Source organism: Callorhinus ursinus, unplaced genomic scaffold (genome assembly GCF_003265705.2).
Source record: "Callorhinus ursinus isolate GAN/ISIS: 27379988/994484 unplaced genomic scaffold, GSC_fseal_2.0 scaffold31, whole genome shotgun sequence".
Taxonomy (NCBI): domain Eukaryota; kingdom Metazoa; phylum Chordata; class Mammalia; order Carnivora; family Otariidae; genus Callorhinus; species Callorhinus ursinus.
In genome coordinates, this window is record NW_027397093.1 from 10,605,265 (window position 1) to 10,676,631 (window position 71,367).

The 71,367-nt window shown below is 42.8% G+C and overlaps 3 protein-coding genes across 9 annotated transcripts; 2 read left to right on the forward strand and 1 right to left on the reverse strand.

Annotated features, from left to right (window-relative positions):
• Window positions 1-337: 337 nt before the first annotated feature.
• Window positions 338-41,246, reverse strand: SAMD8 (sterile alpha motif domain containing 8). 3 transcript variants are annotated; one of them, XM_025850485.2, is made up of 7 exons: window positions 41,039-41,246; window positions 40,365-40,394; window positions 22,011-22,603; window positions 12,603-12,698; window positions 10,503-10,620; window positions 5,197-5,347; window positions 338-5,030 (listed from the first exon to the last, which is right to left on the reverse strand). In XM_025850485.2, the coding sequence occupies exons 1-7, from the start codon at window positions 41,210-41,212 to the stop codon at window positions 4,726-4,728; spliced, it is 1,467 nt and encodes a 488-aa protein (XP_025706270.1). In that variant the 5' UTR covers window positions 41,213-41,246; the 3' UTR covers window positions 338-4,725. The 3 variants fall into 3 exon arrangements, with proteins under 3 accessions (XP_025706270.1, XP_025706271.1, XP_025706272.1); XM_025850486.2 differs by lacking the exon at window positions 40,365-40,394; XM_025850487.2 differs by lacking the exon at window positions 338-5,030 and having other exon boundaries at window positions 5,054-5,347.
• Window positions 41,247-41,362: 116 nt separating this feature from the next.
• DUSP13B (dual specificity phosphatase 13B) lies at window positions 41,363-55,961 on the forward strand. Of its 5 annotated transcripts, XM_073878763.1 has the most exons (10): window positions 41,365-41,476; window positions 42,035-42,086; window positions 43,890-44,107; window positions 45,504-45,684; window positions 47,915-48,118; window positions 48,898-49,062; window positions 49,144-49,238; window positions 52,780-52,953; window positions 54,464-54,684; window positions 55,376-55,961. In XM_073878763.1, the coding sequence occupies exons 4-10, from the start codon at window positions 45,598-45,600 to the stop codon at window positions 55,576-55,578; spliced, it is 1,149 nt and encodes a 382-aa protein (XP_073734864.1). In that variant the 5' UTR covers window positions 41,365-41,476; window positions 42,035-42,086; window positions 43,890-44,107; window positions 45,504-45,597; the 3' UTR covers window positions 55,579-55,961. The 5 variants fall into 5 exon arrangements, with proteins under 5 accessions (XP_073734865.1, XP_073734864.1, XP_073734866.1 ...); XM_073878764.1 differs by lacking the exon at window positions 42,035-42,086 and having other exon boundaries at window positions 41,363-41,476; XM_073878765.1 differs by lacking the exons at window positions 41,365-41,476; window positions 42,035-42,086 and having other exon boundaries at window positions 44,038-44,107; window positions 45,477-45,684.
• DUSP13A (dual specificity phosphatase 13A) lies at window positions 42,967-44,124 on the forward strand. Its single transcript, XM_025850647.2, has 2 exons — window positions 42,967-43,115; window positions 43,890-44,124. The coding sequence occupies exons 1-2, from the start codon at window positions 42,967-42,969 to the stop codon at window positions 44,122-44,124; spliced, it is 384 nt and encodes a 127-aa protein (XP_025706432.2).
• Window positions 55,962-71,367: the final 15,406 nt, after the last annotated feature.

Genomic DNA, 71,367 nt, shown 5'->3' on the forward strand with positions numbered 1-71,367 from the left:
GACAGGATGAAGGCATCTTCCCATAATCTACAATTAAATCAAAACCAACCAACCAAACAAAAGCTTTAATGTGTCCAGGAATAATTAGCTATTTACTTCTTTTCCCTCCCTCTCATCTTAATCTGCAGTTATTCTAATGCCCTCAGGAAGATTACTTTTCTTTCCTAGTTTACACAAAGAAAGGAGAAAGGGCAAATGGCTTATCTAATAGACAACTAAGAATTAGTAAATGCCAGGAACTAGGTACTATATTAAAATTTAAAGTTGCTGGGCCCAATCATTTCCAAAAATAAAAATTTACTGTATAAAAAACAGATGAGCTGCGTTAGTAATGCAAAGACATTCAAATAAGAGACTGCAATTCAACTTTCCAATGTTTTATTTTTAGTATTTTTGAACATTTTAATACAACAAAGATATAAAATAATATATTAGTTAAATCTGGATTTAATTTAGAATCAAGATATTTACTTATATACAACACTGTGCTTCAAGGTATGGCTACCATAGAAACGTTCACATCTTCAAGTAATACTAGTTTCTCTGTGGACAGAGTTACATTTAGGTAGAGTTCTTAAAACAAAACATGCCCACTTTAGTCCAAGCTAATTTTGCTTCCCCCACTAAGTACCAGTTTCCACTTCCTTTGTTCCATATCAGAAATACTTCAATTGTCCTAACAATCCATAGATTTCTGAATAAAAAATTATTAAAATGAAGCATTTTTAAGATGACATTAATAATATAGCCTGGCTACCATTCAGATAACCCTGTAGTTCATATTGAAACAGACCTGAAATAATGAAATTATCATAGTATTCCCTCTCCCTTCCTATCAAGCACAAACCTTACTTATGCTTAAACATGGAATACACTGAATAAAATGTCTTTTGGCTAATTTAGGGTAGAACATATTCTAAAACCAACTTTACTGGTAGCTGAACTATGGTTTACAGATTTCATATATATTTTTATTGAACTTGATGTATAGTAATAGGCCACATTTTAGTTACTGGAAATTGGTGGCCTTCACTGGGTGTGAGGGGTAGGTGAGAGGGGAGACCAAAACCTACTTTCATAGTAATTTCAGTCATTCAGAGCCACTCAAACACAAAGAGGGAAAAACCCTCAGCCTCTTTCCTTTCTCACTGGTGACCTGAAGCAGTCTGACTTTTGATGTTACTAACAAGTCTCTATAGAGGTATACAGGTAATTCAGGCTACACTTTTTACAAATGCAAACCATCGTTAACTGCCAAGTGAAGATGGCATTAAAACTGACATGCTTTGTTGGCTTTGAAACTATCTAAAAGAAACCAATACTGTTTAAGAAAGCTATTGGACTATTCTAAAGGAGAACTTTCTTGTCTCAAATGCCTGAATACCTTAAAGAACTGACACATGACTCTTACTGTAATTACTCTTAGTAAAGGATAACTTAAGTCTACAAAAAGACTATCAGAGTTAAGTTTATTAGATCACAGAGTTTAAAACAAGAACATGGTTAACGTTCTCAAGCATTTTGGAACAAGAATCTTTAGAAAATGTTTACTATAAAACTCATGATGAAATTGCCTTTTGCTGAATACACTCAAAGCAGGTTAGTGTTATGAATATGATTTTGAATGTATAAATAACACTTTTCAAACAGATGTCTCTAAAACAGACTGTTTCATATCAGCTATAAGAGGATTTGGCTTCTCTGTTCTCCGTTTACAAATTATAAGATTTTTGGAATTCTAAGTAACAATACTTCGGCAGGTACAGGGTAAGAAAGAACACCACTTGCAGTGTCAGAGTTACAGAACCAGCAGGTCTTCAGTCAATGGATTCTTTCTAGTGAACAGTCCACATTTCTTTAGCTGACTGGTTCTAAGGCTACTCTCATTGCTTTCTGATGAAAAAAAACACAAAAAACAAAAAACTAATAAACAGACCCAGCATGTGGAAGTTGTGTTTTCACTCTAGCAATTCTGGCCACTGAGAACTAAGGAGGATAGCCATTTGAGAATTCTGCAGAATAGCCAAAAAAGGTTTCTCCCAAATTATTCAGTGTTAACAGCACACTTGCCTTCTTCAAAACTTCCTACTCCCTATGAACTTCAATTACGCTTCAGTAACAATGCCCTGCAGAGACTTAAAAAAAAAAAAGAAAGCAAAGAAAATAAAAAAAGAAAAAAGGCTACACTGCCCCCAGGAATATAGAGAAATGCATCAAGGACTTTCAATATAACCTCCAGTTTGTATCCCCAAACCAAAAACCTTCTTGGTTCCTTCTATACTAAGGTCTCAGTATTTAAGAATATAAGCCTCTCATAAGTCTGCAACTGTAGATAGGATAAAAAACACGTATGTAGCTTCTCCACCTAGGCACATTCATACCCAAAATGTGAATATAAATACCACCCTTCCAGTGGTTTACACTTTAACAAGAAAAAAAAAATACAAAGACAAAATCTGGAAATTTCTGGACAAAACAAAAAAAACAACTAAAATATAGGTTTCATATTAAAAAAAGAAAAGGAAAAGAATTTTGTGTCAAAGTTTTCCAAGAAAGAGACTTGGAGATGATGAATTTATGTAAACACTGCCTTGTATTAGTTACAACAATAAATTATAAATCTAGCCTACCTTTTCCTCAAATCAGATATGATAAATGCAAGCTGAAAACTTATTTTATAATCCTCACTGCAGTCTGCTGTTAGGCACTCTCAGTGTCAACAGCTCTGCAAAGTTACTTGCAATTTTTTTTCGATTTTGTTCTAGAATAGAATCCACATGAAGGAAATAAGACTGATGTTAGGAAGTTTACCATTAAGTAGCTTTCTAACATTCTTGAATTAATGTTGCTACAGATTTTTTTCAAACATTTTTCCAAAAGCCAACATTTGTCCCTCCCTAGCTAAATATACGGTCTTGCTCTGTCACTTGGAAAGAATGGCAGTTACACAGCTTTGACCTCGGGTGTCAAAGTACTCTAAGTGGTATAGGCAACATCCTTCACCCTTCATGATTATGCAGTTTCCTTAGATGAAATGTTGACATTTTTGTCCCTAGCACGTATTAGAGTCAACAATTTAAGATTTTATAAGATTCTCAAGTATGAGATTTAAAAGCATAATAAAACTTGAATTGCCTTGTGCCATTTCTCAGGTGAGAAATAAAAAATAATATTCAGAGTAGACTCAAATTGGGGTCATTCAGCACTGGCTGAAATTTGTTTGCATAAAATTCTTCTCCTGCCCAATCCATTCAGGCTCCTCTGTAGCTTATACAGGGGTGGGAATATGACTCAAAGTGCAAAAATAAAATATTTCACCCACATTAGGAGCAGGTTTCTGCTAAGTGGCCTAATTTTAGACCTCAATATGCCAGCACTTTTTCTAACTCCTTGCTTTAAAATGGAATGTAAAAACTATACAATTAATATTCCAAGTAGCTAAGCTCAATCAATTGGGGCTCAAAATCCAATTCCATAAGCATTCTACTGTCATAACTATTAACCCAAATCATTAAAAGTAAAGTGACAAATGTTACCACAAAGGTCAAATTACTTAAGGTACTAAATTTCTAGTGTTGTAAACAGCAACTAAGTTATATCACTTCCTGACTGCCAAATTAAGACTAAATAGAAAGAATGTATGTACACAATTGTATTTAAAAATGAAAAACAACAAAATCTTTTTTTCATATCCAAATATGTCTGAGACTATTTACTTCTGATGGCCAAGAATGACAAATTTCAAAAACCAAAAGTTGTATTATGCCTGCAACTGTTATAAATTTTTCAAAAATAGAAAAAATATTCTTTGCATGCATACCTCCCTACTTACAGACACAAGAACTTTATCTAACATTTGGTAAAACACTCCACTATTTTGCTCATTAAGTAACATCATTTAAAGGCATAAAACTGGGCTGTCATATGTCTAACTAACAATTATAGCACAAAGTTGTTCCAGGTACCTACCTCACTAAAACTAAGCCAATTTTATTTTTATGGATGCAGCCATTTTTCCCTCATAAACACTTACTGACAGTCATACTGAACCCTCAGAACAAAAGAGGAACTGCATCTTTTGTTGCATTTTGGTGAAAATGCCAGTACTATACTTGTACTTTGTCACCTCACGTATGGCCCCTTCCATTCTCTTCTTGTTTCAGGCATCCTGGTATGTTCAGTATACTTTTCTTAAAGATGGTTCAGAAGGCAAAAATTATTTGTTAGTAACACAGATCACTTTCTAGAGTTGCATTTTTTAAAAAGTCAGAGATTAGTTCAAAGAACAAATACTGCTCATTTGGTAGGGGTTTTTCCTTTGAAGATAATAAGGACCTTAAAAAAAATATTTCTCGACTAGAGTCCTAATGAAGTTAAAGACAAAACAAAACAAAAACACTGTCAATCAGCAAATTGCTTAAGTTCAATAAGCAAGTACTCAACAGGTGAGGGTAACAGCCTGACTTCAATTACAACATTAAGTCTGCCAAAAGAGAAGGGTCAGAAACATCTACTTGAGCTTCCTATTCAAACGGAGATGTAAGGACTCAATTGCTCTTCCTTGAGTTCTACAATCACAGCCTTGCTAAGAACATGGAACTTCACTTTGTCAACATATAAGCCAAAAAGCAAGGCATCCAGGAACAGCTTAGGGGGAGAAAGCAAAGTTATTCACTTTCAACAATTACTGTATATTTAATCACGAACCCATTACAAAGATAGACTTTATCCAATTAATCTTTTCATTATTGCTGGTTTTGAAAATGGCCAACAATATTCATTAGGTACTGTACCATTCACATTACATTCAAAAAAAGAAAACATGGGAAACCAAATTCTTGCTCTCCTACTCTGCTGATATGCTCTAGTATTGGCTAGAGTATGGTAGTACAAAAAGAGTCTTGTCGTGATATAAAAGGCAATAAACACATCAATGGAATAATGTTCATGAGCAGCCAAAATGAAGAAGATTCCAAAGAGGTTGAGAACCCAGGATAAAGTGTGCAAGAAATTCCAGCTTCTTGGTGTATCTGGGAAAAGGACAGAAAGATCGTTTTAAAACCACATTCTTTCTAATGCTTCTAAGTCACATGTTTCTTAGGTCAGTCTGTTACTCTCATTCTTCATAGAACTTGACACCCTTCCCACAGCCTCCTCTTGCAGCCAGTCATCTAAGTCAACTAAAGAGATACTTACATTCAGTGACAAAGAAATTCAGCATAGTTAGGACGACTGTGTGGCCACTGAACATGTAATCTCCACAAGTGTGAACACCAGTTAGGGTCATACCAAAGCCACTCCAAATGGCAAAGGCCCGGTGCAGTTTCTCCCACACACTGCCATATATCTATAAAGAAACTACAAATTAGTGCTTCAAGTGCTTAGGGAGGTAGGCTCTTCCAAACATCCATTCACACTGGAATTCAAATGCTAAATGACTTAGAAATAAGATCTAAACAAAAGCAACCAGACTCCCAGTCTAATTAATTCCAGACATCAAGAAAGGGTGGTCAGAAATATTCTGGTAATTACATGAAATCAATGTAATTCAAATTTCTTTTACCAAGAGTTCCTTTACAATGAAAAGGTCACTATTACACAAAATATTTTCAAGTTTTTAATCCAATAATACAGTAGTACTTGCTGATTGTCCTGCCAATAAGAAATAGGCTACGAGACACAGACAATGGCTACCATTCAATATCTATTCTCCCCTTTTTCACTAGTAACAGAATGAACTCAATGGAAACATTGCATTTCCTAGCCTCCCTTGCAGCTTGGTGTGGTTTTGTGACTAAGTTCTATACAATAAGATGTAAGTGGAAGAGTTCTGGGAAGGCTACTTATAAAGGAAACTTTATATTTAAGTGGGAGGAAGTCTTTTTCACCTTTCCTTCTTCCAGCCTACAACTCAGACATGACAGTTGAAGCTGCAGCAGCCATCTTGGACCACTAAGTGGCTTTGAGGACGCAAGCCAAGTGTTAGGACAGGAGAGTAAAAGGAGAATCATGGGTTTTTGGTAAGTCTCCCATATAGTTACACATGACCTAATTTCAAATTTCTCTTATGAGAGAGAATAAACCATTGTCTGTTTATTAAACCATGCCATCTTGAATTTCCTGTTATTAATAGCCAAACCCAATCCTAACTCCCGTATATAAGCTTAAAAAAGTAATCCATTTTGAGGAAGAGTTTGAGAGTTTGAGTAATGGTCCTTTTTTTTAAAAAAGGCATTTAACACATAATAACAGTACAAAGAATTCCTAAAATTTTACATGCCCTTACTATGTGTAAGACATGCTGCTAAGGGCTTTATGTGTTACTGTATTTAATATCCACAACAATCCTATAAAGTGATTCAATTATGCAGCTGAGGAAACTGGCTTAGAGAGGTCACACAGCTGGTAAGTAACATAACCAGGATGTGAATCCAGGAAGTCCAATTCCAAAGTTCTATGTCTTAGAGGGCTTCTCTACTTGCTAGATGGGGTGCTGCTGAATTCACGAAATGTTTAATAAAGTCAATTAGAGCTTAAAAAAATAACCTCACAAAACAAAACAAAATAAAAAAACAACCAAACAAACAAAAAAAACAAAGTCCTATGTTTTAAAGATTCTACTATGGCTAATTAACAACAGAAACAACCTCATTAGATAACACAATTTCATTAGAAATCTCATCTGCTGATTATATACTACCTAGCTTTCCCTTTCTGCCTCAGTGAAAGGCAGGACAGGAAAAGGGATTTACTATTAGAGAAAAAGAAAGAGAAGTTACTAAAATCCACATAGTTTGGTTCTTCTAAGACCTCTAATGAGAATAGGGTTGGAGATGGTACTCTTGTGAAAGTAAAAAATCAGGCAGTGAAGAACTGAGACTCCTAGGAAAATATCTCTCAGACAAGGGCAGGAATCGAGTGATGGCAGTCAAAAGAAAGCAATCATTGCTCAGTTACTTAAGTCTCCTCATCCTTTCCAATTTTAATGTCCCAAATATTCTGTATGTTCTTTCCTTAAGGTGGGTCCATTGTTACATTTCAAAAACAAGTAGGTTCTTGTTTCTATCCCTAAACCTCCTAGTTCTGGGAATGAGATTTCAAGCAATTACTTTATTTCAATGAAAATGCCCCATGGAGTTTACTGTAAGGGACTTGATTGCTAGTAACTATCGCCTTAACTTTTTATTTTTAACAACTGCTACAAATAATACAGGTCAATAAGTAGGTTATATTATAATGTAAAGCAATTAACAGTATTTAGGGCAGATTTGAGTAGAAATGTCCATATATAACTAACTGATAATGAAAAACAGTCATTAGAGACAGAAAAAGGGCTAGCCATACTGTAGAGGAATGGTATCTAATTTATTTTTGCAGCACACATTACAGCCCTATGCACATAAAACATTCTCTTTAGCGGATGACCCACAATTAAATCCCTCAGCTACAGGAATTCTCTTTTCAGTGTAATATGCTTATATTTTTATTCTTTAAAACCTCTTCTAATCAATTACCATGCTATTCGGGGGGAAATTGTTCTATCCCTATTTCACACCACGTGCAGAAATAAATTCAAAAGAGTAAAGATTTAAATATAAAACATAAGACTGTAGGGGCACCTGGGTGGCTCAGTGGCTTAAGGTCTACCTTTGGCTAAGCTCATGATCTCAGGGCCCTGGGATCAAGCCCAGAGTTGGGCTCCCTACCCAGTGGGGAGTCTGCTTCTCTCTCCCTCTGCCTCTCTCCCTCAGCCCCTCCCCCTGCTCATGCTAATAAATAAATAAATATCTTTAAAACATAAAACTGTAAAAGTCTCATATCATCATCTTTCATTAATCAGAATGGCAATGACTCCAATAATTGAAAGTAAGTAGTGCTGGCATGGGAGTGGGAAAACTGACATGCATACAGTGTTGATAGTAGTGAAAAATTTGTTTTTTCTACTGGGCATTTGTGCAATATGTATTTAATCTGCATATTCTTTGATTTCATAATTCTACTTCCAGGAATCTATCTTAAGTAGATGATTAAATAACAGAAAATGCATAAATGCCTAAGAACATTTACGATGGCACAGTTTATAAATAGTAAGATTTGGAAACAACACAAATGTACATGATTGGAACCTGGTAAATCATACAATGGAATACTGCAGCTATTAAAAAGATGAGATACAGCCATATGTATTTCTTCAGAAAAAAGTAAACAACATACTATTAAATAAAATATAAACTAAAGAACAATGTCTGCAATATAATCTTATCTTTTATTTAAAAAGTATCTACTATATAAACTTATATAAAAACAGTCTTTGTGGGGGCACCTGAGTGGCTCAAGTCATGATCTGTCAGAGTCCTGGGATCAAGTCCTGCATGGGGTTCCCTGCTCAGCCAGGAATTTGCTTCTCCCTCTCCCTCTGACCCTCCTCCCTCCTGTGTTCTCTCTCTCTCAAATAAAATACATATTTTTAAAGATGTTATTTATTTGTCAGAGAGAGAGAGAACGAGAGAGAGCACAAGCAGGCAGAGTGGCACACAGAGGGAGAAGCAGGCTCCCCACCGAGCAAGGAGCCCGATGTGGGACTCAAACCCAGGACCCTGGGATCATGACCTGAGCTGAAGGCAGACGCTTAACGACTGAGCCACCCAGGCGCCCCAGGGCTGTCTTTTTAGTTATTGATCTTTGGCTGCTTAATCTTCCCCTGTTGGCATTTCAGTTATTTATATTGCAACAGAAGAAGTGATACACAATTTTGTTGTACACTTATACAAATATTAAAATAACAACAAATGTGCTAACACATATATCTGAATATTTGGCAATACATAACTAAAGCACAGAGGCTTAGAAAAGTAGGATAATAAATTCTTTTGTCCAAATTTAATGAGTCACAAAGGCCAATTCTGTATATAAAGTACAGGTGATTTTCAGGTTTTTAAATTTTTTTTTCCCATCTGCATAATCTCTCCTCTCTCAATTTAGTCAGAAGAGGAGATGTTGTCTATAATATACCAAAACAAGCTACAAAATTTAGAACAAAAACAGTAAGTCAGCCATTATTTAGTATATCCCAGCAAAGAGTCAAGTTTTGAATAGTGGGTACTTTATTTTAAATGGGATATGGTCAAACTGAAAACATTTTAAAAAGGAGTGATAAGGACATTGAAGGGACCACAGTCATATTGATGTGGAGAACAAAGGCAACGGGAAAAAAATTAAATTTCCTTACAACTTACAGCCCACTGACAAGTCCTTGAGACAGGCAGAGTGACCTTTCTCTAGGAACTCAGGGGCCTCAATGTTAATACTTTGCTAAGGGCAAAAGGCAATTTTAGCTTAACATTATCCTGACCTCCAAGATCCTATTAAGTCTCCTTTAACATATAAAAATTCCTTTGGAAACATCCTTTATCTCTAACCCCCAAGATATTACGTTAGTAGCCAACCTCCAAGATAATGAATCCCTGATATACATCTGAAGAGTCTCATGACTAACGTTTTACTAGACAGTAATAAATGACAGTAATAAATGACCTTTTCCTAACAATAGCTAGCCCCCCAAGGCCCTGGAAACCTTGCTTCCAAAATTCCCTAGAGACGATGCTAGTCCCTAACCCCCTCTCAACTTGAAAGAATATAACCAATCCGTCACCCATGGCAACCCCAGTGCCTCTCTTTCTGCCCATGGGTCCTGTTCCTGTGCTTTAATAAAACCACCTTTTTGCACCAAAGATGTCTCAAGAATTCTTTCTTAATCATTTGCTCTGAACCAGAACATTTCCACATCAATATGAGGAACTAAAGATGCTCAGGATGGTGGGAAAGGGAAAATGATAATTGAAAGAAACTTGTTTTCTACAGCTCCACAGCAAAGAACAAGTATCAATGGACAGATGTAACGGGGAAGTAGATTCTGGGTTAAGATTTCTACCAAATTATTTCTAGATGTTTATTACAGATATTGAAAATATTAAAAAGCACATTTTAAACTTTATTTATTTGTTCTTTAGAAAGAAGAAAGAGTGGCAGAGGGAGTGGGAGAGAGACAATCTTTTTTAAATTTTTAAATTTTTATTTTATTTATTTATTTGACAGAGAGAGACACAGCAAGAGAGGGAACACAAGCAGGGCGAGTGGGAGAGGGAGAAGCAGGCTTCCCGCTGAGCAGGGAGCCCGATGCGGGGCTCGATCCCAGGACCCTGAGATCATGACCTGAGCCGAAGGCAGACACTTAACGACTGAGCCACCTAGGCGCCCCAGAGAGAGACAATCTTAAGCTGGCTCCATGGCCAGCGTATGAGCCTGATGCAGGGGGATCAATCTCACAGCCCTGAGATCATGACCTGAGCTGAAATCAAGAGTTGGACACTTAACCAACTGGTCCACCCAGGTGCTCCTAAAAAGCATTTTAATATTAAAAGCAAAGTCTTAGCCCTATGACATATATGGTGCCATCAACCCACCAAGAATAAGAAAGAATGATAAAGAAGGTAGCAGGCTACCTTTCCAGTACACTGCAGGTGCTGTCCTGGCACGGACAGGGAGGTCACAAACATGGTAAAGCAGCGAAGCAAGAATACAGTGCCCATCAGACTACAGAGCCTTCGGAGAAGTATTGACCTGTGAACAGAGCGACCAAAAAGAGAGAAAGATCAAAAGGAAGCAAACCAAAAAACTCCAGGCATCAGCGTTTACTTAAAGGGAGAGCAGACAGAAAAACCCCTAGAACTAGACTCTTTGAAGAAGACAGAAATCTTAGAGAAGTCTTAGATCTGAAGCATCATTGTCCAATAGAACTTTTTGTAATGATGGAAATGTTCTATAACTGCACCGTCCAATAAGGTATTTACATGTGGCTCTTGAGCACTTGAAATGTGACTAATACATCCAAGGAACTGCATTTTAATTTTATTTCATTTTCATTAATTTAAATAGCCACATGTGGCTAGTATCTGCCATGTTAGACAGTGCTGACTTTAAGAGCACCATTTCATTGATAAGAAAATAAGGCTAAGACAAAATAAAGGAAATATGCAAGAAAGAAGACTAGTACCTAGCCTGACTCTTAGCTTAATGTTAGTGCTGTTATTCATATAAGGCTCATAAATTATTTACTTTATGAGAGGTAAAATTAAACATGATTCTGGGGAATTTTTGCTCATTAATAACATTGTAAATTGGTTACTGATAGTAGCTATCTTAAACATTCTCTAACTTCTCCTAACTTGAAGTATAAAAATACTAAGTTTTTTTAAATACTAAGTTTTATATTAAGTACACCTAGCAAAAATTTTGAACTGCACTGTGATATCACTTGTGCTGTCATATTATTTTTTAAAATGTCCAAACGAAAACAGACTATAATAATCTTAAGCACAAGGACTATGCTTTACACATTTTCAAAATGCTCTTCCCACCCTCCAAAAAGCATTGAACACAAGAGATCTCACATTTTAGTGTGTACACCTGGGATGGAGCCTAGGAATCTACATCTTAACAAGAAGCCAGGTGACTCTAATGAAAGCAGTACAAAGGCCACATTAGACAGAAACACTTTCTTTGACCAATTAAACACCAAAACTTACATTTAATTGGCCACTGCTATGCTTTGCTAAACCTACCAAACTTTCCCATACGGTAAATTCTTTCTTGGTCTGAAGAGTGGATAAATTCAAATTCACAGGGTCTTGTGAGCCAAAGTTAAACCAGAAAGCAGCAGCGATATTACATGTTTTTAAACCACCTCTGGTTTTAAGCAATCCAGAGTTAAAAATATTGCTGGAAAATGGGAAAGAATGAAGCACAATACAGCCTAAAAGTGTGACAACAATAGCAACGATCAACTTTTCTTTTCACCTTCAAAGCAATGAAATAACTGCTGCTTAGGACCTAAAGCCCATTACTGGTTTACCTCAAATACTTCCTGGTGAGGAGAAAGGATAATAAATTCAAGAAAGTGTCCCCATTCCTCATTAGTGTCCAGAGACAATGGATAGCAAATCTACAAACTTGATAGTTCTTCAAACTTTTTCTTCATTATGCCTTATATTTTTACTTAAATCAAGTAATTTCCCCTCATTAAAGTAGGAAAGAAGCCTCCCTTTTACATTTCATTTTAATAAAAAAATTCTTTCCTTTATATTTCTTAGTGAAAGTGGCAAAGAATCACTTTCCCTATTCAGCAATTTCCTGTATCATCTTAAGCAAACCACACTGACTAGATGTACATGGTATGCAAAATAATCCCTTTGCTAATGGGCATCCTCCAAGCAGAGAATTTCATCCAAACGCTGTCCTTGACCAAAGACTGTCCTTGGAGGAGTTTCTATCCTTCTACAGAAAATGACATTTCCAATTAGAATATCAGCAGTTGGCTCATGGCTGAACATCACCATCTCTGATCTTTGCAGAATATATTCAGAATACTACTAAATATGTAGGTCTTAACCTCACAGTGATTTTCTTGTTGATCAAACCCAAAACATTTTTCATAATGACTAAAGAAGGAAATTAACAAGAAAACTACAAAGGGAGAAACAAGGTTTGATGAACTTTATCCAAGACAGTCAAAATATTGTCTTTTAATGGCATAACTAAGGTACCTGTGTTTGTGAAGAAGAAGAACCAGGAGCCAAATATAGCACAAAATCATGCCACATACTTCTGTCATGGCAAAGGCCCATGGGATTCTAGGAACACTGGAACAGAAAAAAATTACATTTTGGACTGACAAGAAGTATATGTACATAAATGACACCCTCTGCAATAAGATACTCTTCTAAATTGCTTCCTATAACTTTTATCTCTTTTAGGAGATGGTATTTAAAGAAATTGGGGGAAAAAACTGTTTCATAAAGTATTTCATTTACCAAAACTTCTTTGCTGTCTGTGATTCCCAATTAATGGTTCTCTGTGAAGAGGTTACAACCCTTTTCTTCCTCCCTGCAGCATGGTAGACCTGGATACAGAACTGCCCACAAACATCAATGGGAAAAGTTTCAATTCTTGCATGATGTGCTAACTGAAGAATCAGGGCTTGAACTTGACTCCTCTTTTTTTTTTCTTGTAATAAACTTGGTTTTGTTTTAGAGGCAGTAAATAGAGTTTTTGTTTTGCTTTACTCCTTTGTCTCTGCCCTTTGTTTTATATCCCTGTTTTCTTCTCTTTTCCACTGACTCCTCTTTCTTCAAATCCACAGCTCTTGTGGTTATTCATTAGTAAAATACATGCCACATTTCTTAATTTAAAAAGAAAGAGAGAGGGCGCCTGGCAGGCTCAGTCCGTGGAGCACGTGACTCGATCTCAGGGTTGTAAGTCTGAGCCCCACACTAGGTGTAGAGATTACTTAAAAATAAAATCTTAATAAATAAATATATAAAAAGAGAAGGAGGAGGAGGAGAAAAAGAAGACAGAGGAGGGAACGGGATAAAGGTGAAAATGAGTTAGTGCAAACAGGTCATCTGGTAGGATTATGGTCTTATTTTTATTCTTTGTACATTTCCACTAAAAATTCTTGTACAATAATGTGTTAATTTTATAACTAAGGAAATAAAGGTATTTATTAAAAAGAAAACATGAAATCTGAAAGAAAGATATTAACAGTCTACTCCAAACCTTATTCAGAGTAAGTAAAGATAGTCAATCATCTTTAGTCAGGGACTTATCTTTTATTTATTACCTCAGAAATAAGACTCCTCTTCTGTATTTTTAATCCACTGCCTTATTGCATTACTGAGGAAAGGGTTATTTCACGTATCAGAAATTTTCAGATAAAAGAAAGATTCCTGAGGTGCCTGGATGGCTCAGTCGGTTGAGCATCTGACTCCTGGTTTCAGCTCAGGACATGGTCATGGTCATGGTCATTGTCTCGGGCTCTGTGCTCAGCATGAGTCGGCTTGAGATTCCCTCTCTCCTTCTCCCTCTGCCCCTCCCCCCCAAATAAATACATCTTTAAAAGAAAGATTCCTTTAAGTGACTTTTAACTATACAAACTTTTAAAACATTTAAAAAAATTGTATTTGTATGTATACATATATATGCATGTCCAAAAATATGTGTGTGTACATATATCTATATATTTATATATAAAACAGTTTTACAATGTTTAGAATAAGTTTTCTGCCCCACCCCCTACCTAATTCTTGCTCCCCAGAGGCAATCACTTTCACTCTTGTGTTTTATTTGTGCCCCCACTCCCATTTTCTCTCCCCTAGTCTCAATATTGTTTCACAATTTTTTAAAAAATAATTTTTGGCTTTTACTTAAGTTTGTAATTATCATTTGCAGCTGAGTCAGTAGAGAACAATGATTAAATCCCTTTCTTGTAGTAGAAATTCTTGTAATTCTCTAGAGCTAAAATATAACTTTTTTTTTTTTCTGGTTTGCTCTGTTTCTTGTGTGCCTATCACCATTCATCTTCAAACTATTCTATCAATTTCAATTTTTCCTTTTGGGGCAATTTCTCTTAGAACTCTACTCCTTTTTCCCCCAATTTAGTATGGTTGCATTTTCTAGTCCTCCTGTATGGCTCTTTTTTGAAATAAAACTTGACCTTCATCTTGGAAATTCCTCTCTTCTGTATTAGATTCTTTATTTCCTGAATCCATGTTCTCCTCTTTTTCAGTTTACTCCTTAGTTTTGATGGTGTGTATCCTCTAGTCGTTTTCTGAGAAACACAGGTGAAGGATAAACTTGGCTGTTCTTTGTTTTTTTAAGGGGGAGAAAGGGCAGAGAGAGAATCTTAAGCAGGCTCCGTGCCCAGCTTGGAGCTCCAGGCGGTGTTCCATCTCACAACCCTGAGATCATGACCTGAGCAGAAACCAACAGTCAGGACGCTCAACTGACTGAGCCACCCAGGCACCCCCTAAACTTGCTTTTAATGTTAGTTTTATTGAGGTTTAATTAACAACCAGAAAAAAATCACCCCTGATGGGTGTACAATTCAATGAGTTTTGACAAACATATTCAGTCTTATAACCACCACCACCACAATAAAGATACAGAATATTTTCATCACTTCAAAAAGCTCCCCTGTGTCCCTTTGTAATCAATCCCCTCTCTCATTTCTAGCCCTGGGGCAACCACTCAACTGATTTCTCTCCTATACAGGTCTGCCTTTCCCAGAATGGCATATAAATGGAATCACACAGTATTTATCTACATACCTTTTGTATCTGGCTATTTTCACTTGGCATAATATATTTCAGATTTACCCATGTTATTCCATGTATAAGTCTTTATCCATTCTTTACCTATAATTTCTTTAACCATTCACCGGTTGATGGGGATTTTGGATATTTGATGGATATTTGGATATATCCAGTTTTGGGTGGTTTTGAATAAAGACCACTACAAGTCTTTGCTTGAACATATTTAGGTAAACACTTAGCAGAGAAACTGTTGTGTCCTATGTTAAGGGTATATCTAACTTTTTAAGAAACTGTCAAACTTTTAAAGGCAGTTCTGTCACTTTGCATCCCTACCAGCAATATATGAAGAGTATCAGGTGCTCTGGATCCTCATCAGGCGTTGTTACCAATTTTTTTCATTTTAGCAATTCTAGTAGCTGCGGGGTTGGAAAGTAAGTATTTTAAGACTTGCGAACTTAAAAATTTCCTTGGGTCTAGCTTTATAACTAATTGGTAGTTTGCCTGGACAGAGAATTCTAGGTTAGACCTTATTTTCTCTCAGAAAGTTAAAGAAAATTGCTCTTGTCTTCTAGCCTTCACTGCTGTAAAGAAGTTGCATGCTATTTGGATTTCTAATCTTTGTATGTTACTTGTTCGGTCCCTTAAGAAGCTTTTAGGATCTTCAGTCTAAACCCAGTGTTCTGAAATTCTCCATTTCTTGTACTGGGTGCTCAGTGGGCCCTTTCAATCTGGAAAGTCACATCCTTTGAATCTGGGAAATTTCCTTGTATTATACCCTAAATAATACCTTCCCTCCTTCTCTATGCTTTCTTTCTAGAACGCATATCTATTTACTGTTGGGCCAACTGGACTGATCTTATTTTTTCTCCTCTACTTTTTTTTTTAAAGTAATCTCTACACCCAATGAAGGGCCTTAAGCCCACAACTCCGAGATAAAGAGTCGCATGCTCCACTGACTGAGCTAGCCAAGAGCCCCTCTCCACTACTTTTCATCTGTTCTGTATACTGGGCAATTTCATCAAATCTATGTTCCAGCTATTCTGCTGGATTTTAAATTTCTACTTTCATTTTTTATTTTCCAAAAGCTTTTTTTTTCTCTGAATTTTCCTTTTTTATAGCCTACCGTTACTGTCTCGTAAAATACAACATCTCTTATCTGTGAGAATATGCTTATTTTTTTTAAGTGTTCTTCTGCTCCCTATTTTGTGTTTCCTACTTTGCTTTTTTCTGTTTGCATTGGTCTGTTTTCCTTATATGTCTGGTCATTCTTGACTGACCATTCATATTTGACAGTGAAGTACTAAAAAAATAATAATTTGACGCTCTGTGTGCACAGACTGAGCTTATGTTGTGGGTTTCACCGTAGAGTGACTGGGCAGAGGTCTGGTTGATGAGATGGAGATATCTCCCCTACCACAGTATCAGTATCTATAGTCCTTTTCTCTTGTGCAGGTTTTCCAAGGAGAGGAATCTGTTCTGCTTAGAGAACTGGCACTGGGTGGGAGTGGGAATGGGAAGTCTGGCTACTTAAGGAAGAGAGCTAGAAGTCTCAGTGATCAGTATGTAAATTTATAGTAGTCACTTTGAAAACATACTGAAAACAGATACCTTTGTTCTCATCTGGGCATGGTATCCCAGAGTCCCTCACATTTAACTAGTCTGGAGAATATACCACCTACCTTCTGTTGGAATAGAGGTCTAAAAGTTTCTCAAATTGCTTTTCAGCCAATTCTCCCATACTTATCTGTACCTGGTTGTGAAAGATGCTTGGTGCCACCTGTTTTGGGAGTTTTTCTGGAGCTATGAAATACAAATAAACTCACCTCTTGGACACTGCTAGTTCGCATTCCCAATCTTACAATAGGCACTCAGCGTTCTACCTTCCAAATTTTCATCATTATCACCGTTCTTGCCTTCATGGAATTATAGGGTTTCCCCTCATCTCCTTTTACTGTCATTTCAGTGAAGTGTTGTGAGGAAATGTTTATTCAGTATCTCTTATTTATTTTGATGCAAAGTTTTCTGAAATGCATTATTACATGGATATCCCTCTTTTTTTCTGGATAAAAATTTAATTTTCTTCGGTAATTTAGTCATGATTGTGAACACTGATTATTGCATTGAACATGGTAATGACCTCAGGGACTACTAAGAAATGAAGGTTAAGCTCCAGACTAGTTTTTCCTTTATTTATGTTTGCTTTTTATAGTGTTTCTGGTTCTTCCCTTGCTTTTATGGCTATCAGCTATCCCTTCTCACTGTTGTAAGTGGGCCTGCCTACAGAGGCATCCATCCCTTTCTCCTTCTAATTTTCTATTTATGATGTGCTAAAGGTCTTGGAATTGTGTGACATAAGCTTTAGAAGCAGACTCTGAAACAAAGACCAGTGTGAAAGTGAGTAGGAGTGTTTCCAAGAGAAACCTTAGTGTAGTGAGGAAATGAGATCAAGAAGCAAGTAAGCAAGGCAAGGGTGAGACATTAAACAAAGCCCTGTGGAGTAACTATGTCAAGGGTTAACTACGGCTCAATCCTGTGGAGAATTTGTGAGACAGTGTAGGTCTGACCTAAAAGTTGTCCCAAATAGAGTAAAGAGAAAATATTTATACCCCATCTCATCAGTCATTGGTTAAGGGCTGTTGCTGGTGGGATGTAAAGTCTTAAGCATGTTTGCCTCTCTTTCCGAGCAGGTAAAATGTGTTCAACAGCTCAGATGCAGCTCTTCAACAGAGACACATTTGCTGGATGTTGGGAGTATCCGTGTGCAAGAAAATGAAAAAGAGATCTGAGAAAATGAAAAAGAACACTGACAGCACCAACTATAATTCTCCTATGAATAAAGCTTACATGCTTAAGAGCATGAAGATTTGTAGTGGGAGGCACTATAGAGAGTTAGGCAAAACTTTCAAATCCCACTGCAAACTGAAAATCACATATAGGTCTACACAAAACTTTGTACATAAATGTTCATAAGCAGCATTATTAACAGTAGCCAAAAAGTGAACAACCATTCATCAACTGATGAACAAATAAACAAAATGTAGTATATCCATACAATGGAATATTATTCTGTAATAAAGAGGAATAAGTACTGATACATACTACTATATGGATGAATCTTGAAGACATTATGCAATATCAAAGAAGCCAATCACAAACAAAGGCCACATATTGTATGATTCCATTTACATGAAATGTCCAGAAGAGACAAATCCACAGATAGAGAAAGTAAATTAGTGACTGCCAGGCACTGGAGGGAGGAGGGAATGGAATGGGACTGATAATGGATAGGAGTTTCTTTCTGGGGTGATGAAAATGTCCTGGAATTAGTGGTGATGGTTGCACAACTGCAAATATACTAAAAACCACTGAATTGTATACTTTAAAACTAAGATCCTCATTTTTCTTCCAGGCCCGTTTTCCTCCTTTCTCCCACTATGCCTTGGTTATAGTCTATATAAAACCTCAGCCTCAGAACTGTTCTATACTCTGGATTTGTCTGATAATTTCCTCATGATTAGATTTAGGTTATATTTTTGGGGGGCAAGATTATTATATAGGTGATGTTGTAAACATCACATCCAATGCACATGTCACTTTGTCCCACAGCAATGCTACATTTGATCATGTGGTTAAAACGATGCATGTCAGATCATGCCATTGTAAAGGTACTTTTTCTCCCTGTAATTAAGTAATATGTGTGATATTTTCAGATTATGTGAGTATCTTTGACCTTTCACCTAATGAGTTCAGCATCTACTGATGACTTGCCTGAATCAATTACTACGCTGGATGTTGCAAAATAGGCCATCTATGTTTATTCGTATTATTCTTGAAGAATATCCCCTCTCAACCCACCACTTTTTGTTTTATCACTATGGATTCACAGATTCTCTTACTCAATATATTAGAATCCACTACCATCTTTATGCTTTTTGATGTTCCAACTGTCCCAGTTTGATCAGTGCAAGCCCTTTTAAACCAACTCATATGCTCTTTTGACATGCTTTCATTGGTTTTGTGCACTCCTTTGCTTTATGCAACAAGAGCTGTTTCACTCATTTTGTATTTTCCTTGCCCCACAGTGAAAACCAGTTCAAATCAGTCCTTAGAAATCTTCCTCACTCTTCTTTGATTAAATAGTACTCTGCTATATAGATGTACTATAGTATATTCAACCAGTTTTCCATGGATAAGCATTTAGATTATTTCCAATATTTACAATTACTACAAATAATGTCACAATGAATAACTTTGTATATATGTTGTTTCATATTTGTGGATATATATCTTTAGGTAAATTCCAGGAAGACTCCTATTCTCTTTTGAACCCATAACAATTAGCTTTTGTTCTTATTAACTCTTGTGAAGGTCACAGATAACCAACACACTGCTAAATCCAGTGGCCAATTATCCATTACTTGATCCCTCAAGCAGAACTTGACACAGTTAATTATTAATTATTCCTGCCCTCTTATAATACTTTTTTTTTTTTTTAAGTTGGATTCCAGGATACTACTTTCTCTTTCTGCCCTGACATTTTCAGTTGTCTTTGCTGGTTTTGCCTAACTTCTCAGACTTCTGTTATAATGTTCTTGGGCTCCATCTTCAATCTTCTTTCCTCTTCCAAACTCATTCCCTAGAAGACCTTGTCTTACATCATGGCTTTACCTATTCTGGCAACTTCCAAATTTCAGCCTGTATCTCTCTGAAATCCAGAGAAAGAAATCATCTTTCCATCTCTTATGTGACATCTGATTTTGTGTAAAAGATATCTCAAACTTGACATGTCTAAAACCAAATCCTTATTTTTCCTTCCAACTCAGCTCCTTCCACAATCTTCCCATCTCTGTAAAGGGCAACTCCATCCTTCCAGATACTCAGGTCAAAAATCTTAGGAGTAACCCTTGACTTTTCTTTTTCTTACACCTTACACGCAAATCTATCAGCAAATCTTGTTGGCTGCACTTTCTAAATATATGAATAGAACTTGACTCTTTCACACCATCTCTCCCACGACTATCCTCATCCAGTTCACCTCATTTCTTTTTTTTTTTTAATTTTTTTAAGATTTTATTTATTTATTTGAGAGAGAGAATGAGATAGAGAGCATGAGATGGGGGAGGGTCCAAGGGAGGAGCAGACTCCCTGCCGAGCAGGGAGCCCGATGCGGGACTCGATCCCGGGACTCCAGGATCATGACCTGAGCCGAAGGCAGTCGCCCAACCGACTGAGCCACCCAGGCGCCCCCAGTTCACCTCATTTCTGTCCAGATGAATTCAGTAATTTAATCCCTGCTTTCCCACACCCACATCCATACCCAGGCTATTCTCAGTACAACAACTACAGTTACCTTTTAAAATGGAAGTTAGATCACCGTACTCTTCTCTTAAATACTTTCCAACGGCTTCCCTTTTCATTCAGAATGAAAACTAAAGTCCATAATATGGTCTACAAGTCACTATACAATCTGGATTCCTGTCTCCTCTCAGACTTCATCTCCAACTGTTCTCCCCATCTCTCACTTGCTGTTTCTTGAACATGCTAAGTATACTACCAATTCAGGATTTTTACACCTTGCCGTTTCCTCTGCCTAGAATACTCTTTCCCCAGATATCCACATGCTTTCTTCCTTACTTCCTTAAGTTCTTCTGTTTATAGTTGGGAAAACTGTATAGAATAGGGATCTAACAGCTTCTTAAACAGTTTTCACTCAATTCTTCTTATTTTAGCACCACCCTTTCACCTGCAGTATCTAGAACTTTGAGAAATCTGTAACATAGACTGGGTTGGTTCTGTTTTCCTAACTGCTGTTTTAGAATTAGGTTATTTCAGGTCTGTTAGTTGCCACTCATCCATCTACTTTCAAACTTCCAAAAATGTATGACTGCTTTCTCCTCTCTTATCTGCCCCATCCTTGCAGGCTTACAACTTAAACAAACAAAAACCTCTTTACTATACTTTTAGTCAGGGTTTGAAAGGAACAAAATGTGATATGTACATCATTCTGACATCTTAATATGGATACTTTGATTCATTTCGTTTTAAAAAACATACTAGGGGCCCCTGGGTGGTTCAGTCTGTAAGCGTCTACCTTCGGCTCAGGTCATGGTCCTGGGGTCCTGGGATCGAGCCCCGCATCGGGCTCCCTGCTCAGCGGGAAGCCTGCTTCTTCCTCTCCCACTCCCCCTACTTGTGCTCCCTCTCTTGCTCTCTCTCTCTCTGTCAAATAAATAAAATCTTAAAAACAAAAACATATACTATAAGGCACTTTCAGAAAGGTAAAACATTTTATAAAAACAAGAAAGCTCTATAAACTTTAAAAGCTTTAAAAAATCACCAATATAAAAACTAATAGTTTTGAATTTTGTTCTATTTTTTTCATATGCATATACTATATTCTTTTTTATATACTCAGCATTTCATAAGAACAAGATACTATCAACGAATCAGTTTGTACTATTTACGATAATTTCAATTTATGTGGTGATAGAGGAGCCCTCCCCCTACTCTTGGAAAGGCTGAACTCTGTTCATCATAAAAAAAAGTAACCAAATTTCATTTATTAGAGAAAACATACCACGAAACCCTTTTATAATCTGAAGTGCCCAAGGAGCTATAATATAGCTATTAAAAAAAAAATAAACTAAGCAGTAGCCTTTCCCACTCACATAGGCTTAAGGTCTAATTTACTCTAGGACAAAAAGGCAATTTCAAAGCACATCTTTATATATTACCAGATAAAGTAAACAGAAAGTGTATATCAAACCAAAATAATAATAAACAACATAATTATCATAAATACATTATCAATTGCTGTTATAGCAATTTTCTACAAACTTGGGAACTAGAAACAAAACTTACCTGTCTAAGAAGATATCTGGGAGTGGTGGGTAGGTCTGCATATCAGGCACTCGCTCATGGACTATAACCATAATGAAAGATGTAAACCCAAATACTATAAAAACATATATACAACTCAATATGGTCTTCCAGTACTCTGGGTCCAATCTTCGAATAGAATGTTTGTTTTTACCATTCATGTACTGGTACTGTTCAGAATTCAAATCAGTGATGGGTCCATCACAGTCATGTGCAGGCTCCCCATTACAGAGCCACTCTGCGCTCTGAAGAGCACTGATGAAAGGTGTCATGGAACCCATGGGACTGTCACTGTTGTATCTCATCTCTTCTAAAACATCGATATGTATTTTCTGCAATTTTCGGACTGAAAGCATTAACCTTTTAATATCCCCTAAGATTTTGATTTCCAGAGGAGGAGACCGGAGATCATATTCAGTCAATGTTAATAATGTGATTCCATCAAGTCGATGCTTATTACATAAAATGTCCACATATTCAAAAAAGCCTTCATCCTTTAGCCAAACAGCTACATGCTTGGTAGTCCAGCGACGAATACAGAGGTGATTAGGAACAGCCATTTCCTCCTCCACTGCCTGTCCAGGGAAAACAGGAAAACAAAACAGAAACTTCAGTGTGTCCTAACAACTCCTTTAAGACCAAATACATGTAAACATATCAGAAACAATAATTTATTTACATTGATCTACTGGCTTCTAGAAGAGAGTAAAAGGAACAAAAATTACTCAATGATTGGTTTTCAGTAGATTAACATTCTAATAATTTTATGCATATAAACCCAACAGCAGAAGGCTAATGACTAAACATTTTTACAAAAAATTACTCTACAAATGGCCTTTCCATACCATAGCAACCATAATTTAATTAGAAAAAGCCTACTGTTGGAATAATTGAGAAAAATCATATATTAATGCTTTTCATAAAATGAGATATAGAAAGATATGTAATGCATAAAAATAAAACAAATTTCAGAAATCTTCATGTTTGATTGAATAAGTATCTCCTAACTTCTCCAAAATGAGAAAACAAAAACAAAAACAAAAAACAACGCAAAGGCAGATAGATAACTAGTTTTAGGAAACTCCTTAAACATATTTCTATCCACTATACAAATAACAATTTCTACAATAGATATAAAGCCTGTAAACTAAATATAAATATCTGTATCTTTATAGCTCAGTTCATCCTATACTTTGAATATACCATTATAAAACCAAATAAGCAATTTCCTTCTTAAACTATCACTGAGATTTCAGTGACAAAATTTTTAAAAGAAAACTGTCATTTTGATATACTCACAAATTTGAGGACCCAAACTTTATATTGGCTTGTAAAAGGCCAATAATGTACTGTTTCAAGAAGTACTAATAATTTTTACTACTTTGATTCACACAGTTCTATTTATGTTCTTTTTCCATTTTAAAACTTGCAGTAACTTGGGCCTCTATCAGGTTTATAAGATACACAGGAGACAAAGGCCTACATCAAAAAAACCCTATTCCCCTAAAGTACGTTTTCTCAACTACTAAAGCATGTGGGTTTTATGACATTTTCCATATTTCTGAAGATCCTATTTCCTTCTGAGTGATTTTTTAAAAAACACAGTAGGCAAACTTTTATAAAGCATAACAACAACAACAACAACAAAGAATGATACAAGAAATACCCATGTGCCCATTACCAAGCTTGAAAAAAAATATAAAATAATTCCAACACAGATGTTCTGTTTCTTAATCTGGGTATTAGTTATACAGGTCTGTTTACTTTATAAAAATTCAAGAAGCTGTATACTTATGATCTACACTTTTCTCTACATATGTTAAACTATAAAGTTTGCTTTAAAAAGCCAAAAACAAAACATCAATACAAGTGACTGTCCCTCTCTGATATCATCCTCTTCCTCCCCCTTTCCAGATAAAATAATTCTTGATTTTGGTGTTTATCATTTCTTTATAACATGCATATCTGGCTATGAAAAACCTTCTATGCTTACTTATGCTGAAAAAAGTGAAAAACTGCTACTGTCCTACTTTCTTCCCCTATCCACACAAACTCTTGCCACGAAGACTCATGATCACTTGAAAAAGGCAGATACTTAACTACATGAGCACCACTTACACCATCAGAAATACTCAGCCAGCAAGAAACACTCACTAAATATTTCTTAATTGCTAAAAAGCAATCCTAGTTTTTGGAAGCCTTAAATCATATTTTGTTTCCAAACAGAGTTTTTCATATTATCAATCCACAACAGCTTTTCAGTCTGAGGAAATTAACAGCACATCCACCTATAAGGATCTGTATGTTTTAAAAGGCTGTCTAATTCTTATATACTGTAGAGCTACAAGAAGTCTCTCTTACTCAGCTCTTTCTAGCTACATTGCCATCCCTAAGGCCAAGGAATTACACGTTTTATGCAGTTTAACACTAAATTTTATACATACTATATGTATATATGTATATCATTTATATAAGTTATTACATATATAAAATTCCATTAAAATACCATTTTGCTGTTTCAGTTCATATATATACCTAGATGGTTTCATCCCACCCACTACATACATCTTTTTCCCAAGATATGCTCTGAATAAATTACTTCATCTTTGAATATCCAACAAGCACATGCTACAAACTCTGTAGCAGTAACAATGTAGCAAATTTGGGAAGCTCATCTCACATACAAAAAGGCCAGATTTCTTCTGTCATTTTATTTTCTATTCTGCTGCCTTTCTCCTTTCTTAAACAGCTTACCACCAATGGGTTCCAAGTCACTCCCATCCTTGTAGCATTATCCTTCAGTATGGTTTTGTCTCATACACTGCTCAAAATGATCTTCTCTCTTATAGTTTTTTCCCCCCCGTCTTATATCACCAGTTCTCTACACCCTCAATCAGGCTAACAAACAGGCTTTGAAACTGGTGTTTTAGCTGCTAGAAAATATGAGTTACACAAGGAAGCTTTCTGGAAGTCTTTGAGCCTGCTGTGGCAATGCCCTAAAAACATGACACACTCCGCTAATATGCTTCATCAGGTCAGGACGTGTCCTTTAATTGTATGCTACTACATATAGTTAGAGACCCATATTTAGCTAACACTGTGAAAACCTGCTCTAAAGAGGTGTATTAAAAAGATGATAAAAGGCTTTAGGGCCAATTTAATACTTCTGTTGTGCCACAGAAACTACCTGAAACAGGAGACTTTGAAGTTTCATACAAATCCAAAAAATGAAGAAATTAGGTAAGTTTTTAAAAACACTTTCAGCTTTTTTTTTTTTTTTGAGGGGGAGGTGCAGAAGGAGAGGGAAAGAATCCCAAGCAAGTTCAATGCCCAGCGCAGAGCCTGATGCAGGACTCTATCTCATGACCCTGAGATCATGACCTGAGCCAAAATCAAGAGCGAGACGCTTAACCAACTGAGCCACCCAGGCGCCCCAGAACACTTTAAACTTTAATCAATAATTAATATGAATAAATTATCAGTTAAAGAGACTCTGTTTCTGACCAAGATATAGTAAGAGGGACCAAATTTACCCACCCACCTCAAACAACCAAATAATAGACAAAATATTATGGGGGGAGAAAAACCAGCTTCAAGACATTGGGCATCGGACAAAAAAGATCCCTGAAAGATGGGAAACAAAGTGAGCCCTACTGCCCCAGCTTACTGCCTTGAGGGTTTCTCTCTTTTCTTTTATATATCTATATAGATATAGATATATAAAAGATTTTTTTATTTATTTGACAGAGAGAAACACAGAGAGTAGGAACACAAGCAGGGGGAATGGGAGAGGGAGAAGCAAGCTTCCCACTGAGCAGGGAGCCCGATGTGGGGCTCCATCCCAGGATCCTGGGATCAGGACTCGAGCCGAAGGCAGGCACCTAACAACTGAGCCACCCAGGTGCCCCTGCCTTGAGAGTTTCCAAGTGATGTGTCGCACAGGACACAAAATGGGTGAGGCCTGGCAGACTTGCTGAGTTGAGGAGATGGAGCTGAGATTCTCGGGAGATCCAGGTGGCTAAGTGTTCATGAAATAGAATACTGGAGAGGAGAAAGATGCAGAGAGAGAACTTGTTATGGACTGAATGTTTGTGTCTCCCCAAAATTCATGTTGATATCCTAGCCCACAATTAGGAGGTGATTGGGTCATGAGGCAGAACCCCCATAAATGGGATTAGTTCCCTTATATGAGATATCCCAGAGAGTTTTATCACCCCTTCCACCATTTAAAGACAGAGCTAGAAGATGACTATGAAGCAGGAGGCAGGCCTTCACCAGACACCAAATCTACTGGGCTTTGATCTTGGACTCCTCAGGCTCCAGAACTGTGAGAAATAAGTGTGTTTTGTTTAAGCCACTCAGTCTACAGTAATTTTGTTATAGTAACTAAAAAAGACTAAAACAGAACCCCAGAGATCTGCAGACTCTCCCCTTGAATATGCAGCTGAATACGGATCATCACATATACATGAGGAAACAAAACAGGACAGAAAAAAGAACCACCCAGAAAGATTAGGGGGCAACGACATCCAGTATATACATAAGACCAATAAAAGTGCCTACCCCAAACAGCCAGACTGGAAAAAAAAAAAAAATCTCACAATCCATGGGGCATTGGGTAAAGCACACAGGAAGATCTTGTCATAGCAGTGAGACAAAATGAATCCTAAAGCAGGAGTTATTCAATTGGGGGCAATTTGCCACCCCTCCCCACATTTGGCAATTTCTGGAGACATTACTGGTTGTCACAACTGGGGGGGTCACCTAAAGGTTGCTGTTAGACATTTTACAAAGCACAGCATAGCCCTTCACAACAAAGAATTAACTGATCCAAATGTTATAGTGCTGATATTGAGAAACCTTGCCCTAGAATGAACATGTCTCTGGTCCAGCCAAACAAATCTTAAAAGCAAGATCCAAAAGGAACAAATTGTTTTCCAGTAATTTACCTCCCACAACAAAGTTCAAGAACATTACTAGGAATACAAAAGTATTCAGCACCAGATAAAATCCATAATATCTGGGATCCAATCAAAGATTACCAGACATGTAAAGTAGGAAAATTCACCCATAATGAAAAGAAAACCAATCAGCCAAAATTGACCCAAAACTAATACAAATAATAGAATTAGCAGACAAGGAAATTAAGTTATAAGAACTCTATTACGTATGTTCAAAAAATTAGACATGGACACAAAGAACATTCAATTCTAACTTCTAAAGATGAAATTACAATATATGTAATGAAAAATATGCTGGATGGGATTAAGAGCTGATTCTTATCTGTAAAAAGATAAGAATAATAAACTTGAAGACATAACAATAGGAATTATTCAAAATGAAATACAAGAAATATCATTTTTTCCTTTCTTCCAGAAAAGGAGAGAACCAATCTTTCCCTCTTTTTTTTCTTTTCTTCTCTTTCCTTTCTTTTTTCCTTCCTTCCTTCCTTTCTTTGAGGGAGGGGAAGGGGGCAGAGGGAGAGGAAGAGAGAGAATCCTAACATGGGAAATGATTTTACCATCCTGAGATCATGACCTGAGCTGAAATCAAGAGTCAGATTTTTAACTGACTGAGTCACCCATATGCCCCAAGGAGAGAATATTTCTGAATTCATTCCACAAGGCCAGTATTACCCTAATACCAAAACCAGGCAAAGACAGCACAAGAAGAAAATAAAACTATAGCCTGATAGCCCTTTAAGAATTACAGATGCAAAATTATAGATGCAATTATAGATGCAAAAATTTTAAACAAATCTTAGGCAATCAAATCCAACAATATTTAAAAAAGAATTAATACATCATAACCAAGTGGTATTTATCCCAGGAATGCAAAGTTAAACACTTGAAAATTGAAATAATTCACCATATTAATAAGCTAAAACAGGGAAACCACATGATTATCTCAAAAGACACTAAAAAAGTTAGGGTACCTGGCTGGCTCAGTTGGAAGAGCATGTGACTCTTGATCTCAGGGTCCTGGGATCAAGGGCTCCCTCTCAGTGGGGAACCTGCTTCTCCCTCTGCCTGCTGTTCCCCCTGCCTGTGCTCTTTCCCTTTCTCTCTCTGATAAATCAATCAATCAATCAATCAATCAATCTTAAAAAAAGCCTTTGACTCCTCCTTTGCCTATGCTCCAAGGAATTGATATATCCAATCGTTTTCAACCTGGCTACACATTAGAATAATCTGTTTAAAATAAAAAGTTTAAAAACATGCCTGTTCTACTGCCCATGCCCCACCCCAGAACAATTGGATCAGAATCTCTGAGGGGACAGAAGCTTGACATCTGCATTTTTTAAAAGCTCCCCAAGTGATTCTGAAGCACTATATTAGCATCCAATCTAATTCTGCTTGTTCTTCTATTTCTGGCTTGGCTAACATTTAATCTTTCAAATCCCTTCACACACATCTTATTTTATCCATTATATGTTGATTTCGTGTTGAGTAGCTGTCTCTCCTATATTATAATCTAAATGATACAACTGAATAAAACAGTTAAACATATACATAGAACTGCTGGTAAAGAAGTATCACACTCTAGGGTTGACTGCTGATATGTATTAAGAAAAATTGCATTTATTTTACACTAAAAATAATTCTTTAGAGTCTGTTTATAATACCAAAACCTAATACTCAGAAAACGGAGAATTTTTATTATTTTATTTTTTTAAAAGACATTTATTTGAGAGAGAGTGCGGGAAAGAGCGAGCAGGGGAGCGGCAGAGGGAGAGAATCTTTAAGCAGACTCCTCACTGAGCAGGGAGCCCCCAGGGCTTGATCTCATGACCCATGAGATCATGACCTGCACCAAAACCGAGAGTCAGATGCTTAACCACTGAGCCATCCAGGTGCCCTGAAAATTTTTATTATTTTTAAATAACTGATCAAATTTATCCACAATTTATATATTTCTGATAATTGTAAGGAAATAAGTCTTCAAAATATAGTAAGAATGCTTAAAAATACTATAATAAATATTTTTTTAAATCTATAAGTCCCTGGTAGGATTTAATAGCTTTATTTTCAACCCGTCCTTTAGCTTTAAGGAAAAGCAGCATGAGATGGTGAAGAGCAGCGAATTGGTTGTCAAAATTCTTGGAGCTTAATTTCATTAATATTAACACTTTAGGTGACTAAACTTTGTGGCATCTAAATACCTATCTGTAAAATGAGGGGGGAAAGAGCAAGCTAATAGAAGGAAACTAACATTTATGAATATCTATTACAGGTCAGATACCATCCAGGGTTATTTCACATGTGATTTCATTTAATAATAACAATAATAATAATAGCAATAATAATTCCTGCTTGATCTTTGCCTAGTTGCTTTGGGGACTCTGCCTGACTGGACCTGTTTTATCTTTTTTTTTTTTTAAGACTTTATTTTTAAGTTATCTCTGTATCTATATCCTAAATCACACACTCAACTCTGACCTGTGTTCAATGCATTTTCAGGAAGTAACAAGAGGCAATAATTAGATTAGCCAACGTCTTAAGACTTTACTAAATGCCAGGAAGTGTTCAAAGCGTTTTACTTGTATGCTCAAATAATTCTCACAACCATATAAAGTAGGTATTATTATCTTCCTCACTTTACAGATGCGATAACTGAAGCAGATGGATTAAATAACTTGCCAAGATAAATGTGTACTAGTGGTGTTATGAACAAACAATGAATCATGGAACACTGCATCAAAAACTAATGATGTAATAATATATGGTGATTAACATAACAATAAAAAATTAAAAAAAAATGTGTACTAGTAACTACTACAGACAAGTTTTCAACCCAGGCAATCTCATTTCAAAGTCCATGTTCTTACTCACTACACCACACCATCTCACATAAGCTGAAGGCTCTTGTACTTCTGTAGGGATTGAATCTCATAAATATTAAATATTTTCTAGTTATCAGCAGAGGAATTTATCAAAGGTTTTCAGTTACAGTACATAAAGATTACATAAATGAGACTGCCTAATGATGAAAGCTTTTTTTTTTTGATGGAAGCTTTTTGAATCACAAATTTAAACTGTTCAGTCTCAAACATTTACTGTCTGCTATATGCAAATGTCAAGTAATAAGGCATTGGGGATAAAGACAGTATTAAAATGCCCTCATGTTATGTTTGCTCACCTATTAAATATTTATTGTGCACATACCATGTGAAGGGTATTGCACTAGGCAAGTGGCACTTACCTAGATGAATCTGAAACAGAGCCTGCCCTCAATGATTTTAATCTAGAAAGGGATATTAAAGAAAGTCATTTTTTAAAAAAAGGTAAAATCAATTACAGCTGCTAGTTCTTTATATACATTATTAGCTCGCTTAATCCATAAAACATAACAAAGCAGTTTACTTAATGAAACGTTTAAAAAATTGGAAAGTTAAGGGAGTTGTAAAAGATAAGTTATTTCCAGTTGGTAAGATCAGAAGAGTTCTTGGAAGTGACATCTGAGCTGAGCCTTTAAGGAGAGATGGAACTGTGGATAGAGATGGAGAAATACAAGTACACTAGTAGAGGAAAACTGCATGAACAAGGGTATGAAGACAAAAAACAATGGAGAACCATCAGTGTTCACAGGGCATAAGGGAGTACTGGAATATTAAGTTGAAAACAGAAATTGGGGGCGCCTGGGTGGCTCAGTTGGTTAAGTGACTGCCTTCGGCTCAGGTCATGCATAATCTCGGAGTCCTGGGATTGAGTCCCCATCGGGCTTCCCCTGCTCTGTGGGGAGACTGCTTCTCCCTCTCCCTTTGCCTGCCACTCCTCTGTTTGTAAGCACACTCGCTCTCTCTCTCTGTCAAATAAATAAATAATATGTTAAAAAATATATATATATAAATTGGGGCTAGATCATGGAAACCTTTAATTGTCAAGTTCAGGACATTCTATAGACACGAGAGATTCTTTTTTTTAAGATTTTATTTATTTAACAGAGAGAGAGAGACAGCAAGAGAGGGAACACAAGCAGGGGGAGTGGGAGAGGGAGAAGCAGGCTTCCTGGCTGAGCAGGGAGCCCGATGCGGGGCTCGATCCCAGGACCCTGGGATCATGACCTGAGCCGAAGGCAGACGCCCAATGACCGAGCCACCCAGGCGCCCCTAGACACTAGAGATTCTTGAACAAGAGGATCACATAATGCATGTGCTTTACAGAGAATAATTGTCAGAAAAGTGTAAAACAGATTGTGAGGACTGAAGCTAGCATAAAAGTATTTAACAGACTGAAGGAAACAGCTTCTAAAAACTGATGATGAAAAATGATGATGCAAGAGATGAAAATGATAATGAAATGATGAAAAATGATGCAAGAGATGAAGGAAATACTACAGGAGATGAAAAAATGGCAGTGATTACACTCTTACTGACAAATACATTTTTAAAACCAGCACATGTAGGGGCGCCTGGGTGGCTCAGTTGTTAAGCAGGGCGCCTGCTTCTCCCTCTCCCACTCCCCCGGCTTGTGTTCCCTCTCTCGCTGTGTCTCTGTCAAATAAGTAAATAAAATCTTTAAAAAAACAAAACAAAACAGCATATGTAGACTTCTGCTTGTGGGAAGATGGAGTAGACATACTTTTCCCTATTACTCCCTGGACAAACCACACACCTGAGAAAGGACCCATATCTAGAACATATAAAGAATTCCCAAAATTCAACAGTAAAAAAACCAAAAATCCAATGAAAAAATGGACAAAAGACATAAATAGGCCTGTCATCAAAGAGGATATATGAGGGACGCCTGGGTGGCTCAGTCGGTTAAGAGTCTGCCTTTGGCTCAGGTCATGATCGCAAGGTCCTGGGATCGACTCCTGCGTTGGGCTCCCTGCTCATTGGGGAGCCTGCTTCTCCCTCTCCCTCTGTCTGTCACTCCCCCTGCTTGTGTGCACTCATGTACCTGGGTATCTGACAAATAAATAAAATCTTTTAAAAAAATAAACAGGATATATGAATGGCAGAGAAGTACATGAAAAGATGTTCAGCATCATTAGCTGCTAGGGAAATGCAAATTAAGACCATGGTGAGGTATCACTACACACCTATTGAACTGCTAAAATAAACTGGGCCAATATGGAATGTTATCAAGGATGCAGAGAAACTGGACCTCTTACACACTGCTGGGGGAAAGTAAAATTGTATAGCCATGCTGGATGATAGTTTGGCAATTTCTTTAAAAACTGAGCATACACTTACCATACAGCCTAGCAACTGTACTCCTACTCCTGGGCATTTATCCCAGAGAAATGAAAACTAAGGTTCACACAAAACCTGTATACAAATGTCCCTAGCTTCATTACTTGTCATAGCTGAAATGTGTATAAAAACAAAATATCTCACAATATGTAAACAGTTAAACTGTGAAACTGTGGCACATCCATACCATGGAATACTCAGCAATAAAAATTAATAAACCATGGATACACACAATCGATGGGACTCAAGGGCATTGTGCTAAGTGAAAAAAGTCAATCTCAAATTGTCACATACAGTATGATTCCCTTTATAATATCCTCAAATGATAAAATTATGTAGGTAGAAAACAGATTAGAGGTTGCCATAAGTTAGAAAGAGTGTGTATCAGGGGTGTGGAGGTTAACCCAAGGGAGATCTTTATAGTGATGGAATAATTTTATATGTTTTAAAAAAAATTTAGGCTTTTTAAGTTTTTAAATTTATTTATTTCAGTAATCTCTACACCCGAGGTGGGACTCGAACTCACAACCTGGAGATCAAGAGGTACATGCTCTTCCAACTGAGCCAGCCAGGCACCCCTCTATATCTTGACTGGTACAATGGTTAAACAAATCTACTCATGATAAAATGACACACAACTATAAACACATTTTGAACCAATGTCAATTTCCTGGTCTTGATACTGTACTATAACTATGTAAGATATAACTAGTGAGATAACTTGAGTGAAGGGTAAGTGGGATCTCTCTGTACTATCTACACAACTTCCTGTGAATCTAATTATTTCAAAATTAAAGCTGAAAAAACTTTTAAAGGGGCAAAATGTCCTAAAAAATAGTACATGTAGCCTATATATATATCTTTAAATAAGTAAAATGTCCAACTATTAATAGTTACTCCTCCAGTGAACTCTTTCACTCTCTACCTTAAATATTTCTAAAATTCCTAAATTTTATACAATGAGCATGTAATACTTGATATCCAAAGGGAAAAGATTCAAGAAAATGACAACAAGGGGTGCTTGGGTGGCTCAGTCGGTTGGGCATCTGCCTTAGGCTTGGGTCATGATCCCAGAGTTCCAGGACTGAGCCCTGCATTGGGCTCCCTGTTCAGCTGGGAGTCTGCTTCTCCCTCTCCCTCTACTCCTCTCCCTGCTAATGCACTCTCTCTCTTTCTCTCTTGCTCACTCTCTCAAATAGGTAAATAAAATCTTAAAAAAAAAAAGAAAATGAAAACAATATTACTTCTCAACTGTTTGAAGCACATCACCCAAATAGGTATGAATAGAAAATTTTAAAAATCAATTAATTCAACTATTAACCCATGTATGCATATACACACTAAATAAAAGGTAAGAAATACTGAGGCAACTAACAAGACCAAGAAGTCCAAAAGAACATCTGATTATATATCCAGCTCCATCACCCATTAACAGTATGACTTTAGAAAATGACTTAACCTTTATACTTTGAGACCAAGAGATTACAAACAGAATCTAATTAGAAACATTAAACATATAATGTTTTGTAAATCAGGATGACAGAATTCTTAAAATGGTAGAATTAGGAATGATCTGAAAGATCTAGTATAATTCTTCAGAAACAAGGAAGGCTTCAAAGTTAAATAAATTTCAGACAGCTATTCTGCAACAGAATTTGATATAAAACCCAGAAAGCATAGCAGTTAAGAATGCTGGCTCTGGAAGAGAATGAAGAGAATATTAGTTCTTACTCCATAGCCTTGTTAAGATTACCTGGAATTAATACACGTAATGCACTTATAATAATGCTTGGCAAATACAAACTGCTCAGTAAATGTAAGCTAGTATTGCCATCCTCATCAACTCCTCTTTCTGCTAGTGTTGCCCTAGGCCTGAAATTAAATCATTAGGACAGTCATCTATAATTAATAGTCAAACCCACTCTTAACTTTTGAAATCTTTGGGTTAATATGAAATAATTTTGAGTATTCGAAAACAATTGTAAAGTCTTATAAAGGTTTTGCTCAAGGTGGAATTACCTTTTAGGGAATCAACAGTGTAATAAAATAACATAAACAAAAAACCAAAATAACAACAGTGATTCCAGTTAATCAGAGTAGAATTCAACTCAACAGGAGTTCCTCATATAAACTAATTTAATACCAAGTTTAACTTAATAAAAATATTTCAACAAGAGTATAACAACCTCTAAAAAAATGTTATAGGTTGATGCAACTGATTATTGTTGATATCTACAAGTACTTCTAGGGGTACCTGGCTGGTTCTGTCAGTGGAGCATGTGACTATTGATCTCAGGGCTGTAGGTTTGAGCCCCACATTGGGTGTAGCGATTACTTAAAAATAAAATCTTAGGGACGCTTGGGTGGATCAGCCAGTTAAACCTTTGCCTTTGGCTTAGGTCATGATTCCGGGGTCCTGGGATCGAGCCCATATCAGGCTTCTTACTCAGTGGGGAACCTGGTTCTCCCTCTGCCTGCAGCTCCCCCTGCTTGTGCTGACAAATAAAATCTTAAAAAAAAAAAGTATTCTATACTTTAACAATTTGGGAAGAAATTGGGAAAATTCCCTCAAGTGACAGGTACTAATAACTGGAAAGAAACAAACTATCCTGCCGGTTTTAATTATGCAAACACATAATTTGGTTATGTGTTTCTAATTTATTATGCAATCTTTAGAATACAAAGGATGTATCAACAGGAGCACGCAGGTGGCTCAGTTGGTTAAGTGTTCAACTCTTAATTTCAGCTCTGGTAGCCATCTCAGGGATGTGGGATTGAGCCCCTCCTGCACTCCGTGCTCAGGTGAGGAGTCCGCTTGAGATTCTCTCCCTCTCCCTCTGCCCCTCCCCGTGTGCTCTAAAATAAATACATAAATAAATCTAAAAAAACAAAACAAAACAAAAAAACCCACAAAGGATATATCAGTAAAATGAAAACTTTACTTTCTGTGTGTCTTATAGAAACAATGTCTAGGTTCATATAGTGACAATGGTTTTAAATATGCTAGATTTTCCTTGTGGTTTCACTTGATCATGTGTACTCTAAAATACTAGAGTACAGCCTGAAGCAATTATCTTCTTTAAAAAACATACACTATCTTTAAAAATCATACATTAAAATGCCCCTAAAGGAATTTAGAACTGATGAAACTTGATTTATAAATATAAAATGTGCTATTTTTGAAAGTTGTTACTGATATGGTATACAGTAAAATTTTTATTTTTTATTTTTTTTTAAGATTTTATTTATTTGGGGGGGTGGGAGAGAGCACAAGCCTGGGGAGGGGCAGAGGGACAAGCAGACCCCGCAATGTGGGGCCCAATCCATGATGAGAGATGAAGTCAGATGCTTAACCGAGTGACCCAGGCACCCCTACAGTAAAATTTTATTTTTAAGTGTCCAACTCTTTTTATTTCTTTATTTATTTGAGAGAGAGAAAGAGTGAGTGAGAGGGAGAACACGAGCAGGGGGAGTGGGAGAAGCAGACTCCCCTGCCGAGGAGGGAGCCCAACGCAGAGCTCGATCCCAGTACCCTGGGATCATGACCCGAGCTGAAGGCAGTCATCCAACCAACTGAGCCACCCAGGTGCCTCCCCTACAGTAAAATTTTTAAAAATTATAATTTTCAAGTGATGTATAAAACCTAAAAAATAATATCCACATCTCAAGAGAAAAAAAGGGGGAAGAGATTTTTTAAAATTATATAAAGTTAATGTTAATATATTCCCCTTCAGGCAATTATACATTATAATTGAAGTCACACTGGGCGCCTGGGTGGCTCAGATGGTTAAGCGTCTGCCTTCGGCTCAGGTCATGATCCCAGGGTCCTGGGATCGAGTCCCGTATCGGGCTCCCTGCTCCTTGGGAGCCTGCTTCTCCCTCTGCTTCTCTCTCTCTTTCTCTCTCCCTCTGTCTCTCATGAATAAATAAATAAAATCTTTAAAAAAAATAATAATTGAACTCACACTAAAATAAGCTGAAGTCTAATTTTACCTAATAAAGCTTAATTATAATGCACATAACAGAGATAAATCATACCAGTCTGCAGATCCATAAACCAGAGCACAAAATTAATTTTTATGAAAGTAAAAAGCCTAAACTATAATGTAGAAGGACAAAGTTTACTTTGGGCATTTAACTCTGCAGTCTGTAGTATTTAGGACTATGAAGTTTTTTCTAATCTCATTTTTATTTTCTTTAATTCTAAATTAAAATCTTTTCATTGAGCAAACACAAAACTATTATTGTCTCTTTATATTTATCTAAAAATAGTTTACTTTTTTGGAAACAGAGCAGTGTTTCCAAAACATCTATGAAATCTTCTATAATTACAAGACAGTTACAAAGACCCTGAACCAATTTCGACCATTAATTTTTGAAACTCTAGCAGTGATTCTCTACTGTTTTGTTATGTTCCACTTTTAAGCAGTAGAGTTTGGGGTAGCACATTTGAAGAAAGGCTGTACTTCAGTTCTCAGATATTTTTTGCTGCCTGGACCATGCACTCTTACTACACTATGTAAAAAAAAAGGGGCGCCTGGGTGGTTCAGTCGTTAAGCGTCTGCCTTCGGCTCAGGTCATGATCCCAGGGTCCTGGGATCGAGCCCCACATCAGGGTCCCTGCTCGGTGGGAAGCCTGCTTCTCCCTCTCCCACTCCCCCGCTTGTGCTCTCTCTCTCGCTGTGTCTCTCTCTGTCAAATAAATAAATAAAATCTTAAAAAAAAATTTTTTTTTTTTAAAAGTCATGTATACCAAAGAACACAAACTTTTTCTGGCTCCGACTTGCCTTTAGACTAAGACTCCCACTAGCAGGTTGCACCTAATTCTATATCACATTCAAAACCGTCTCAGCACAACGAATAAGAATCTAATAGATAACACTGCCCAGTTTAAATCCTCAGTTACAGTAAAAGTTTTTACACAGTGATGAAAATTTAGTAGTAAATTTGATGAAGGGTTCTTGATCTGGCTGTATGCCAGTACAAAGAAATACACCAGCAAAGAAGCATATAAAATTCTAGTTCTTATTCTAATCACTAAAATGATATTTAGAAAGGCTAGTGGTTTGACATATTGATTAGTAAAATCTTTATTTTTAAATATGCTACACCTTCAAATCAAATCAACATAATGGAAAAGGAGAAACTGGCTCAAGATTTCAAAATCTATTACAATATTGTGAAAATATACCGGACTCGGGCCCCAAATTTAATGTATGGTTCCGGCAATCTTTGACTTTTATGACAATATTATATTGATGAAACTGACATTGATTTAATTTAGTCTCAAACTACCATTAATTTGCAGGCATTTCCAATAACTCAGTGATACAGTTTCACTTATAAGAAGACCCAAAATTAGTAGAATTCATGGTTCTCATCTCCTACTAGAATGTCTTACCGGTCAAGAATTTTAAGAGAACAAAGCGTCAAGATAATAGATACATTAGTACCTCTCCTGACCACTGCCACAATTCAAATGCTTAACTAAACCTACTATAAAAATTTGAGACAAATATAAATATAGGTCACTGACTTCACAACACCTCTTTGAGGTACATAGGATAAAAAACTGTTCTGTGAAACACTGTGATTAAACTGTTAACAATTAAACTATTGTAAAACAAGTTTTCCCAGTTTCTACTGTCCTAAGCAAGAACAAAGATAAACTCATGTTACATTCTGTACTGAAGTGATTTTATTACTGGGAGGACCCAGTGTGTAGTGAAGTAACAGAACATTTCAATATGGAGGCATGAAGTCTAGAGTCAGCTAGAAGGGGTCAGGCTTAAGATCCAGTGATGATGGCGCTGTATACATAGGGGGAGGAATATTGACACCACAAGTCTGTCACAAATCCATATCCCAATACTCATGTAACAAATTACGAACCAGTGACAGAAGCATCACGTAAATACTGAATTGATCTCCAAGAGAGCCTGGTTCACGCTCTCCAATTTTTGTTAACTTATGGACTTCTCAAAGCTAAGAGGACAGTAAGACCTAAAGTAAGAATCACTGTCATGATTAATGGCCATGTTAGATTCACACTACTATTAACTTCATATCCATCAGGCCTGGAGGTAAGAATTTTCAAAGAATATCTAATTAATATGGTCATTCTTATAAGACAAAATAACAACAACATTCATTAGAACATCTGTGATACAACAACTTCTCAAAAACAATGTTCAAACTTCAATTCTCAAAAAAGCCACGAAAATGTCTCTAAATCAGCTATGGCAAAGTTTTGAAAAAGCAGTGAAGATTTAGTGGTTAACAAAATAAGAATGTTTACAAGTAGTTGTGCAATGTGAATTAGAGAGTCTTTACAGAATGGAGAGTACTACTGAAATCAAAACTGATTTATCTAAGTATATCTGCACATTCTGCCATTGTGGTCATGATGGCTTCTTCTTGTCTTAGGGAAACTGCTCAAGCACAAAACTGATTTTCTTTACAACTAAGTGTGAGAACTGTCGAAGGGAAACAAAAATAACTATTAGGCATGCTAATATATTAATTGTACAACTCCATTTAATGGTTTACTTAATTTCATAGTAATATTAAGATGTAACCTTAATAGAGAGTTCTATTTCAGTTCAATTCCATAAATTTTTAAATGTTGAGACTTTTATTTAGAGCTAAGTATGAAGACATGGTCTTTAGAGAATCTCAATCTGGTGTCAGTTAAGCAGAAACATAACAGTAATACTATGTAACTTCCAACTAAAGATCATTTGTATTAAATTAGAGAAAAGGGAGTTAATCTTTTGACAACAGTTAAAGGAAAGAGAATTTATCTCTCCTTTGAAGAAATAATTGCTAGTTCACTGACGATATGACACAGTCTACACACATAAACTAATATTTAAAAGATTTTGCAATCAGTACATTTTCACTGCATGAAGATTAAACAGTAGATGCCTGTTTAGAGAAGAAACACTTGATTAAAAATGGCCAACAAATTTGCAAAATGTATAACCAAATAAAAAGTTATAAAAGTAATCTTATGAAACACAGCTAAAGACTTCCTGAAGCCATATTACAATTTAACAATTATAAAAGGAAACGAACTTATTTCTACTAAAGTGAATGTAAGTATTGCAATCATTTTTCTGGCACAATTATTGTTTCAGTACTATGTCTTCTGTAAAAGGTATCTATGTACCTTCTGTTTACTGCCTACTACAAGCACCCTCTATTCTTATTTTTCTAGATCACTCTATTAAAAATATTATTCATACAATATATGCAAAATTGCATTAATATTGGTCCTGCAAACTTGTCAAAAGTACCCCTTCAATTTTCAAGAGACCCCAATCCTGGAGTTATGAGTGAGAGAAAGAGCTGGTATACCTGGACTGTGGTGATTTCACATATACAGCTGACCCTTGAACAACAGGGTTTGAATTGTACGGGTCCACGTATATGCCAATTTTTTAAAAATAAATACAGTACAGTCCTGTAAATGTATTTTCTCTTCCATATGATTTTCTTAACATTTTCTTTGCTCTAGGTTACTTTATTATAAGAATACATAATACACATAACTTATAAAATGTGTTAACTGTTTATGTTATCAGTAAGGCTCCTGGTCAACGGGCCATTAGCTAAGTTTTTGGAGAGTCAAAAGTTATAGGGGATTATGACTGCATGCTTCTAAACCCCTGTTGTTCAAGGGTCAACTGTAGTTTTATAAACTCTTCTAACCAGACACCTGCACTGACCATATTTTTGTCCTGTAGTAAATACATGTGTCAACTCAAGTTGTCAAAGTGTAACCAGTCAATACGGAGTTTCTGTAAAACCTAAGTGTCCAAATTCTTGTTTTGCTTTTTTAAATTTAAAGGTAACGTATTAAATCTTTTTTCTTAAAGATCTAAACTTGTCTGATATCTAAAGTAAACTTTAAGAAAAACGATACAAAGAAAAAACCCACACTATTACTGTTAGAAGAAACCCAAATGATATCTTTATTGTCAGAATCACTCCTTTCACTACCTTTTCCAAACATCACTTGCCCACTTTCCCCCAGCCGTTGCGGCAAATCAGTGTTAAACACTGCCCCAGATTCTTAAAAGGAAAAAGGATCCACTGTCCACAAACGAGAAAGCCCCACAATCCAAGCATATTACCCTAGTGATCTTCGGCGCTTTCAAAGACACCTGTGAAAATGCCAAAGCCTTGAATTAGATCCCCAAGGGCTCCTTTTCTTTCTTGACCCCATTTCTCTTTTTCTGGCCCTTCAGGTCAGACGACTTCCTAACAGACAGCCCCTCCCTCTTCCAAACAAACCTAAATCCTTCTCCTAATTGGCAAACCTGCCCCCCGCCCCACACCTTCGGTCAGCTACCTCGTCCGTCACAACCCGGTCCCGTCTCTCTCGCCAGGCCATAATAGCGACCGTGGTCCTGGCTGCCCCCATCCCTCGCCCCCACCGCCAAATCCCAGAGCATCCCTTCCTCCGGCCCCTCATTCCCGCGGAACCCCTTGCATCTGCTTCCCTCACTACTCGGCTTCCAATACCCTCCAAGCCCTTGCCTCTTCAAAGCCACCTCTCCCTCAGGTCTCCCACTACCCTCGCCCCTCAGCCTCCAGCCATCGTCACCCCCCTCAGGCCCTCGGCTCAACAGCCTCCATTTCCCACAGATTCCATTCTAGAGCAGACTCCCCCGGCTCCCTCAACCGTCTCCTGTGGCCCCTCCGGATCCCAGTCCTAGGCGGCCCGGCTCCGCCCCTGACTCCCAACTCATCCTCGGCTGCGGGCGCCCCCCTAACTCCCCTCTCCTCAGGCACTGCTCCCGCTCACCTCCGCGGTCCGAGTCGGGCTTCCCCGACCCACCTCCGAGTCGGCGTCCGAACCGCCGTCGCAATCACCGGCCCTCGGGGCCTGGCCAGAGTGAAGCGCCTCGAGCGGCGGAGGCGGAGGCCGGGGAGGCGAGCCGGAGTGGAGGCGGGGGCGGTGGCGGCTGCGCGCAGGCATCGCTTGGGCTAGTCTCTGCCGCTCCCGCAGCCACTGGAATCCGAACCGGAACTGCTTCGGGAGGAGGGGCCCTATGGGCGTGAGGCGGAGCCATACGGGCGGGGGCGGGGCCCAAACCGGAAGGGTCGCGGGATTCAAGATGGGCGAGGGAAGGAAAACCGCAGCGAGGGATCCCGAGAGCGCATGCGTCAGCCCCAGAGCCAAAGTGGGAGAAAGTAAGGGGCTGGTGAAGATGGCCAGGGGCTTATGAGATTAGTAGATGAGGTATGGGAGCAAGAAGAGGTTACCTAATTCCTTTGGAGGGAGCCAGCTTCTCCGTAAGAGCCAGCATCCGATGATCATTGTTGCCATTTATTGCCCCCTTACTTTCTGACAGTCCTTATTCCAAATGCTATATAAATATCTCACTTAATCTTTGTGCCAACTCTGAAGGGTGTTATAACACAGAAGAGCCAAGTAACCTGCTTGAGGTACCGCAGTTAATATGTCCTAAAGCCAGTATTCCTACTCAAATCTGTCTAACTTCAGAATCTGTGCTCCTCTCTATTATCGGAAAGTCCCCAACCCAGGCCTAGAATTGGCATAAGCCAAGTCCCAAACGACCTGTGACCTGGGCTCCAACCCCTCCTTGACCGTCTTCCTCATCAAGTGCAGGGCCGACTTCAATGGCTCTGATGGGGTGGAGACAGGTTCTAGAGTGGACATGAGTGCATACTTCTCCCACTGGATCCCCCGGTATAGCCCTTACCCTCAAGCTGGACTCAAGACCGGGGGCAGCTGGGAGCTTTCCCACTGCAGCTCATACTCCTTCCATCCCATCAGGGCCTTCATGAAGTCACCTGAGAGTGGGCAAGTCATCTTACCTCTTCTGCAGGTAACTAGCTCTGACAGAAGGACAGATATAGACCTTTCTCAGTTTCTGTTGTGGGGACAAAAGCCCTTGTAAGCAGGGGAATCTCTACCCCAAAAATGTTTCTGATGACAGTCCCTTTGGCTCTTCAGAAGGTCTAGGGCAACATTCACTTCCCTTCTCCCCACTTTGATATACATGGCCCATTTCAGCCTTCTCTTTTGAGAAATCAGCTATTTTAATTATAGAACCATTGTTCAAACCTTCCCCCACAAACCCCGTGAGCATCCTTTAGATGAAATCCTCCATGCCTCCTCTCCACATTTCTCTGACTCTACAGTGCAGGAAACTTCCCCCATGAGCCACATAATCCACAGGCTCACTCAGCAGCCATATGGTTCCCACCCAGTATGTGGCCCACCCAGACCTGCAGAGCTTTTTTTTTAATCATTCATTGTTGAAACCAACCACCCCCGCTCCACCCTGGATCTCCACTTTAACTCCGTCCTCAGAACTAAATAGCCTTATCCAGGGCCCTAAGCCTATTAGTTCAGCAAATGTTTCTTAGGCATCTACTATGTGTTAAACACAGAATATCCTCTGTTGCATTTAAGCCTCATAATTCTTTCAGGTAGGTGTAATTATCCTTACTTTACAGTTGAAGAAACTGAGGTAGAAATGTAAAGTGACTTGCAGAGATATGACTGATTCCATGTTGTCACGGAGTTTGGGGTTAGGGGGTGACTTGGGGAAAAAAATGTCCTGTTCTTTCTGGAGGCCTCTGTGACTTGCTGAGTCACTTGCCTCTGTCCCACCTGTTCCTGCCAGTCTCCGGGAAGGAGAAATGACACTGGAGAGGCAGAGAGGAGTGACTGCAGAGACAGAGGGGTGGGTGGGCTGGCCCATGGCTGAAGCCTCGGTCCCAGAGCTGAGGGGAGATGCCGAAGCCACGCCTTGCCCCAGTGTTCTGGAACTGGAGGAGCTCCTGAGGGCAGGGAAGATTTCTTGCAGCCACGTGGATGAAGTTTGGCCCAACCTTTACATAGGAGATGCGTGAGTGGTAGCTGGTCGAAGGGGTGTGGGGAAGGGGACAAGGAGAGACAGTTCTTGGGCTCTTTACCAGAGATGGGAGCCGGGTGGAACAAGGAGGAATAGTTCGGCTCTGCACATCCCAGGCCAGGGACTTGCTCCAGGACCCCAGTGCGCTGGGGACAGTGCAGTGATCAGGTGTGACCACCAGGGGGAGCAGGGCTTTTGCCTGCCTGGATGATTAGAACTCCCAGAAGATCCTGAAGTCTTCTGATATATCCAGGACAATTGGCGAGTCTCGGGGACAGAGGCCTGGGGAATGGTGCTTTCAGGTATGACATGGGATGGACAGAGAGCTCCCCTTCCTGGTCCCAGCCTCCCTCCTCTGGACACAGAATGGGTGAGAGAGGTGAATCAGGGAAGGTGTCACCATTAAACATTAGCAAATTAGAAACAGGTATGAGGTAGTGGCCAGGAGAGGCCAGATGTGGGTGGGAAGGCATGGGGCAGGAAAGGAGGGGCAGCTGGATTCCAGGACTGAAGCAATTCTTTCCTTCCTGTCTTGGCCAAGGCAGGAGCAGATGGCCTCAGGAAGCGAAGAGGGTCTAAAGATAACTCCCTATACCACCAACTCTTCCACCAGAAAGCTCTGAGGGTGGGGCTCAAGCTTACTGGGTTCCCTTGTGGCTCCCTTTGGACCTTTATGGCTCTGTCCCTCTGAAGCAGGGGGCCAGGCAAAACCTCCTTCCTGGGCCCCATGGCTCAGCCAGCATCCAGCCCTATTCTTCCCCTTCCTAGGGCCACGGCAAATAACCGCTTTGAGCTATGGAAGCTGGGCATTACCCATGTACTGAACGCAGCCCACGGGGGACTCTACTGTCAGGGTGGCCCTGATTTCTACGGCAGCAGTGTGAGCTACCTGGGGGTACCAGCCCACGACCTCCCCAATTTCGACATCAGTGCCTACTTCTCCTCAGCAGCCGACTTCATCCACCGTGCCCTCAGCACACCTGGGGGTAGGACTTGGGTCTGAACCCATATCCCATCCTGCTCACTCATGGGGGGCGATGTCCAGTTTCCCCTCAAATATCAGTGCCCTCCCATCTTTAGTTTTTAAAAAGCCTTCAGGTTTGTAAAAATCCTCTGCTCAGTGCTCCAGCAATTTATCCAACCTTGTTCCTTCAACAGACAGGGAAACTGAGGCCTAGAATCCAAAGTCATGTCATGAGTTAGGAGCAGTCCCGGGACTGGAAGCCAAGTCTCCCGAACAGCAAAAGTTCTCTCTCTCCATCATTCAGCCTTGAGAAATTGCCATTTAGTACCTAGATGTCTGGTTTCCACCCCAAAGTATTCTCAAATAGAAAAACAAGACGAAATAAAACAACAAAAAACCCCTTCTACTCCCCAGGGTAGAACAGAGGAGCCTGGGGAAGCTGGAGCTCCTACTCTGTGTGAATCCTGGGTGAGAGCCATGCCCCTTGCTCCCTGCCCCTGGGTTAGCCAGTATCCCTCTCTGGACTTCAGTTTCTTGTCTACCTGATGGGAAAGACAAGACTATGGCTCACGGCACTTTTTAATATCCAGAGCACTTTGACATTCATTTGTTCATCATCTATTCATTTACCCGCTGTTTATTATCTTTTCTGTGCCAGGCGTTGAGCTAGATACTGAATCCACACTTAGACAGAGTCCCTGCTCTTATGGCACTTGTTGTCCTGTGTCTCATGGAAAGACAGTCATAATTATGAGTACTATTCATATGAATGGGTAATTGTGAAGAGCTCTAGGAGAACAGGAACAGGGCAAGGGTGCTTGATCCAGGGGACCAGGGAAGTGAGGGGCCCACCCTCTACAACAGTATTCACTGGGCCACAGGCAAAAAGGATGAGCTGCTCTGTGATTCAAGTGATACCATGAGTGATCAGGAAAGATTAGACAAGGAAACCATGGGTTAGCTGAAACCGGACAGATGAGTAATAGTCATTAGATGAAGAGCAGAGGAAGTTTTACAGGTAGTTGGAAGAGCATGTGCTGAGACTGGAGGCCAGAGCCCAGAACAGCTTCAAGGAACTGAAAGTGAGTTCCTCAGGGTGAAGGTCAGGGTTAGGCAGCCTGAGATGAAGCTGTAGGGTCCGCAGGGGCAGCTCACGGAAGGTCTTGTAAGCCATGTTAAGGAGTTTGGACCCTATCCCAAGGGTAGGCTAAATAGGTGTTGGTATATCCATCTGACAGATCAGGAAACTGAGAACCCTAAAGGCTGAACAGTTTGCCCAGGGTTACAGAGTATACCCAAGGCAGAGCAGGGAAAGGCACGTGGGTCCCTACCCCTGCCCCTGGGCGGGCCAGCAGGTGGGAAAGGGTCTTTCACCAGGATGTTTTCCTCAGCCAAGGTCCTGGTGCACTGTGTGGTAGGGGTGAGCCGCTCCGCCACGCTGGTCCTGGCCTATCTCATGCTGCACCATCAGCTGTCCCTGCGCCAGGCAGTGATCACCGTGAGGCAACACCGATGGGTCTTCCCCAACCGAGGCTTCCTCCACCAGCTCTGCCAGCTGGACCAGCGGCTGCGGGGCACAGGCCAGAACTGAGGGGCCAGGTGAGGGCTGGGCAGGGCACGAGGGGGTGAGGGCAAGGCTGGGTGCCGTGAGAAGTGAGAGGTCAGGTAAGGGAATGAGGCAGGGAAGACTAATGAGGGCTGGCAGGGAACATGGAATGGGACTGGCTCAGTGGTGGGTTGTCAGGGTTGTGTGTGGCCAGAAGTGAGGGTGGAAAGGGGCCTGGCCCACTCCTCAAGCTGCTGGGCTCCCTCACCAGCCCAAGGCCTCAGTAGGGCCTGGCGGAGGCAAACTTTCAAGGACCCGCTCTCCCCAGCCCATCCATATTCTTCAGACCCCAGAGAGGATGGAAAGGCCAGGGAGGAAAGAGGTGGAAAGCATAAAATGGAAGAGGTGAGGCCTTCTTACCAGGTCCTGGAGGCCCTGTCCCCCTTCCTTGGCTAAAAGCCTGTGTGGGCTCACCTGAACCCCACCACGGTAGCAGCACAGCCAGTCCTGACACCTGGGGGCTGTCTGGGCCTTCCCACAGCTCTGCATCCCTTCCCCTCGGGTCCGGACCCCAGCTACAGCTGCAGCTGTCACTCCAGGCTTAGTTATTTTCAGGTCAGCCCTGCGTCTCCTTCTCACAATGGGGAAGGAGGACAGGGGCTCCTGCCACCAGCCATGGCCCCCTCACATGAGCCATCCTTGATACCCAGTTCTCCTGTCACCATGCCATTCCATTCCCTGCCTTGGACTCAGCACTCTGCTCCCTATCTGCACCCCCTAACCCCCCCTGGACAGTCTGATCTCAGAGATCCACAGAAGGAGCCTCCCTAACTTTGCTCCCTCTGTGGTTCCAGGGAATCCCTGTGGGACATAGAGGTCTTCTGGAAGTCTATCCAGCTCCTTTCTACTTCCATTTACCCCCTGCCCTGCTGCTCTGTGTGCAGGGCATTTGGAGCATTAGCAGACATTCCTTAAGTTGCATACGAGGAACAGATCCTCAACACCTCCTCCCCTAGGTCTCCCCATTGCTGCTGGAGGCCCCAGTGTGCTGCTTCAATTTCCTTGGCATCAGCCCTATGAAAAGTTTTCCTCCAGCTCAGCTGGGAGGAGACAGGGGTACCTCTTCCTGTGGTGGATGGCTGTGCAGGCTCCATCATTGTGAGGAGCAGCAGTGTCCACGGCCCTTCTTCTCCCACCACTCCCCAGCTGGATCTGTTCCTGTCTGTCTCCAACAGCCCACCTTCCTCACATTCACATCCCCCCCTGAGGGCCATCGGCTGGGGAGTTAAGCCCCAGGGCTGCTTTCCACTGGCCCTAGCCCACCTCTGACTCCTACCCATGCTGCTCCTTCCCTCATCTCTCTTCAGCCCTGACTTGGGCTGTGTGCCCCAGCACCCCCTGGCTCAGAGGGTCTGCCGGCTAGGAGTGGGTGACTGGCCTAGGCTCTCTTAGGAGTTGGAAAAGTGGCAGCTTTCTCCTGCCAAGAGCTTCCCAGGGTGTGGATTGAATTTTTCCCTTGCCCAGCCCTCCACCAAAAGCTGTTTTTGTCTCTGAATGCATAACCAGAGCCACCAAGGGGGAGCACTTTAGTACCCTGCCCCCTTCCTGGTGCTGGCAGGAGGGGGGGGCATCTTGGGGGTGGGGATTAGGGCAGGACGGAGAGCTAGGTTTAGAGTTTGGGGGTGAGTATAATGGAAGAAAATCAGGATTATAGCTGGTTTTGGGATCAGGCCCAGGGCTGAGCTGGGTGGGAAACTGTTGTGGGGAGCTCTGTGGGTGTGGGGAACCAAGAGGGAGACAGGAATGGCATGTTCCCATCCTGCTCTCCTCTGAACCTGTTTCAGGAAACTGGTAGGACAGCAAATCTCTGATTATGCCCAATTGCCCCACTTCCTTGGCCTGGAGCCCTTAAATACCCTGACCTCTGGCCTCAGCATCTTTCCCATCAGGAAATCAGTCGGGCCGCAGCATTGCACAGGTCCTGGAGGTGCCATCCACCAATGAAACTGGAGCCCGCAGGAGTTATGCAGTGTTCAACCTATGTGGCCATACACAGCAGCCCTGGGGACTCTGCAAGATGATGGGGCGAGGTCATTTCTCTCCCTGAGCCCTGGGCCCCAAACCTGCCTTAACTCTCTGAGCACCCATACCCACCTGACCTTACACAGAGGGCTCAAGGCAGAGGCAGATTTAGGTGGCAGTTCCTGCCCCTACCCTGACAAGTCCCAGCCAGTCTGGGCCTTGGGTTGCCAGCCTATAACATGGAGCTCATCTCTCCCCCAGAGCTGGTCCTTCCTCCCTGCCACGGGGCTGTGCCACTTTGTTTCCCTGGCACTGGCCCTGTTGGTGCTGCTGGAGGCTCTGGCCCAGGTGGATACCAAGAAGATGGTAAGAAGCCAGTGTGTGGTCCGCCCTAGAGCCTGCTACCCCATCTACTTCCTCCTGCTGCCTGCATTCTGGGTCGGCTACTGTCTTCAGTCCCCACAGGTGGGAATGGGCTGCCTTCTCATCCAATCCCTGAGGCTCCTCAGCCAGGACTCCAAGTTCCCTGGGGTGCAAGGATGGGAGGAGAGCAGGAGGGGATTCTAAGTGTTCGTGATAGCTGTTGGCTACAGCTGCGTCCACCAGCTCTCCCCAGGGCTGCTCAGGGAACCCCAGCAGGGGCTGAGCCCTAGCTCCCTGAAGTTCAGACTTCAGAGACCCCGTGTAGGTGTGGCTGCAGGTAGGCAGATGTCTCTATGTCGGTCATCTGGGAGTCTGAGTGGGGAAGAGTATACTGAAGTATATGAGTATATGGGGAGGGTCTCTGGGAAGAGGTTCTTGACAGGAAGCAGGAAGGGTTCTTAACAGGGCCAAATCCAACGTCCCTAACTGGCTCCAGTGGCTTTGGGAGGGACCTAAAAGACCATCTGGTTGGCCTGGGTTAGGAAGGCCTTCTGGGGGAGGGAGGAGCCTGGCAGAGGGCACAGTGGCTTCTAGACACACAGCTTTTGACTGCAGGCCAGGGCAGTTCTAAAGGCCTGCTCTGAACCTCACCTACACCTTTGTAAGTGTACCCCCACTTTCCTCAGCCTGAGTCTTCTAGATCTGAATCCTGGGCTAGTCCTATAATTCTCAGCTCCTAGCGAAGCTCCTGGGGACCTGGGTTCTGTTGTCGGCCTTGCTGCCAGTTTGTGTGTGATTTGGACTAGTCTCTTTTCTGCCCTCCTCCATGGACGATTCTTCCAGCTCTAACCTTCTGCCCATGCTTCACACCACCCTTCAAGGTCAAGGGAGCTTTGAAAATGGCTTATCGGATGTTCCTTCTCTCTGCCCCACGATCAACATACGCATACACCCAGAGCACAAGCAGACCCCTGCGGGCTGCCTCCACCCCCGGCAAGGCCAGGTGCCTGGCTGGGCTTGGCACTGACCATGCCAGGGACCAGTGGGTGAGTTGGGAGTGTCAGGGGGAGGCCAAAAGAGGGGAGCAGCACATCATGCTTTATAATTAAACTCAAATCAAAAAATAGAAACAGCATCAAGTGTGCGGAGACAGGGAGCTGGAAGCAGACAGCACAAAGTGCCCGTCAGAGAAGACCACAGCCTGGGCCAGATACCCCCACAGGTGGGTGAGGGCCCCTATTTCAGGGGGGCCATGGAGCATGCTGGGTCATGAGGGCCAGGTCACCTGGGCCTGTGTGTGTTGTGGGGGGACTGGGTTATGTTGGAGGACAGACTGGATTAGAGACAGAAACACAGACAAAGCAGAGTCAGAAAGATGTGGTCTTGCATCCTGGATCCCATGTTAATCGGCTTTGTGACCTTGAACATATTGCTTAATCTCTCTGAGCCTCAGTTTCCTCATCTGTAAAATGGGGATGATAATATTATCTGCTTCATAAGGGTACTGTAAAGATCCAGTGAGAAAGTGTAAGCATTTAGCTCTGTCGATACATAGTACATCCTTAGTAAGTGGCAAATAGAATTATACTTACTGCTGGACAGAGAAAGAAACCTCAAGAAACACAAAGAGATGGAGACTAAGCCTCACTGCCCTGTGGGGAGGTTACCCTCCAGCCAGGATATGGCTGAGGCTTGAAAGGATAAGAGTAATAATAATAGTAATGATAAGAGTAAGATGCTCCCTATGGGGGGCATATATCATAAGACAGGCCCTAGGGAGGGGGCCTTACATTTAGGAAGGCCCCTTCATGAAATTCTCACAGCAGCCCCATGAAGGAACTGGCTAAGCAAAGACCACACGAATACCAGCCCTGAGAGCTCTGCCCTCACGGGCCTGCAAGCTGAGTGCTGAGCCCCACTGGCAGCTCACCATCGGCTGCCCACCTGCTACCTGCCCCACGGCGTCCTTCGCCAGACTCCTCCTGCGTCCTGCCCTCAGGTCGCCTGGCCACAACTGTCCTGTGGCCACAGTCCCATCTGCTTGGGGGGGGCGCGGAGGAGGGGAAAGCAGAGAGACTGGGTAGGAGGGAAGGCCAGCGGGAACATCCGGAGCTTCAGCTGAGGAGGTGGATGGCCACAGCTGCCCCCTTGCCGTGAGGAGGCCTGGGCGTGGGCCTGAGTCCACGGCAAATGCCGGGTGGTGTGGCGAGCGTGGTGGAGGAGCATGAGCTCCTGTGAGAGGCTGGGGAGAGCCACATGGAAAGGAGGAGGGACGCACACAAAGACAAACAAGCGCCTCAGCTTGTAAACAGCGCAAGAGCAGAGAAGCTACTGCTTACGGAGGCAGCTGTTGGACTTCGGGAGAAGACACAGGAAGGAGGCAGAATGAGGGCCGGAGTGAATGAGGAGAAGAGCCAGGCCTGGGCCGTCCCTACAAAATGTTGGGCCCATGCTTCGCCCACCGACTTCCCTTCCTTGGGTGTGTCTGGAGCTTGAAGGATGAGCCCTTGGGCAGGGGGCTGGACCCCAGGGGGATAAAGCAGACAGGTGTGGGGGTACATCCATGCATCCCAGGGGGATAAAGCATCAGGTGTGAGGCTCTAGGTGGGACCAGACAAGGAGTAGCCCCTAAGTCCAAGGAAAAGGTCCCATTCTCCAGACTTGGATCTAAGGCCCCTCAGAGGTTGAAACATGAACTGTGGCCTAGCAGCCCCCAATTCCTGACCCCTATGCTGTTTCCTTCTCTTCCTGGGAGCCCCCTGGGACCAGCTCCGTCTCAGCCAGAGCCGGGCTGCCTGCTCCCCGGCACAGCTGGGCTGCAATGCACCCACTGGCCACAGGGTGGCGGCCATACCCCACACCAAGTTCAGAGGCAGGGGTGGGCCTGCCTGCCTTCCCGGAGCTCCATGTCAAGCTCACCTGCGGCTCACTCAGCCCCAGCTTTTGGCTCCACACCAGTGTGGCTGTTGGGTAAGCCTGGGGCCTGGGGCCTTCCCCACCCCCAGCACACTACGCTGCTCCCTACCCTGTGGTTACCACAAACCCAGCCGCTGCTCTCGTTCTCAGGTCAGACCCACCAGGGAATCCTAAATTCAGGCAAGGCCAGGATCTCGCACACGAGACAGACAGGTCATGGCCCAGACAGGAGCCAAGACTTGCTGGAGGCCACAGAATGAGCTATGGCCACGCTCTCCTCCCTCCCTCCAAAGTTCTCTTTCCACCGCTTCAGGTAGCCTCCCATGTCCATGGGGAGTTCCCGGGCCAAGAGCCTTTCGTCCCAAAGAGATGCCAAGCAGAGCGAGGTCTGGGGGTTTGGAAGGACTGCACTTCAGTCCACAGCGGCCTAGGTCTGCTCTTAGACCCCACCCCCACTGGCTCCAAGGGAAGGACCTGGAATTCTAGCCACTTCACAGCATTTGTGTTCCGGGCGGAACCCGCCCCAGCCAGGTTCTGCTCGGGTGCTGAGTCCCGTCCCTGTACCCACTCCCCCATTCCTGGCCCCAGGCCATGCCCTAGGTAGGTGGCAGGCCACTCAGCCTGCCCTGAGAGATCACAGTGGGGGATGAGGGGGAAAGCTGGGTCTTCACTTCCACCCTGCCCACCGGCTGCCCACTGGGTGAGCTTGGCCAAGCCAGTGGCCTCCTGGGTGCCCATTTCTCTTCCTGGTCCTATCACTGGCTACCCAAGAGAAAAGATGTTCTTCCCAGTTTGTACCTTCCCTAGTTACTGGTTGAAGGGGCCAGGGACGATTAGCCAAGATAGGCACTCCTTCCCAGCACCGCACCAGCCGCAGGTTCTGGTGCCACTGACATCCCGGCTCCGCAGGGGCTCAGACACCCCCAAACAGCCGACACCTGACACAAGCCACCCCACCTGGGTGAGGCCTGACCTGCAGCACTGGCCTGAGTCGTGGGGGTAAGGACGAAAATCCCAGGGCCTGGAGGTAGATGTGTGACAGCAGCGCCAGGCTCCCCTGTAGAGACAGATGGGTTAGTGACCACTCTCCGGAGTCTCCAAGGTAGCAACTGGAAGGCCTGGAGACAGAACTGAAGGGGCATAACTGGATTGAAACCCCAGCCTTGCTCCCTATCAGCCACACAGCTTTGGGCATCGCTATATACATTCTGTCTAACCTTTAGCTTCCTCCTATGTAAAATAGGGACCTATCCCAAGTGAGGCCTCAGGCCCTTAAGAGGCATCAGCTTACTCTCTATGGAGATGCTCTCAAATGCCATTTCATGGCCCAGGACCCCTCATTCTTGAGATGGGCTCTGCCCTTCAAGCACCCGAAACTGTGAGGGACCAGGGACCTGGGGACCAGCCCTGGAAGTAGCAGAGGAGGGGGCTTGAGATGAGCTGCCAGGTTGTGGGGCCTTCCTAGGTGCACTCTGTGGTCCCCATCCCTACAAAGTCCCAAGTACCAGTGACTTAAGGAAGGCAGGGTGTCTGTACTGACTAGTTGCTACGGACAGGGAACTCCAAGGGCCGCTTGGCCAAAGCTTCTAATATCTGGAAAGGGCAGGAGAGACCTTCCCAGCTCCACAGTGGTGACAAGGAATTGATTCCCTTGTTCCCTGGGAAAAGGATCTAGGCCTCAGCCCTAGCTGAGCTGGTTAATAATGTCATCCAAAATAGCTGAGGCCCTTCCTGCTGCATCCTGGTGGCCCCTGGGCACTGCACCATGCCTGCCCCACCCCCCCCATCAGCTGGACCCACTGGTGGGGATCCTGCCCCCAACCACCGTAGTGTCCATTCTGTTTCAGGATGGACTCACTGCAGAAGCAGGATCTCCGGAGGCCCAAGATCCACAGGGCAGTCCGGGGGTCCCCCTACCAGCCGCCCACACTCGCTTACCTCCAGCGCTTGCTGTGGGTCCGTCGGGCTGCCATGCTGAGCCATGTCAATGAGGTCTGGCCCAACCTCTTCCTAGGAGATGCGTAAGTACAAGGGGACAGAAGGCGAGCCTCTCCCAGAGTCCTGCAGGGACAGAGGTGGCACCCTCTTGGCCTCCCACCATCTCTTTCCACACAATCCTATCCTCTTATGTTATTAATTTTAACCGTGGAAACAGAACACACATTAAGAAAAGTGCATACAGCACATATGAACGGTTTCCCCATCCACGTCAAGAAACAGGACGTTCCTTATGCCCCAGAAGTAACTGACCCTTCTCAACATAACCCCTTCCCCTGTAGATAATTCCTAAGTGTTGGAATAATTATCTCCTTGCTTTTCTTTATAGTTTTAACATCTATGTACCTCACAATATAGTTAGTTTTGCTTGTCTTTTAAAGTTATATGAATGGAATCCTACTGTGTGCATTTTGTGCCTGGCGTTATTTGCTCAATGTTGTCAGATTCACCCATGTTCTATGCGGCTGCCACTCACTCACTTTTCATTGCTGTATACTATTCATTTGTGTGAATATACTGCAGTTTATCTGTTTGATTGTATATGGACATCTGAGTTGTTTTGACTTTTTGGCTATTGTGAACAGTGATCCTAGGAACAGTCTAGTACATGGGTCCTGGGAACACACACAAACACACACACACACACACACACACAACACATACACGTTTCTCTCAGGTGTGCAGTTATAAAGAAAGTGGAATTGTGAGTCATTTTCCCAAAAGTTTTCCTAAAATTTGAAACATATGGGTCAAATATATGTGGATTTTAGAAATTTTCCTTAATATTTAGAAAATATGATTCAATGTCTTGCTAATAATATGGCAAATATGCCATCCCCCCACCAGATAACCAGCAATAAAATCCTCATTGACTTTTAAAAAAATGCATACACACATATGTACATAATGGCCTTTTCACATCTTTTTTTTACAAAAATGATACCTCTTTCTAGTCCCATTTTGCAACCTACTTTATGTAGAAAGCTTTTTTAAATGGAACCACATAACATCTTTTGAAAACATTTTTAAACAGGTTCTATATTGTATCCTGCATTTTTCACAGGTTCTCAATTTAGCACAGACACCTTTCCTCCTTTACCTGCAGCTACAACATTTTGGGGGTTGCACAGTATTTCATTTAGCTATACCATATCAGTCTCCTGTTATAGGATATTTAGTGATTTTTCTCAATGTTTCACTATCTTGAATGTCATTAGATCCACTTTATATACATCTGTGGGCACATTTTGGATTTTTTTAAGTTCCTAGAAGGGGACTTGCTGAATCAAAACATGTATATATTTTGTATATTTTTAAGGCTTTTGATGCATGTGGCCAAACTGCCCTTGGCTAGAGTGAAAGGGAATCTTGAACTCCAACTAGAGGAGCCCCTTCACTCAGGCCTGTTCACTCTTTCCAGTCTCACACTTGGAGGGGAACAGCAGAGGAGGGAAAGGGATAAGTTCCAGCCTGGCCAGAGGGGCCCCAACAAGACCTGCTCCACCTCTCAACTCCCCCGTGCCTTCCCTCCAGGTATGCAGCCCGGGACAAGAGCAAGCTGACCCAGCTGGGCATCACCCACATCGTGAACGTTGCTGCGGGCAAGTTTCAAGTGGACACAGGTGCCAGGTTTTACCGTGGAATGCCCTTGGAGTACTATGGCATTGAGGCTGATGACAACCCCTTCTTTGACCTCAGTGTCTACTTTCTACCTGTTGCTCGATACATCCGAACTGCCCTCAGTGTTCCCCAAGGTGAGCTGCTGGGGAAGGCACTAGGGTTGTGGGTGGGGGGTGGGGGGGTGAGATCTGGGGCACTTTTTGCAGTAGCACGGGTGGGCTGGGGGGGGTGTCCAGAGTCACAAACCTCTTCAGCAACCTTCCCACCCCATGGAGCAATGAGCTACTACCATTTAGTGAGTGTCCCCTTCGGGGGACCAACAATCAGACATAGTTAAGGTCCAGTGTGGTTGTCAGTGTAACCATATCCCCCAGGAAGTGTGTTGGACGGAAGGTACAGGACCTAACAAAGGCTGAGAAGGCCCTTCTAAGATGAGGCCTTGGAATAGGGCTGGCAGGGACAGAACTGGGGGGAAAGGGAGGTAGGTGGATACCCCCTGTCATCTGCCACAAATCCAGGGGACTCCAGAAATCCTATACCCCCCTCACTATGTCAGAGTTGCAAAGGATGCCAGAGGAAGCACCTTGGACCTGGAGAAGGGAATCCCAGCTGTTAACCTTAGCTGGGCCACTAACTTGCTGTGTGACCTCGAGCCAGTCCCTTTCCCTCTCTGGGCCTCAGCTGCCCCATCTGCATGTGAGAACATTGTCAGTATGCCAGGGTGCTGTGACGGGTGGGCTGAAGGATGGCCAGAGGATCTCCAATTCCCAGTGGGATGGTCAGTGCGAGGGCAGGTAGCTGACACCAGGTTGGGTCTTCCCACAGGCCGTGTGCTGGTACACTGTGCTATGGGGGTGAGCCGCTCTGCTACGGTTGTCCTGGCCTTCCTCATGATCTGCGAGAACATGACCCTGGTGGAGGCCATCCAGACGGTGCAGGCCCACCGTGATATCTGCCCCAACTCGGGCTTCCTCCAGCAGCTCCAGGTTCTGGACAACCGACTGGGGCGGGAGACGGGGCGGCTCTGACTTGGTGAGCAGCCGGGAACCCTGACCCTCTGGCCAGCATGGCCCAGCCCAGCCAGCCTGGCCCTGGGAACAGCAGCCTCTGCTGTTTCCAATGACCTTGAGGCATCAATAGCAAGTGGGGGCTTAGCTGAGGCAGAAGCAGGGAGAATTGAGTGGTGACCTTTAGCAGGTGGGATTTCCCTGACCCAATCCAGAGATTCTTTATACAAAAGAGAGTTCAGTCTGTCTCTATAATAAAAGGCTCATCATAATAAAGGCAGGAGATCTTCTGGTGGTTTGTGGGGTGGTGTCTTACTCCCAGGATGGTCACGAGGGTCCAGAAGGCTTGCCAGCTCTGAGTCAGGATGATGGCAGCCTACAGATGGAATCTGAGTCCGTGTCAAGTTTCCGTGAAGACAGAGGGCAGGTGAGGGTTAATCAGTGGTATCCGCCTCAGGTGCAAAAGGGAGGACTGAGGGTACAGCTGGCCCTTCCCTCGTACCTTCACCCAAGAGCTAGGTCGTCAGAATCAAGACCAATGTTCAATGCGTCAGCATCCCTTCCATGCCCACCCTAGCAAAAAGCCATCGTCAAAAACTTGCTGTGCAAGTAGCATCTCTTGAATCTTTTCATCTACGCTGTACTTTCAAAAGGACTGACTCAAACGAGAGGCATCTGGAAAACACAAGCATTAACCGAGAGGATAGGGTCTGGGGAGGAGACAGCCCGGAAATCCCAGGCAAAGGATGGTTATAGGATGGAGCAAAAGATTTCATTCTGAGTTTCTTTGTATTTGTGCCCTAAAAAAACAATGTAAAAAGCCCCCAGGTTCCTCAGGGTTCTGGCCACTGCCTCTTCTCTCCTGTAGAGTTCCCACCCTGCTGGGGGGGGGGGTCCCATCACCCCCACAGCCTCAGTTCACATCTCCAGGCTGATGACTCCTAGAGCCCCCACGGCAGCCCAGTTCTCTCCCCTGAGCTTCAAACCTCCGTATCCCATTGCCCACCTCTATTTGAATATTGCACTTGAATTTCATACTCAGCTGCGCTTTTCCTCAGCCCCTCCCCACCAGCTGAATTCTTCCTTCTTCATTTGAGGGAAGAGTTCTGACAGTCCTTATTGCTCAAGTCAAAGATGGGTGTTATCTTGGACTCCTGCCTCTAGACAATTAGCCTGTGATTCTACCGCCTCGGTACCACTCAGATCTGCTCACTTAGCTTCATCTTTGCTGTGAGTACTTAAGTTCGAGGCACCCTCAGCTCTCCCCTGGACCCTGGATCACCATTAGCAGCCCACTATTAGTCTCTCTGCCTCCAGCCTTGCCCATCCAAGTATCCACACAGACATCTCACTAAAATGGAAATCTGATCACGTCACTACTCTGTTTACAACCCCCTAAGTACAAACAACTTGACAAAATATAAAGATGCTTCATTATCTGAGAACCTTCCTGTATCTCTAGCCTTATCTCCTGTAAATCTGTTCCATACACACCGTGTAATTAAGAAACAGTAAATTCCTTTGCAGTTTCCAGAATGCACCACGTTCTCTTACCTCTGGTACTTTGCACATACTTCAGATTGTACCACCTGAATGCACCACCCTCACCCATTCTCACCGAGGTCTCTATGAGTCTCAGTTTAGCTCTTCTGGACCCTCTAAACCTGAGAGAAGGGCTCATCCACGGGCTGCCAAAATGTCCATCCACCTTTGTGATGTCACCCATCACTCTGAATCATAATTTACTGGTGCCTCGTCATTCTCTTTCAAGTGGCTGTCTCTGGTCAGGCTACCCATGGCCTCAAGGTCCCCGTGGCTCCCACACTCTGGCTATAATCCTGCCCTCAGGTGGAGCTCTGTGGTCATGTGGACCACAGCTACATGTTGTCCCTACAGCCACGAGGCCTTCTCTATAGAGGTCGCCAGGGGGAGGGGATCATCGCTGGCCCCAGGAGTGGGCCTGCCTCCAGAGGGCCCCTCCTCTTCCCCAAGCTCCACCTGCATGCGCACCCCTTGGGCACCCCGACAACCTCCTCCCAGCACATCTCATTCTTCTTTGGCCACATTTGACACTTCCTCCTCACTCCCCACCAGCGCTGTCTGGGGCCAGCTCTGCCTTCTGCGCAGAGGGGTCCTTGTCCTCTGCCATTAGGTCTATCTCCAGAGGGCAGGTGCTTTTCCTTTGCACCAACCAAAAAAGGTGCCTCCAGGAGCCAGGGTGGCTCAGTCGGTGAACCGTCTGCCTTCAGCTCAGGTCATGATCCCAGGGTCCTGGGATCAAGTTCCACATTGGGCTCCCTGCTCAGCGGGGAGCCTGCTTTGCCCTCTCCCTCTGCCCCCCCCCCGCCCCCGCTCCTGCTTACTCTTGCTCTCTAGTGCTCTCTCTCTCTCAAATAAATAAATTAAATTAAATTTTTTAAAAAAGTGCCTTCTTGGAGCAAATCAGCCTTTCAGGCTTATCATTGCTGGGCTTGGTTGAGGAAAAGGTGTCCCTTTCTCCCAAGCAGACGCAGCTCCGAGTCAGGGTGCCCCTCTGAGTGAGTTGAGCACAGGTTGTGTTTAGCCCCCATTCCTCCTTCTGCAGTTCACAAACTGCACAAACATATGCTGCCTTGTCTGATCCGTAGGGAGGAACATCCCTGTTTTATCATTGAACAACCCAAGGCTCAAGAGAAGATAAAATGACGATGGAATGTGCCCCGGGGATGAAGGCTCTCTGGGCTCTGGCCTCAAAAGGCCAGTACTGCCCAGCCAGCTTCCTGCTCCCCTCCCTACAGCCCTTGGTCCTAATCCCAGCTGGTTGTCAGCTACCTGAGGTGCTCTCTGAGCCTTTTCCAAAGGGTAAACATACATCCTAGCTGGAGGATTGCAGAAGGGCTGGTGCTGTGATGCCCAACCAGGCAGGGCCCCTCTCCAATCTGGGGATGGAAAACTGTTCTCAGGTCATCCTCAGGTTGGTGGCGCCTATTCTCCAGAATAGACAAAGCTAGTCCCTGCTCAACAGACCCATCTGCCCACCCCCAATTCCTGTGGATGCCCCCGTGCCTGACAACTCAGCCCTTGTTGCTATTTCTTGCTCATGCACCGTCAGCGGGACCCAAAATAGTGGTTCCAGCAGTCAGTCTCTAAATCAACATCCGGGTCTATGAGTAAGGGCAGCCTGTCCCCGCTGGCTGGGCTGGGAGTGCCCAGAATCTAGGACAGAGCCACACCCTGGGGCTTGAGTTTCAGCAGGTCACCTTGGAGCTTTGAGGTTTGGGCTCAGAATCTGAGGCTGCGGGGGGAAAAGGGAGGGAAGCCCTGAGGAGGCACGTGGTAGGAAGGCCAAACATGCCCCAGAGCATCGGAGGAAACAGGTTGAGCTCGAGACTGGCATCTCCATCGGGAAGATTTCCTGCCTGCCATCCTTGTCCTGGGAAGTCTGCGATGATGCATCTGCTCCCCCTTCTTCTCTAGCACAGCCTCATGATAGAAGTGGGGGTATTGTTAAGAGAATGACCTTGGAGCCAGAGTACCTGGGTTCAAATCTTACCTCTGCCCTTTACCTGAAGTGTGTGACCTCAGTGCATCTCTCCATAACCCAGTTTCCTCATCTGTAACGTGAGAGTCATGATAGCCAACATACAGGATTGTTGTAAGGATTACATGGGGAATATAGGAAGTGCTTTGTGCAATATGTGGAGAGATCCCCAAAAGGAGAACTGTGATCATTGTCACAGTACATAGTCCATGGGCCCCTGGCATTGTCTGCTGCACAGAACCCCGTCTCGGACTGAAAGGCGGCTGTGTTCTCAGTGTTGAACAAATGATTAAAAATTAGCTGACCTAAATGCAACACCGTATTTAGGATTAGATCCTGGAACAGAAGGGTATAAGTAGAAACACTGGTGAAATCTGCCAAGTTTGTGTTTTAGTTAATAGTGTGACACCAATTTTGATCTCTTTGATAAATATGTCATGGTTATGTAAGAGGCTAACGTGAGAGGCAGCTGGTGGTGGGTATACAAGAAAGGTCTCTATTAGCTTTATAACTGTAAATGTAAAATTATTTCAGAATAAAAAGTTAAAGAAACTTGCTGACAATTATGGACTGCTTTGCATATGCCAAGCACTATGCTAAGTGCTTTAGATACATCATTTTTTCCCCAGTTTTATTTCTTTAGGAAAAAAAAACACAAATCAAATATAGCAAAATATTAAGATTTGACCATATTGAGTTGTGGGAATATAGGTGCTTGTTACATCTTTTCTTTTGTATTCTTTTTCTTTCTTCCTTTTTTTAAAGAGTTATATATTTAGTTGGGAGAGACAAAGCATGAGAACAGGGCAGGGGGCAGAGGAAGAAGGAGAGAGAGAGAAAGGATCTCAAGCAGACTCCCCACTGAGCACAGACCCTGACGCAGGGCTCGATCTTATGACCCTGAGATCATGACCTGAGCCGAGACCAAGAGTTGGACACTCAGGTGACTGAGCCACCCAGGCGCCCCTTATTAAAATATTTCCTAATTTAAAAAGTCAAAAATAGATTGACTATCTTAAAATTAGAAACATCCTGTTCTATATATTCAGGTTTTGAAACCCATATCAAATGGATTTTAGGAAGTATTCTGAATTTAAATGGTACCATTTCAATGGCTTCAGGCCTAAAATACTGCAAATTCATATGTTATCCTTTTAAAACCTTCAGGAGGCTTTATTATGGATAATTTTGTTTTAAGAAAAAGGTAACTATGACCTGGTTTATAGTATATAGTGTTTAGATGAAATACGTGTGATCAAAGAGGAGCTAAGTCATTAAGTCAAACTATATATCATTTCATCCCATCCTCACATCCTCACGACCCTATGGGAAAGTTCCTAACATCACCCCCATTTTATAGATGAGAACATAAATGTAGAGAGGTTAGGCCAGAGAGCCCCTAACTTTAATTGAGAGTTTATTATGTACCAGCGCACTAGTCAGGGTAGGCTAATGGCTCCGACAAGCAAAGTTTATTTCTCCCTCACAACACAGGTTGGTGGGGGCATGGAGGGTGGGGGGGGCAAGGGCATGGAGGGTCTGGAGGCCAGATGTGTCATGTCCCCTCCAGTTCTATGAGCAGAACTCAGTCACATGGTCAAACCCAGGTGCAGAGGAGGCTCAGAAATGTAGTCCATCAGAGTGCCCAAGAAGAAGAAACTGCAGATACTAGTGATCATGAATAGGCTTGTATACAGCAGTTGTTGATAGACATATGTAATTATTTAATTCTCATTGGCCATAAGAGGCCTTATTCCCATCTTACGGGTGTGAAAACTGAGGCTCAAAGAGTTTAAGTAAGCTTTCTCAAGGTCACTTAGCTAGTAGTGGTAGAATCATAATACTCTTCCTGAACCTTCTTCATTCTGGGTTGGCCTTAGTTACTTGCTTGCCAATAGAATTTGGAGCAGAAGTGGCATTCTGGGACTTCTGAAGCTAGGTCAGAAGATGTCTTATAATTTCTGCCTGGGTCCCTGGGAATACTCTGGGAGTCCTGAACCACCATACACGAAGTCCTACTGCCCTAAGACCACCATGCTAGAGAGGCCATGAGTCAACAAACTGGTCAACAGTCTCAGCCGAGTCTAGCCTTCCAGCCTCCCTTCCAAGGCAACTAGATATTTAAATGAATCCATCTTGGACTCCCCAGACCAACATGTCTGGCAGCTGAGTGCCACTGAGCGACCTCCATCAATGCCACATGGAACAGAATAGTCCATCCAAGACTGCCTGAATTAAGGAGCCATAAAATCCTGTGATATAAGGAAATGCTAAATTTTGGGGTAGTTTATTATGTATGAATCCATAACCAACACAGCAGCAGAGCCAGCTCCGACTGAAAGCCCTGGCTTTCAAATACCCACGTAGCCTCCGGAGGAATGGGTGAATGAGGGAGGGACAGAGCAGCCACATCCGTCCACTCCACTGCTGACAGAGTGCATGAAGATGAGCTCCCACATCTCCAGAGGAATACGGAGGACAATAGGGCCCTGGCTTATATCTCCTCAGAGCCCCACTCCAGATCGGAAGATAGTTAGGGGCTCCAGGGCGGTATTGGCGGCAAAGGCCCTGAGGTGGGCAGGGTGGAGAGGCTGCCAGAAAGGGCATATCCCCCTCCTCACCTCTCTCTGTTCTAAACTTCAACCAGCCGACCTTCCAGGCCAAGACTCCTGCTGAGCAGCCTGAGACTTTCTGGCTACCAGGGGCCCCTGTGGATCTGCTGGCCTCCAGCTCCCTGGTCTTGACAGCTACCTCCTCCATTGCCTCCCCTGCAGGGGGTGGGGTGGGGGTGGGGGTGGGGGTGGGGAGAGCAGCCCCAGTATGGGCTCTGCAGCCACTGGGGCCTTGGGAAAATACCCACCCTGCCCCTACCCAGGTCCTGCCCTCCAGCCAGCTTGCAGGCAGGAGGGACCAGCTCCCAACTTTCCTCAGCTCACTCTGCTCTTCCCAGCTTATTCCCCCAGACTTCTGCATTAACATCCTCATCCATGCCTCCTGAGCCATTTGATGGCTGGTCAGCGTGGTCCTCTCTCCTGGGGGGGCTGCTCGAATTTCCCCTCCTCTGAGGTTTCCTACACCCCAGCTGCTACTTTAGAGCCTTTCATCAGCCCATCTGTGTGTCCCCTCTCTCTCAAAACCCTTCCCTTTTCACACCCCTGTACAGGTATTCAGGCTTTGCCTCCTATACCCTCTAGGTCTAAAATGGGGCTCCTGGGACCCACAACTGGGACCACAACAAAAGACTAGCTATCAAGCTTCCCAGGACTCTGGCTCAGTGCTGCTGATCGCTAGGACCATCCTGACTTTGGGAGTCACTGGGGATGAGGGTTGCTGCTTAGGCTGACATGAGAAAATTCATAAATACTTGAGTCCAGGTTGGTTTTCCCAGGATCATGTGCATGTTTTAAAAGGGGTGCTGGGGAAGGCATTGGTTTTACTGGAATGATGAACTAGCAGACAGGACTTCTAAGGAGAAACTTAGGAGAGATGAGGGGATGCTTCTGGTTCCTTTTAGACCACATACCATGGATAAAGATATGCCCTCTGTACCATCCATGCAAGGCCCCCATCAGGCCAATACCAGCATGGATTCCTTGCTCAGGTATTCCTGGTATCACACACTCTCTACCATATGGCTCTGCTGTCCTAGCCAGAGATGGTTGCATCGAGATGGGCACCTGGGCGCTGACTTCTACTTGCTCCCAATATCCTCGCCTTTTGGTAAAGAATCTCAGTTATGAGCTGGCTGGCAATGTACCCAGCAAACATAGAACATCTCCCAACCTCCTTTGCTGGTAAGTGTGACCACGTGACTACATCCTGGCCAATAAGATATAAGTGGAATTAATGTGTGGAACTCCCGATAAGTCTCTTTAAAGGGGGGACGGGAGTGCCCTTTGATTTCTTCTCTTCACAGTGCTGCCTGAAGTGGGAAGAGCATTGGCTCATCCTGGACTGCCTCTGCTTCCACATTTCCTTTACAAAAGAAAGAAATGCTTGTCCTGTTGAAACCACTATTTTTCAAGTCTCTGTTACTTGCAGCCAAACCTGGCCTTAACTGTTAAACCTCCTGACTCACAGGGAGCCAGAGGTCTGTGGGGTGGTCTAATGTGGGAGGCTGCCCCTGATGGGTGCTCTTTCCTGGACAAGACTGCTCACCCAATGAGGTCCTGTCTTTTGGAGAGCTTGAGTGGGGGACAGTAGCAGGAGGGGTGGGGAGCAACCCCAAGAGAAGTCGGGAAGCAGAAGCCATAAGGCAGTGGAGTCTCAAAGTAGAGAAGCAGAGGGAGGCAGCTGGTAGCTACAAGAATATCAGAAGCCAAGCGGGGCAAAGCCAAGGCCACTGAAAGCCAGAGCCATGGGATGAGGAGCAGCCTCCACTTGATGAGACCCCATGTTAACCTGGTCACCAGAGTCATGGTATAGCCTGGGGGACATTCCCATTCTCCAGGAGATCCTTGTTTTCAAGTGTGTTCTTTCAATGAATCTCTGAGGTCACTCGATTCTGAATCTATCTTTTGGCCTGAAAGAACCTCATCTATTCACGTCATGAACTTTAATCAGACCACAGGCACGGCCAGGCAAGAATGAGTCCTCTGGCAGGACAGGGGGTCAGTGGATTCAGGACTGTCCCCGAAATGACTACCACAGAGGTGTCCGGCCTCACCTCCCTCACTCTCAATCCAGCTTTGTCCCTCCTGAGAAGTAGCTGTGTGTCTAGCCACAGAGACAGTAACATATATCACTACCACCACCAAGCTGAGCTGCCTGGGGTGGGAAGGGAGTAACAGGAAGAACAGGCACCCTGGATATACGTGGACTTGGGTTTTCACTCAGGCTCCGTCCTTTAACCACCTATGTGAGCCTGAAGAGGTAGCTGACCCCTCTGAACCTCACATTTCTCAAGTGTAAAAATGGGAAGGATAAGAGCATCACACAGGTCTGTGTGAGGATGAAAACCAGCACCTAGAACATAGTAGGTGCTCAACCAAAGCTTGAGTTTCTTTCCTTCCAGGGGGTTGGGAAAGAAGATCTGGATCTCCATCCTTCCTGAAGGTGGGGTGAGAAGGCTGCTCACACAGACCCCAAGAGACACGTAGTCTTTTCCTGAAGCTTCTCAGAACAGCAATGGGGCGCAATGGGGCACAATATGGCGGTCACACCCAGCCTGTTTCTAAAAGGCCATCATCTGGATTTACTTTCGCATTCTTTAAAGTAAATGTGTATGATTTATAAATTTTTGCCAAGCAGTTTTACATACATAACAGGCTCTGCATTCTATTACAGGTTTCGTATAAGTATGGTTGTAAACTTACATTAGGATATTAGGCTGTAATGACAAATGCAGCCCTCTTACATAAAACCCCAATTCTCCAAACGGTAGAATATTTGCTTAATGAAAAGAGTTTTACAGGCTCTCCGGAATCCCGGTTCATCTTTATTCTGGTCTTTAATTTAGAGAAAAAGAGAGAAAAAGTAAATGTCACACACACGCACACGCACGCACGCACGCATGCATGCATGCACCTCCTCATTTTTTCAACAAAAACTGTTGTGATCTGGCCAAAGTCTGTGAGTATTCATGCACACAAACACACACACACACACATACACACACGCACATATATGCACACACATACACGTTTCTGAAGAAGGCTTATGAGAAAAATCCGGAATGTCCTGGAATTTTGCTTCTTTGCAATTATAGCTCAATAAAAATGTCCTCATAAAAATTCTAGGTAAGCAATCACTTAGCCAGCAGGATGGGGCTGCCCACATCCCAGGGAGGCCTGCCTGGTGAGATTGGGGGGTGAAGGGAAGGAAGACAAAGGTGGCTCCTTCACCATCCCTTGCCCCCTATTCTCATACACAGATACCACACACACAATGAATTCCTCTAAGGAACCAGACACAGCCTATGCTAGGGAGGAGGTGGAGTGAAGCTTGCTTTCTGAAGACGCTGTAAGTCTGTCCAGCCAAGAGACCAGCACGGGCTAAGCCTTATTTGAGGCATAATATTTTGAAAATTATATGGCTGTGTTTTTCATTGCTCTCTGCCATAGCCAAGTTCCCTAGAAGTAGAAATATCAGAGAAAACATAGGACACCAGTTAGATTTGAATTTCAGATAACCAACAATTTTTTAGTATAAATATGTCCTAAATATTGCAGAGAACATACTTATGCTAAAAATTACTTATACATTGACTACTTATACATCGGTCAACCCTACCTGGAAGTCATTTTGTCAGTATGGCCCCAGAGAAATGGGAAAGGAAGGCCAAATCCCATAACAGGAGGCTCAGAGGATGTTCTGGTAAGAAAGGAAAAGCAAGTGGATGGTTGAAGAAGAAGACCGAGGAAGGGGAGCTGGTGGTGAGGCCTACAGATGGTAACCTCCATTGTGTAAGATAGTGTCCCAGGGACAAAGTGAAAAGTGGGGCACTTTACTCTTTACCCACTTAGGCATCTGGAAGGAAATCATTTTGTCCAACATCAGCAGCAGCCAAGCTCAAGGGGCCCCACACCATCCAGACCCCCTGCCCACCTTGCCTCTTGCAGTAAACCCTGAGGTACATCCATAATCCATGTTGGGGAAGAGAAAATTCTGAGGGCTTGAGCTTTTAACTGGGAAGAGACTGAGATTTTATTATTTAGCAAATGAAGTGTCCTGAATTCCCAGCAGGCTGGGTAGTAGGGCTTGTGGGGGAGATTAGATGAGCTAATGGAAAATAAAGGTACCTCCCTTTCTTTGTACATCCCAGCAAAAGGAAAAGCAGCAACATGAGGGCAGTGACATGATATATCTTGTCACTTTTCCCTCAGTTTCTAGAACACAACCTAGCACACAGTAGGTGCCATATGGGGACGGGCAGAGTAAATGAATTTTCAACCCACTGTAACCCAGACTCACTGCAGTGATGAGGGTCCCTCTGGGTCTGGGCTGTCCTCTCTCCCCAAGTCTGGCCTCAGGGACACTCTGAGACCATGTGCACAGATACCAAAGGAGTCAGCTGCTTAGTAAAACATGAACTCCTTTCCTAACTCAATCCATCAGCACCTTGTGCAGGGATAAGTTACATCATCAGGGTCAGAAAGCCGTTATGGAAACAGCAACAATACTAGTTCTATGCTAGGGCCTGTGTTAAACACTTTATATTATTCATTTATTCCTGAACACGAAAACCCTTCAAAGTCAAAGTTATGAGGTGATCTTTTATAATCTGCCATCAAAACACATCTACAGTGTGACTCCCTTCTCGCACACTGCCCCTACCATCCTTTTCTCTCTCTTTTTTTAAGATTTTTATTTATCTATTTGACAGAGAGAGATGCAGCAAGAAAGGGGACACAAGCAGGGGGAGTGGGAGAGGGAGAAGCAGGCTTCCCACTGACCAAGGAGCCCGATGCAGGACTCGATCCCAGGACCCTGGGATCATGACCTGAGCTGAAGGCAGATGCTTAACGACTGAGCCACCCAGGCGCCCCTGCCCCTACCACCCTTGACCAAATCACTGGCATCTCTTGCCTGAACAACCAGAATGGCCCCTCACTGGTTCACCTTTTGTTCCATTCCATTCCCCACATACCAGTCAAAATGTTCTTAAAAATGCAAATTAGATCATGTAAGCATCCTCCCTAGAATAAAATCCAAACCCCTTTACGTAAACATGGCTGCAAGACCCTGCGGTCAGAGGCGCTCTCAGCTGCTGACACTCTCCCACTCACTCCCGCCGTAGGGCAACCACACTGGCCTTCAAATGCATTTAGAGCAGGCTACTGCAACACACATGCCAAACTGCATTGGCAAAAATGGACAGCTGTCTGTCTCTCTCTGACGTCACTGTACAGAGGTAGGTGGGCAGTCCAGACAGACAAGGGGACCTGGCCTCAAGAGGTCACAGAAGGACCCAGGTTCCTTCCGCCTCATTGCTCGGTCATCCTTGAGAGTGTTGTCCTCGTCTGCTGGGTTGAACACCTCTGTATTCTATGCCTTCCTAGGTGCTTCAGCTTTACTTATTTGCTCCCTTAACCCTGCTCATACTCTGCACGTAATCCCTTCGTTAACAACTTTTCATGGAAACCATCCCCGATGAATTCTGTCCTTTTTTGGACCCCTGACTGATCAGGTTACACAAGGCTTCAAAGTCAATCCCTTCCTAAAACTGAGCTCATTCCAGCCGATAGGATTGGCTCAAGGGACCTGTCATGACTAAACTATTATGGGTTGGCTAATGTCTGTCATTGAACAAAAATGTCCATGACAGTATGAGGTAATATTACTCTCAGGGCAACAAGTATTTATTGAGTGACTACTGGGTTCACGGATGACCATGATATGATCACGTGACACTCCCATCCAGCCTTCTTCCCCCAAAGTGCCAAAGTTGGTCTTCTCTGAGCATTTTTACTGAGTCTCCCGGGTCCCCTTGGCCCTTGTGCACCCCATCACAGCCCGCACTCCCTGAGCTGCCAGAGTTCGCTGGGAGCTCTGCTTCTGTACTGGACAGTGAATTCACCCCAGGCAGGGCCTGATTTCCAGCCTCCCTGTTCTGCCACCTGCTTCTAGAACGAAGTCTGGACACAGAGTAGGGTATCACCTCAGTCAATGTCTACTAAATCCACAGGAAGATTTCGGCTCCCAACAGTTTGTTAATTCAGTTCTTTTTGAGGACTTCTTCAGCCATCCAGTGAGCACTAACACAATTAACCAGAGCTGAAGGAGAAGGAGAAAAGGAACAGCAATGACTAGTATGTATTGGTTACTTCTTCCAAGCCAAGAGCTTTACTAGCATTATCTTATTTAATCTGCACAATAACCCTATAGGTAAGGTCCTGTTATGATTTCCAATGCACAGGCTCAGAGAAGTTAGGGGACTTGCACCAGCTCAGAGCTAAGTGGCAGGGGCAGGATTTGAACCCAAGTCCTTGTGTTTTAAAAGCACACACCCTTCCCTCTTCCGCTCTCCTGCCTCCACACACAAGTAACCACACTGTCAAATCTTATCATTGTCACTTTGATGCACTAACAGGCCGTGAAGAGGAAACTGCCATCTATCTGTGAAATAAACAAGCCCTGACATGAAGACAGAGGTGCTAATAGAGACACAATTTACGCATTTGCTGAGGTCACTGACAGACTTGAGCAGGGCTCAAATGGCATTTAGCCTCCTGGGAAAGGGAGGAGTTTGGGGGACCCCTGCCGTGGGTCCTAAGGGCTCCAGAGCCCCCCAGCAGGAGGCTGGCAGTGGGCACTCCCAGTGTTTTGACAGCCAGGGAGACAAACAGAGGTATCGATTTCAGAGACACATCCTCGGCCCTTAGACCTTCTCTCCAAATACAATGTCCTCGCATCGCTTGGCTATCAGAGTCAAGAGTGATAGCTTCACAACAGATGTGGCATGGCCAGCCACCAGCAAACTCTGGGCAAGCCACAGAAACCTCTAGGGCACCCACAGCACAGGCTTTGGGAACTGGGGACAACTCATGCTGGGAGGAGGGAAGGTCTGTGGTCATCCAACGGGAAGGAGGCAGGCCAGCCCTGGACAGAAGGACAAATGGAAGTCCCCATTCCATATTCCCATCCCCATACTGACGCGGCTCATCCTCAGCGATCCAGACCTGGGCTGTCTAGTATGCAAGCCATCAGCCCCACGGGGCTCTTGAGCACTTGAAATATGGCCAGTCCAAATCGAGGTGTGCTGTCAGTGTAAAATACAGATTTCAAAGGCTTTGTCTGGAAAAAAGAATGTCAAATAGCTCAATGATTTTTCATATTGATTACATGTTGAAATGATAATATGTGGGGGTATAGTCAGTTAAAGAAAATATTTTATTAAAATTAATTTCACCTGTTTCTTTTTACTCTTTAATGTGGCTACCAGAAAATTTTGAATTGCATACATGGCTTGCGTTATATTTCTGTTGGATCACATTGATCTGAAGGATCAAAAATAAAATGCAATCAAATTCAAAGTGAACAAATGTAAATATTTTTATCAAAATGTAAAGTAAGTGAAAATAATAAAAAACTAAAATTGCTTCCATGTATAATTTCAAAAGAGTTCTTTTTCTAAAACACTCAAAGTTTCTATTAAAAACAAAAGGGAATACATACTTATTGAGTATCAAAGTTTTAAATCAAAACTATCTAAATGAAACTGAAAGTCCTCGCTGACTTCTTTGAAAGGTCTTCTAAACTATTTATAAAATCATTAAGAAAAGAAAAAGAAAAGAAAATCCTTGATAATTCTAGCAGTCAATGTAAAGAATTGGCATTATGCTTCACACTTACTACATCTGGACCTACCTATGTATACCTGAAAGAATACTCTGAATTGTTTAATACACCAACATCTTCTTCAGCCATCGTGTAACAGTTTGAATATCACACTGGTTCTGGATCCCCTCCAAAACCCCAAAGCAGAACACAGAGAGACCATGGGCGCTCGCTACCAGCTTTTTGTGCTGGGTCGACGACTGGGTAGGCCGACTAAGACATCTTCTCTCTCACCTAAGCACTTCCACAGCTCGGATCCTCCCCACACTCCAAGGTGAGCAGCAACACAACCCACCAACCTGCATGGAATTCAGACTCAGTTACCTTTTGTTTTGAGGACCCAGCGCAAGAATGGTGTTAATCACAAAAGGGGCTAGAGCTTCACGTCACACTCGACCAGTACCGAAAGCCAGATCCCAAGTGAAAGAGGCACCTGTGTATTTTTTTTTAAGATTTTATTTATTTATTTGAGAGACAGCACGCGAGCACACATGAGTGGGGGCAGGGAGGGACAGAGGGAGAGGGAGAAGCAGACTCCCCACTGAGCAGGGAGCCTGACTCTGGCTCCATCCCAGGACCCCGGGATCATGACCTGAGCCAAAGGCAGACGCTCAACAGACTGAGCCGCCCAGGCGCCCCACCCATGTATCCTTTTTATTTCTAAATTTACATACAGCAAAATTCACCTCTTGGTTTTACAGACAAATGAATTTAGTTGTGCAACCATCACCACGACCAAGATACACAACAGTTCCAGCACCCCCCAACATTCTTACCAGAGTTTGGTACTGTCAGGTTTTTGTTTGTTTTTAGCCATTCTAATAGGTATGTAGCAGTGTCTCAACGACTGTGCGTTTGTGATATGCAGGGACCTCTAAAAAACAAGCTCAGGGCAGGGCCTCCTGTTTCCAGGGTCTATGGATATCACTGTCTAGGGGAGTCAAAAAATTCCCTTTTTGGGTTGATGAAATAGCCAGGAAAATGCCCTGGGGAGGCTTTTTGATGAGAGAGGGAAGCCCTAGGCTCAGCCTGCTTGGGAGGTTTAGACTGAGCAGGAGCACCTGCTCTGCACAATCAGAAAGGAAGAGGGATCTGAAGACCCTTGAAAGACTCAGCTCGAGAGTGGTAGGTGAGAGACCAAGAAAATGGAAAAGAAGGAAAGCTGTGGTAGCACCTTCAGAGAGGAGCCTCGTGGACAGAGCAGGGACAGGGACAGGGACAGAAGTCTGTGGAGGGAGAAATTCCCTGGGGAAGGGGCCCAGCCAACAATCTCCTAAGAACAGGAGGCTAGACATGGAATTTGGAGCTGTCTCCTGCTTTGTGCCATGGTCCCTTCTGCCACACACAATGGCATTGGGTGGGTTGTTAGCTTTGCTTTGTTTAACATGAAAGAAGAGAGAGACCTGTGGGAGAGCAGAGGACTTAGGGTCTTCAGACTACACACATCGGCTACGGAGATGCGCCCTCGGCCCTCTGTGGGTGGGCGCCCTCCTCCCTGGGCTCAAGCTGGATTCAGTGTCCACATAAACTCAGGTATCCACAGAGCCCTAGGAGCCTCTGGATCTTTTGGACTCAGGAAAGTCATGTATGAGTCAAATCTCATGTATCGATTTCCTATTGCTGCTGTAACAAATTCCCTTAAACTTGGTGGCTTAAAACAACACATGTATTATCTTTCAGCTCTGTAGGTCAGAAGCATGAGGTGGGTCTCACTGGGCTAAAGTCAAGGTGCTGGCAGAACAGCCTTCCTTCTGCAGGTCCTGGGCGAGAATCTGTTTCCTTGCCTTTTCCAACTTGGCTGTGGCCCCTCCTTCCATCTTCAATACCAGCAACGGGGAGTTGAATCCTTCCCACACTGCATCACGCCAGCCTCCACTGCTGCCTCTCTCTTCCACTTCTAAGAAGTGGATTACACTGTAATCACTTTGTGATTACACTGGACTCAGCTGAACGACCCAGGGCACCCTCCCTATTTTAAGGTCAGGTGATTAGCAACCTTCATTTCATCTGCA

Excerpts from the sequence above, each read along its gene's own strand:
- DUSP13B (XM_073878764.1), top strand. The coding sequence starts at position 45,598 with ATGGGTCTTCCCCAACCGAGGCTTCCTCCACCAGCTCTGCCAGCTGGA. Across the intron at positions 48,119-48,897 it reads ACTGTCTTCAGTCCCCACAG|GTCAAGGGAGCTTTGAAAAT; the intron begins GTGGGAATGGGC and ends CCACCCTTCAAG. Across the intron at positions 52,954-54,463 it reads AACCTCTTCCTAGGAGATGC|GTATGCAGCCCGGGACAAGA; the intron begins GTAAGTACAAGG and ends CCTTCCCTCCAG.
- SAMD8 (XM_025850485.2), bottom strand. The coding sequence starts at position 41,212 with ATGCCTGCGCGCAGCCGCCACCGCCCCCGCCTCCACTCCGGCTCGCCT. Across the intron at positions 40,395-41,038 it reads GCCCGACTCGGACCGCGGAG|GTGTCTTTGAAAGCGCCGAA; the intron begins GTGAGCGGGAGC and ends GCATTTTCACAG. Across the intron at positions 5,031-5,196 it reads GAATTTCTTTGTCACTGAAT|ATACACCAAGAAGCTGGAAT; the intron begins GTAAGTATCTCT and ends TCCTTTTCCCAG.
- DUSP13A (XM_025850647.2), top strand. The coding sequence starts at position 42,967 with ATGGCTGAAGCCTCGGTCCCAGAGCTGAGGGGAGATGCCGAAGCCACG. Across the intron at positions 43,116-43,889 it reads AACCTTTACATAGGAGATGC|GGCCACGGCAAATAACCGCT; the intron begins GTGAGTGGTAGC and ends TCCCCTTCCTAG.